This window comes from Myotis daubentonii, chromosome 3 (assembly GCF_963259705.1).
Source record: "Myotis daubentonii chromosome 3, mMyoDau2.1, whole genome shotgun sequence".
NCBI classification, from domain to species: domain Eukaryota; kingdom Metazoa; phylum Chordata; class Mammalia; order Chiroptera; family Vespertilionidae; genus Myotis; species Myotis daubentonii.
In genome coordinates, this window is record NC_081842.1 from 94,203,694 (window position 1) to 94,275,782 (window position 72,089).

The 72,089-nt window shown below is 39.8% G+C and overlaps 1 pseudogene; it reads left to right on the forward strand.

The window, feature by feature from the left end:
* Positions 1-10,342: 10,342 nt before the first annotated feature.
* On the forward strand, positions 10,343-56,285 carry LOC132229664 (glycogenin-1-like; annotated as a pseudogene).
* Positions 56,286-72,089: the final 15,804 nt, after the last annotated feature.

Genomic DNA, 72,089 nt, shown 5'->3' on the forward strand with positions numbered 1-72,089 from the left:
TTAAACATTAACCATTTTAATCTCCCTGTGAATTGCATTACTTCCCTTAGAAGTTCCAGACCCTGAAATCCTTTTCTTTAATCTAGACAACATGTATTATCTCATTTTGTATTACTATACTTGGAATTCTTCAAGCTTTTCTGAATTTCCCATGTGTACATATTAAATGTGATTTTCTCCTCTTAATCTATCTTCTGTCATTTTTATTGTTGGACCAGGCATAGCAACCAATAGGAAAAAGAAGGAATTTTTCTCTCCCTTAGAACTATTTCTCAAATTTGATTCCTATATTTAAGAATAACTTGATTTGCTACAGTTAAAAGTTCCAACTTCTTATTAAAATGAACAGCAAAGAGAAAAAATCAGATTCACTTTTCTAAATGCTTTTGTTTATGTTTTGCACTCTCCTATTTTATGATTCTCAACACTTACTAATTCTCATCATAAAGTGATATTTTGAGAAATACAACTTTTTTAATACTTTGAAATAGGAAAAGAAAAATCTATAATAATAAAAGTATAATATGCTAATTAGACTGGACAACTGAACATCCTTCTGGACATCTTTCCGGACATCCTTCCAGATGTCCTTCCAGACAAAGCCACGGTGGCGGCAAGGGGGGAGGGCAGGCAGCCGAGGCAGCTGCGAGGGCCAAGGGCAGGCAGGCATGGCAGCAGGCAGCAGCAATAGTGGCAGGGTGATGGGGGCAGTGCCTTCCCCTGAATGGCCTGGTTGCCTCCCACAGAGAGAGGCCAGAATGCAGCTTAGGCTCACTCCCCAGGCCTAAGCCATCAGTAGGACATCCCCTGAGGGCAATCAGACTATGAGAAGGGACAGGCTGGGCTGAGGGACCATCAGTGCACGAATTTTCATGCACTGGGCCTCTAGTTAATCTATCTAATACTAGGATAATACGAAATTGGTCAGGACACCATCATGTAATGGCCAATCAGCAGGCTGTGTCCCTGCATCCTGCGACAGCCCAAAGACATGAGACTTGAGTCCCAGAACCCAGCAATGGGCCTGGAATGTGAGGCTCATGACCCCACCCTCAGCAATGAGCCCGGAATATGAGGCTCACATCCCCACCCCCTGTGTCGGCCCGGGAACATGAGGCTCATGTCCCTGAACCTGGCATCGGGCAAATGGCAAAGGGCAAATAACAATATTAAAATATTTCCTCTAATTAATTCCCTTTTAATGTGCATGAATTTCGTGCAACAGGCCACTTGTGTATGTGTATATACTAGAGGCTCAGTGCACAATAATTTGTGCACTCGGGGGGGTCCCTCAGCCTGGCCAGTGCCCTCTCACAGTCTGGGAACCCTTGGGGGATGACCACCTGTGCCCACTCGCAGTCTGGGAATCCTCGGGGGATGACCACCTGCTGGCTTAGGCCCACTTCCTGGGGGATCGGGCCTAAGCTGGCAGTCAGACATCTCTCTGGCAGCCCGGGAGCCCTTAGGGGATGTCCACTTGCCAGCGGGGAGCAGGCCTAAGCTGCAGTCAACATCCTTAGTGCTGCTGAGGAGGCGGGAGAGGCTCCCACCACCACCACTGTATTGGCAGCCATCAGCCTGGCTTGTGACTGAGCAGAGCTCCCCCTGTAGGAGTGCACTGACCACCAGGGGGCAGCTCCTGGTGGTCAGTGTGTGTCATAGTGACCAGTCATTCCCAGTCGTTCTACTGTTAGGGTCAATTTGCCTATTACCCTTTTATTATATAGGAGTGCCTGGCCAGACTGGGAGAGGGGCTGATGGCTGTTTGCAGGCTGGTCACAGCCCCTTCAGTTGTGGGTTCCTCCTGAGGTGCCTGGCCAGTCTGGGTGAGGGGCTGAGGGCCATTTTCAGGCTGGCTAAGCCCCCCAGCAGGGACCCTCAATCTATGAGGGTATGGCCAGCCTGGATCAGGGGCTGATGGCTGTTTTCAGGCTGGCCACAGCCCCTTCAGGGTGGGGGTCCCACTGGGTGCCTGGCCAGCCTGGGTGAGGGACTGATGACTGTTTACAGGCTGGCCACAACTCCCAGGCACCCAAGCTCCCAGTGGAGGCTGGCTGGAAGCAAGTATATGGGATTTGTTTATCTTCTATAATTGAAACTTTGTTGCCTTTAGCGGAGGCCACAGCCCTCAGGGCTGGCAGGAAGCTTGGCTTTCTCCATTGCCCAGGCAACCAAGCCTCCTGCTTGCTCCAGCTCCTTGGTTGCCAGCCACCATCTTGGTTGGGTTAATTTGCATATAGTTGCTCTGATTGGCTGGTGGGCGTGGCTTAGGGCATAGCAAAGGTATGGTCAATTAGCAGCTTTGTCTTTTATTAGTGTAGATATGTATATGAAAATAACTCAATAAGGAAGAAAATTATCTACATGAAATAAGGGAGTGTTTTATTTCATTTACTAGAGGCCTGGTGCATGAAATTCGTGCACAGGGCACGAGGGTATGTCCCTCAGCCCAGCCTGCATCTGCTCCAATCTGGGACATCCCTCTCACAATCCAGGGCTGCTGGCTCCCAACCGCTCGCCTGCCTGCCTGCCTGATCCCCTCCTAACCACTCCCCTGCCAGCCTGATTGAAGCCTAACTGCTCCCCTGCTGGCCTAGTCACCCCTAACTGCCCTCCCCTGTTAGCCTGGTCACCCCTAACTGCCCTCCTCTGCTGGCCTGGTCACCCCTAACTGCCCTCCCCTGCAGGCCTGGTCTCCCCCAACTGCCCTCCCCTGCAGACCTGGTCACCCCTAACTGTCCTCCCCTGCAGGCCTGATCCCTCCCCTGCTGGCCATCTTGTGTCCACATGGGGGTGGCCATCTTTGACCACATAGGGGCGGCCATTTTGTGTGTTGGAGAGATGGTCAATTTGCGTATTACTCTTTTATTAGATAGGATAGCTTTATATGTAGAGATAAAAATGGCTTTAATTTGGAAGCTTAAGCACATAGTCTGCTGCACAAAAATGGACTGGAAGAAGAAAACAGAGATATTCCTTTTAGTTTTTGTGCTTTTGTCTTTTCATTCTGACTTTGGATGGAAGAAGGAAACATTTAAAAGTATGTAGTACATTCAGAAGGTAAAATTGACAGTAATTTAGTTAACAATGGGTGTTACTGGCTAGGACCTCAGTTCTTCTTGTTGGCACAGAAAAGATTTTAAGACCAACAAAACAGAAATAAAGCAAAGTAGGATTCATTAAAAATATACTCTAAACAAGGAGTGAGCCAGTCAAGAGACACAATAGACTCAAGTTCCCTGGGTTATTTGGTTTAAATGGGGAATTTTCTGGATGGAGGTTTTCATATACAGCCAAGGGTAATTGATGGAAAAGGGTTATATAACTATATTTCTACTGTGTATGATCTTACCCATAAGCAAAAGAAAAACTCATGGGGGGTGGGGGTGTGTAAAAATCGCAATGCAAAATTCTATATAATAAAAGGGTAATATGAAAATCAACTGACAAGTGGAATGCCTGGTTGCTATAATCTGCACTGACCACCAGGGGGCAGACACTCAGCGCAGGAGCTGCCCCCTGGTGGTCAGTGCATTCCCACAGGGGGAGCGCCACTCAGCCAGAGGCTGACATCCATGGCAGTGCTAAGGATGTGTGACTGATGGGACGAAGGCCTAAGCCGTCAGTTGGACATCCCCCAAGGTCTCCCGGGCTGCGAGAGCACTCAGGCGGGCTGAGGGGCCCCTGAGTGCATGAATCTCATGCACTGGGCCTCTAGTTTATTATAATTAGCCTGGGCCCTAGTAAGGTCACATGGAGATCATGATGTTTTCCTCTGCACTTGCTCTGGGAATCAGCTGGTTCTGAACCTACCTTCTAGTGGTCTGCTGGCTGCTAGGCTGCCCATAGAGAGGCCATCTGAAGGCAATGTCAGTCTGGCCCCTGTCAGGAGCCCAGGGAGAGACCCACTGGCACCCACACCAGCTGATGTTTCTTTGCAGAGTTTTTGTTTGGAGGATTTATCCAATGGTATCAATGGGGTATTAAACTCCCCTACTATAATTGTGTTGCTGTCAATCTCTCCCTTGATATATTCCAAAAGTTTTGTTTTGTTTTTTATGTATTTGGGTGAATATATGTTTAACAAAGTTATATCCTCTTGTTGAATTGCTCCCTTTAATATTATGAAATGGCACTCCTTATCTCTTGTTATGGCCTTCACTTTGAGGTCTACTTCCTCAGATATAAGTATTGCTACCCCAGCGTTATTTATGTATTTATTTTCATTTCCATTCACCTGAAAAATTTTTTCCATTCCTTCATTATCAGTCTGTGTGAGTCCTTTGTTCTGATGTGGGTCTCCTGTAGAGAGCAAATATGTGGGTCATGTTTTCTTATCCACTCAGCTACCCTATGTCTTTTGATTCTGGCATTTAATCCATTTACATTTAAGGTTATTTATAGGTCTTTGTTTGTTGCCATTTTTATTATTTATATCTGTGTTTCTTCTTCCCTTTCTAATACTTATTTTTAGAGCAGTCCCTTTAGCATTTCTTGTGTTGCTTGGCTTAAACTCCCTAAGCCTTTTTTTATCTGTCAAGCTCCTGTTTTCACCTTTAGTTTTGAATGATAGTCTTGCTGGGTATAGTATTCTTGGATTCAATCCCTTGCTTTGCATCACTTATATTTCATTCCATTTCCTTCATGCCTTATGTGTTTCTTTTGGAAAATCAGTTGATAGTCTAATGGGAGATCTCGTGTAGATAACTTTCTGTCTCTCTCTAGCAGCCTTTAAGATTCTTACTTTGTCATTGCCATTTGCCAATTTAATTATGATGTGTCTTGTTGTCAGTCTTTTTGGGTTCATCTTGTTTGGAACTCTATTTGCTTCTTGGACTTGTGTAAGATTTTTCTTTCCGAACTTAGGGAAGTTTTCTGTCATTAGTTCTTCAAACAGGTTTTCTATTCATTGCTCAGATTCCTCTTCTTGCACCGCTATTATGTAGATGTTGTTTCATTTTGTGTTGTCCCAAAACTCCCTTAGGCTTTCCTCCTGCTCTTGAAGTTTTGCTTTGTTTTTTGTTTTCCCAGTTGCTGCTCTTCTATCTTTAGTTCTAGTCCTCTAGCTCACTGATGCAGTTCTCAGCTTCTTCTACTCTACTGTTGATATTTTCTATTGTGTTCTTTATTGCAGCTATGTCATTCTTCGTTTCCTCCTGGTTCTTCTTCATTTCCTCTTGATTGTTTCACATGTTGTTGAAAATGACTTTCATCCTTTTGGGCATTCTTATGTCCATTGCTCTGAATTATTTTTCTGACAAATTGCTTGCCTCCATTTTGTTTACTAACTTTTCTGGTGATTCCTCCTTTTCTCTCATTGGAGGAATGTTTCTTTGTCTCCCCATTTTTTTTCTGTTCCTCTGTCATTTTTTCTATGTACCAATATTAGATCAAACTTCTATGTCACCCAGATTTTTTTGAGTTTGTCTTTATAGTAGATGTTTTGTGGGACCCAGTGGTGTATTCTCTCAGTTTTTTTGGGATGGGTATTCTAGGGATGGCCATTCCTTGGGATATTTGTTTTTCTTGGTTTAGTTGGGTCTTGAATGTTATTGTCCCATTCCTGGATGGAGTTTTCTCTCAGGGTGTTTGGTTACGTGGCTCACCCTCTACCACATTACCAAACAGCACAATATACAATTCAATAAGACATAACACAAAGGGAACAAAACATGAATATAGTCAAGGCACCGATAACCCCATTAAAATGACTGCCAGAGAAAAGAGAATTAGGAGAGAGAAAAGAAAAAAAAAAGAAAAATGTATATGGGGAGAAAACATCACAAAACAAACAAACAAACTCCCAAAATGCAAACAAAAAACACACAGTAGCAAGGGGGCGGGGTCAGAATCTGTAGAGGCAGAGCTTATATACAGAAAGTAAGGTAAGGAATTTAATAAATAGGGGAAGGTTTACAGTTCAGTATAGAGGAGGTGTACAGAGAAAAAGAGGATAAGAAGAAAAGCAAAAATAAAAAGATAAAACGTTTTTTTAAAAAAATTATCTATTTTGGGGAAAGGAGAATAGAGGTGTGAGCAGATAGGCTTGAGTTTAGAGAGTGAAACTAATTAAACAATTAGAAGAAGAGAGCAAGAGAGGAGAGGAAAAACAAAAGCATAGAAAATTGACTAGCGAAGAAAGAGAAAAGAGAAGGGTGCATGGACTTGGAGCAGGGGAGAGGAAATGAGATATATGAGTAAGCCACCAGAGATTACAATAATAATAACACGTCAATAAAGCTGATAAAGAAGATAATTTTTTAATAAGGGATAAAGAGAAAGTGGAGAGAAAAGCCAAAGCGGGGACAAGAGAAGAGAGGCAGGATGAAAAAGAGAGAATTGAGGGGGAAAAGGATGGAAAAAAAGAAAATATATAAAATAATGATAAAAATAATGAGTCTCAATGTCCAATAGGGGCTGTTTTAAGTCCTCAACCTATTGTTCTGTTTGTCACTTCCTCAGTTTCCTGTTAGGTAGTCAGCACCGTGTTGAAGCTCCAAGTGATCCACTGCTCCTCTGTGTTTGTCCCTCCTTCCTTGGATGCAAACCGGTGGGATCAATTTGCCTGCTTTTGCCTGTCAGCATGCTGTCTGTCTTAATCACTCAAGAGTCTGTTTGTGGCAAGGGCCTTAGGTAAGGGTATTGCTGTGTTGGTTTCAGGGACTGAATCGCCCCTCAACCCAGACGCAAAGGGCTTCTTGGGGCTATTCAGAGTCTTTATTTCCTCTGCAAAGCTGGAGGCTGGGTGCGGCTGCACTAGTTGCCCACAGGTGCTGAGAGGAGCTGGCTCTTCAGAAGAAAAATGGCTGCTTAAGTTTGGAGGGACCTGATGTCTCAATGCTAGATTCCTGGTCACCTCTCCCTGTCCTGCTCCCCTCCACAGCCTCTTCGCAATCTCCACAAAACTGAACCTCCACCTGCACCACAGCCTCAGTGAGTGTCTATAATTGAAAGGTCCCATGAACTGGGTTAGCGAATAAAAGAAAGACAAAACAGAGGCAAAACAACCGTGCTACTATGAATTTCTCTCCCCCAAGCTCCACGTGACTGGGGCAGCTCTTCAGGCTGCCTTTCTGGGGGCAGCCTCTTATGGCTATGGACTTACATCTAGATTTCCTGGCCTCCAGCAGCCCTGTGTACCTCCCTTCCACACTCGGGTATTACACATATCCCCAAGGGACCTAGACTTGGTGCAGAACAAGTTCCTTCTTACCATCTCATCTTGGTGATCACGCATCTCTCTTCCCCCAGCCCAGATCCCCAATCCTATCATTCTTCATGCTTCCTCTTCCATTTCTAGCTGAGGCCTGTCTCACCAGCTGTGTCTAGTTTGCCAATTCTCAGTTGATGTTATTCAATTTATTTGATCCTTCTACCCAATCTGTGACAAGGCACAGGACACTTCTGCCTATTCAGCCTCCATTTTTGCCAATCCCTAGCCATCACCAATGATAAGAATTCTTATGGCAAATTTGGAAACATTCCAAACCAATATTTCATGAAACAAAGTGTAAGAAGTCACCTTCTCATTTCTGAACTACTTTGTGTGACATCTCTGTTTTCTCAGTTCTTAGAGTTTATATCTATTGGTTTCTTTCCAGATAATTTTATATCATATCTTTAAAACAGTCTTGGAATAAAGAAACATGTTAGATACATATAGTCATGTCAGTTCCTCATCTTTATAATCATATTAAGTTTTTCTCACATACTTGCACTCTAACTTGTCTCTGAAATGCCATTGATTTTTATCTTTATATAATCATATAGTTTTTTTTCATATTTCTGCCTTATACCTTGTATGAAGAAAAATGATTTCATCTAAAGACCAAATTCCCAGTGATATACATGAATTAATTCAGGAGCGTCTACCTCCTTATAGATAAAAGACTAGCTAACCTAACCATGGTTAATACTGCAACACCTATTTACTCTTTGAAGCCAACAACATAAAAGTTGTTCAGATTTTTGCAGAGCACTTAGTCAAAGTGTTTTGTGTCCTCCACTTTGGGTAATCATAGGGAATGCATAGCACCATGAAAGTGACTGGTTCCAGGCACCAGCTATGTCAGGTGGAAAGAAGGCATCATTTGCTGCCGGGAGCCGGTCCATCCTTGCTATTTCAAGGGACCTGGCATATATGGTATACGGTTCTTAATATGTTTGCTCACCTTCTTGGCGCTGTGTTTTAACCAAGGTCACCTCTCTGAGAAAGGTTGAATCCCCAGGTAGGGATTTTTCCCCTGAAGTTAGGGAGGGAATAAAACCCCTCAACTAAGTGCCAGGCGGGTAATTAATCACTTTAACTATGAACAATCATGCTTAAGCTACATAATCTTTACTCCCTGGAATGGAGATAAGAAACACCCTAACCTTTGTAATAGAGATTGATAGGATTGAATCAACTGGTATAAATACAGATGTAACAAGACAGAAACAGACAGAACTGAGAACACAGGGCTTGGAAGACAGGACCAAGAGAGACAGAGCCTAGGCACAGAACCTACACAGAACGTTCTCTAGAGACAGAAGAACTTTGCTGGAGAGAGCATGCCAGAGGATCCTGGACAGGGACTGGCCTCGGAGCTTGGAGGCAAAGCCTGGCGAGAGAGCATGGCAGGGGATCCTGGACTGAACCTGACTGCGGAGATTGGCAGGAGAGCCTGACTAGAACCTGGTGACTGGACCTGCCTGGAGAACCTGGACAGAACCTCTCTGGAGATCCTAATCAGAACCTCTCTGGAGATCCAGACCAGAACTTGGCTGGAGATCCTGGCTAGGCTGCTGATCAACTGAACGCTGTCTCTGTGTCATTCCTTCTTCGCCGACTCCGTCTACGCCTTTGGGAACCCCTGGACCTGCTGGGGTTGGACCCCGGCAATTTGCCTTGAGAAAAAAAGCTTGCTGGCAATGTATAGGCATTCTTCTAAAACTGGAATGAAGTATACTATTTTGTGTCAGAGATTTAGGTTGTGTTTTGTGTTTCTGAAATCTAGCACCTCTGCCTATTTTGGAAAGAAGGATATTTTACATTAACTGGATTGTGGGAAATTGTTCTCTTGGAATTCCAAACTCAACCTCACTGCCAAATGAGTAACAGCTTGGTTAACAATCCTCCCACTTACTACCTTCCTTTAAAAGGAGTGATCAGAGGGTGATGAGAAGAACAGAAGGGATCATGATTAAGTTGAATTGAAGAACAATTCTTTTTAGTGGCATTGCAATCCTAGTTGTTAGAACCACTATCTTAAAAAGAAAATCTTTGGAAATTCGAATCAAACATTTAATGCACTTAAAATCTTGCAATGGCGTTTTAAGTATCAATTAGCATATGAAAGGCTTTGTACATATAGGTAAAATTTCCCTTTTTGAGTGTCAAAATGTAATAATAGCACCTCTTCACCTTTAACTGGAAATCAAAACTATCAGATTTTATTTTTTTTTTTATAATTTAAAGAAGGTAAATTTAGGGGACTAGAAGACTTCTAAATTGGCTTCTACAGATACAATGAGTAAAATGTAATCAGTTTGTTGGGATTTTTATAGAAAAACTAGCGGCCCAGTGCATGAATTCATGCACCTTGAAAGGAACTATGAGCCATGAGGCTGCGGTGGGCACAGGGGTGGTCTCAGCGCATTGTATGCACCCCCACCCGGCCCCTCCCACCAAGACCCCTGGTCCCCTGTTTGCCGGCAGCCCTGCTCCCACTGCCGCTCCCACATGCTGATGGTGCCGGCCCCACTCGCACCTGCTGATGGCACAGAGCGATTGGGTTGGGTGCCAGCAGTGGATGCAAGCAGGGCTGGTGCTGTCAGCAGGTGCAAGCAGCAGCTGCTGCCCTAATCACCCCTCAGGAGCATGGGAAGATGGAGAAACCCTGAGGGGTGACTGGGGCCAGCAGCTGCCACTCACACCCACTGACAGCGCCAAGAATTGGGTCCAGCATCAGGCACCAGAAGTGGGTGTGAGCAAAGACAGGGCTGGCAGCAGGTATGAGTGCCGGGCGGGACCGCAGCACATGTAAGAAAAAATTTTCAGTAACCACCAGAGGCTCGCCCCAATGACAGCGACCAGTGTTCGGCCTTGGTCTGGCGTCCCCACTCACCTGCTCCACCATCCCGCTGTGGCCAATGCCTGCCAGATTCCGCGCACACCCCCTGGTGGTTAGCACATGTCACAGCGACCGATTGTTTGGTTGTTCCGCCATTCAATCTATTTGCATATTAGGGTTTTATGTATATAGATTCTGTTTGTATATAATTTAACTAATCTGTAAGTTATAATAAATATATTTGCAATTATTAAAAATATGTATTCAGGCTTTGAGAGCTTTCAGTGGCCATGCCTATTCTGGCCTCTGACTTGCTTCCAGGTGTGATTGACAGGTAAGCACCTTCCTTCATCACTCAGACTTTATTGGGCATGTGCATAAACTGCCTTTGTCTGGACCCTTCCCCTATTGACCAGCAGGGAACAGACTTGGAGAGTGTTAAATGAAGCTTTTTGGCAAGCTGTATAAATGGCATGCCTATATTATCTGGTCTCCACTTTACTGCTTTCCTATTAAATAATCACCAGCTTATTACAAAGGCATCACTAGTATACCATTACCTTGTATCAATAATTACTTAAATAAAAAATTTTAATTTTTTTCATTTTCTTATCTTGTCTATCCAACTGTATTACAAATTTTTGAATAGCATTTCATATGCTAATTGATACTTAAAATCTGTTGGTTCTTGGACAATGCTAAGCATATTAGAATTGATGTATAGAATAGCTTCTAATTTGAGTAGTTCTAATATTTTGTTATATTTTATTTAATAGATATTCTTTTCTAAACATATTTAAATTCTCTTCCAAATTCTTTTATTTTTACTTAAATACAATTTATTAAATGACATTTTTATAGAATAAAAATAACTCAACTGATTTGCCTAATTATTAGAGTGATTCCTGCTCCCTCCTTTATAGCTCTTGTAAGAGTTTATTAAATTGTATAGGGTTTTTTAAAAAATATATTTCTGCCTTATAACTTGTATGAAAAATTTATTTCACTTAAAGAAACATTTCCATTGATATACATGAGTTAATTCAGAGGTACCTGCCTTCTTATAAATAAAAAGGCTCTTATATCCCAGCGTTATAAAAGTATTGACTGGTAAAATATTATTTCTTAATACAAATTTAAGTGGAGGTTTTCTTTATAAAAATTTATTGCCTTTTCCTCTTTATTTCACTTATTATGTTGACATATTTCAGGACAATTTTTTTCAGTTAATTTGAATTAAAGCTGAAGAATAATTTTGTAAGATTTAGCCATTTGTCTTGAAGTTATTTAAGCCTTTAACATATGTGACTTATGACAAATAAACATTACTAAAATTAAATTAAATTACATAAGATATAATTTATAAATCACTGTTGGAAATGCAATTTTATTGATTTTGTTTTTATAATTATTTTCTAAAATTTTCAGTATATATTCAGAAACTAGTTTGATACTAAAAAAGTATTTTTTGAATCAGCTTTATAAAAAGTAAATTCTCTTTACCTTATAAACATTGATTTTTTTTCATAAAAGCTAAATCAATAAGAGTCCATGCTTACAATTGGTTTTAATTTTTATTTTGTTTTTATCTTCATGAAACATATGCAATTAAATAAATCTATAATAAATGGGAAACAAGGAGCAAAAACAGCAAATCAGAAAGTAAATAAAAGTACCTTTAGAAAAGCTCTACGAAACACTTTCCCAAGTGGTACTTCTAATTATTTTCAAGCTATCAAAGTTAATTTTTTTTTAATTGTTGTAAACAATTTGATAAAAATAACATGTGTTTTCATTAAATTAGTATTGATACACTGAAATACTTATAGCATATGGCATTTCCTTTATTTCTGAAGTTTCCTATCATATGTGAGGGGTGTTTTGGTTTTTTTTTAAATGTTTTTGTTGAATTTTAGAGAGAAGAAGGGAGAGGAATAGAGAGAAACATGGATGAAGGAGGAACATCACTGCTGGCTGCCTCCTGCATGCTTCCCCCTCCTGGAGATGTCGCCCATAGCTGGGGCATGTACCCGGACCAGGAATTGAACTGGCGACCTCTTGGTTCCTGGGGACGCTGAACTGTTGAGCCATACTGGCCGGGCTATATGAAAGTTCTACTAATCCCATGCTGAAAGGCTGATGGGTAAAAATGTAACCCATTTAACCATCTGAATCAAATTACTTAGTCTAATAATGACTGCTGTGTATTTGGCATATGGGTCTTTATGTGCCAGGTTTATGTTTCCAGTCATCAAACCAACTTTAATCAGATAGTGGTGAAACATTTTTTTTAAGTTTACTTGATTCTAAATTATGGATTTGAACACAATAGGTGCTCATTTTACTTTCACTTGGGCAATGTTTGACCCTTTCAAATGATTCCCCATGTTCTAGTATAGCACGGCTGCAGTGTGGTTCTCTGTAGTGTAGGGGGCTGAGACATGTGTGTTCTGTCTGGACTGCTGTGTGCACTGACAGCAACCAGTTTATCAGCCAAAAGTTGGATGCTTGGATATTGTATAGCTAAGAAAGGAAGGTAAATTGTCAGGGCCAGCCTGACAGGGTTGAGCCGGGCTGAGGCAGGGAGGTGGGAATTGAGAAAAGAAAGAAAGACAGGAAAGCGGGGTCGGGAGGACCCCAGTTCTCTTGATGAACTGAAGCGAGTTCATTAGCTATACAATCCTATTTATACACAACACACTGAATCGGAGGTCTGTCAAGAGGAATGTATTCTTTGTTCCTCTTAATCTCCAAGGGAGAGATACAGCAGAAGGACAAGTTCTCAGTACAGCATATCTCAGTAAATAGTTACAGACTTCTGGGCAAGCTATGAAAGGCTGTTCTCATTCTACAAATGTTACTCTCATTCTACTGATAATCGCCATCCAAACAAGTCTGGGAAAACTGTGTGGGTAAGGGTCCCAGCCTTGCTAGCCCCTACAGGTGCAAGGACCTTGCCAGCTTACATCTGGCCCCCAACAGATCCCCCTTCTTTGTTTTTTAGGTGAGGTTCATGTTTCAGTGTCCGACAGTTTTTTATGTGTACATGTCAGCAGTAATATTTCAGTTCTGGATGGTGGACAAATGGTGGCAATGTGGGTCCGACCCTCTCTGGTTTGGTCCTGGGCAACCTGCAGCGATGCACAGCTGCTGACTGCTAGCATGATAAGGCGTCTTCACCATCTTTATTTCTGGACTGCTTCTCTTCTCGTTGTTTCATGGGGCCACTGTTATTCTGTGGCTGGAGCAGTCCTGATAATTCCTCTCTGTTGCAGGAATCCACATGGTCTTGGAGTTGTTTTCTGAAAATATACAAATGTATTCTCGACCAAAGGTTAATAAAGGAATCGTATCTATAATTTAGACTTGGGATTCTTTTAATTTTTGTCCAAACGATTTTCCTTTGGCTTGTTTTGAAACCACGTATATTTTCATGGGTGTCTTGCTATTAGCATTATAAATGAAAAAATTAATTTTCAAGTAAAAATATTAAAGCAATTAAGGCATTTACTTAACAGGTTATCATTTACTTAACAGGTTATTATTCCACTATCCCCCCTTTTTTATTTTTTAATATTAGGAGGTTTTTGGAAATTATGTAATGCAGTCTAGATAACTTTAAATTTTAATTTTTGTATAAAAATATGACTGCTTTAGGTTTATAGTATGTTAAGCAATTTGTCCATGAAATGAAAATTTTGGTTAATACTTTTTGAATAATTACTTATATTAATTAGTAAAATTTAATTAATCTGAAAACTTGACTACTATTTTACTGTTAAATTTAATAATCTAATAACAATCTTAGTTTACACTGTAAATATTAATGGAAAGGATTATTTTGCATCCTTGAGAAGGCCCTGAGCATTCCTGGTGTTAAGCTAGATTTAGATATAGGGTAGTTGCTGTTAGCCAAGTCTCTGTTATCTGGGTACCGATTTCGGCTGGCCTAAGTCTCTTTCTGTTATCTGGGTCCCCATCTGAGCTGGGCATGGGAAGCACAGCAGCCATGGGGGCAGGAGACCTCCCTCAGAAGGGGCGAGTGTTCAAGCCCCTGCATAGTTGGGGGGGTTAGTGAGGATCTGTGCCCCACCTCTGTTGACCCCCAATTTCTCCCCTGAGGCCCCCTGCGACTGTGCCTGTCTTAGGTTGTCCCTCCCAGAGGGGTCTTACCCGTCGTTGACTAACCAGCCATCCTCTGGGGCCAAGCAGGGTGATGTGAGGTTTAGTTTTGTCTCGTTGGTAGCGTATGCCCCTGTGGCCTCCATGCCCAGTAACTGCCTTGTGATCCCCTCGCCAGCTGGCGGGGCCCCGGCATTGATCATGGGGAACCCAGATTTCTTCTCTAGAGAGGGCCCAGCTTACACCATTGGGCAAGAGACAGAACCATGGTACCAGCCACCATGAGGCTTCAACCTCAGTATGAACAGAGAGCTTAGGTAACAGCTATGGGCAATTGGAAGAGGGACCCCTTTGGTAAAAAGGTCAAGAGAGGTCAATATAGAATGCTCAAGTGCCTTCCTAGGGGGCCCTCCACACAGTGGAAGGGATAAAATCCTTTCATGTTCTTATTAAATTGCTGCCAAACAATTAGTTTGTAAGCTTGTTTGGAATAAATGTTAATATGCTGTTGTAAAATATTAAAAATTATTAATGAGCTTTTGTTATTTTAAATTATATCTTAAAATTCTACTGCTGTATTTTAAGAAATATAAAATAAGATAACTTGTTTTGCCCTTTCTTAGAGGCAAAAACTTAAAATATATATTTATTAATATTTATCTGATAAAGCTTTCTATGTGATTTCAAGTATATTAAATTGGCTTTATTAAAAAATCCTTCAAGAAAAGAGAATAAACTTTTGAAAACATTTCAGGGCCCATGAAATGTCCTAAAGTCATTCCTTAAATATAGTTTTGAAATCTAACTTAAAAAACTATTAAATATATATGTGTATATATAATTTAAAGATTATATACCTTTTATAATTATTAAGAGATATCAATTAAATTAAAACTGATCTTTGGCCCTGACCGGTTTGGCTCAGTGGATGGAGCGTCGGCCTGCAGACTGAAGGGTCCCAGGTTCGATTCCAGACAAGGGCACGTACCTTGGTTGCGGGGATATCCCCAGTAGGCGGTGTGCAGGAGTTTCTCTCTCATCGATGTTTCTAACTCTCTATCCCTCTCCCTTCCTCTCTGTAAAATATCAATAAAATATATTTAAAAAAAAAACTGATCTTTGTATTAAAAAATTTCAGTTGGGATTATAGAATTTATTCTCTTTTTTTTAATTAGATAAATGTTGAAATTTTATAATAATTATATGATTTCTCCCAATTTATGTAACCAGAACTTTAAACTCTTAGCTGGCAAGTTAAATATTTAGTATTTCTTAATCAGTAACATTTTTAAGAATAAACTTCAAAAATACATGACATAATCAATAGATTTAATTCTGTCCTCTAGATTTTTTTGTGAGGGAAATTTAGAATAATATTTTAGCATTTTGTTATTTCAGAATATCTAATTTAATTTAGTAAACTCCTAAGCCTTGGGGTGCCATTCACTGAAAACAGGTAACTATTAAAATGCAAATTAGTTACATTCTTTCTACCAAGGATGGGAAACTGGGAAGCAAGCCTCTCTTTAAAAGTTGTCACTGGCAGGAAATTTTTGGCCTACCTGCTCTGTTGGGGGAAGGGATGCTAGCCTTTCCTCTATTAAAAATTGCTTTCAGAAGCTAACCTTAAATAGAGGGCATAGCCGTCTTTTACCTGGGCTACTTAGATTTTTATAATTAGTATATTTTAATAATTCTTGAGATTTAAATCTAATTTATTATTTTAAGGCAATATTCTTTAGTAAATTCTTTTAACAGAGACAATTTTACTGACTTTTCTTTTTGGCCTTGAAATTAACTTTTTAATATTCTTTATTAGTATTTAAAAACTGTTCTTCATTATGGAAATGCCAATCCTGCTGCTAGAATCTAGCTAGCATCTTTTTTCCTTTGATTTAAATTTTGCCATCTTTCTTAGGAAATAATCAGTCTTGGGTTTTATTTTGTATATTTGTAAAGAGATTTTAGCTTGAAACTCTATCTAAATGTCCAAAATCGGAAAATGCGCGCCTTAGTTCCAAGCCAGCTTTCTCTTTACACGTGTACAGAAATCCCAGACGCATTTTTAAATTTCAGATCTGGTGGCATTTGCTGTAGCTGTATCAGAAATGCAAGGAAATCATCATTTCTTCTCTATGTGGGAGGTTTTAAATCTAATGATATTTTGTTTATTTCAGTAGGCAAGGGCAGCACCCAGGGCAGACAGAATGTCTTATTCCTATGGATCCAAAGTCCAGCCCGGCACTCCCGGGGGTTGCTCGGAATAGCTCTTGTATCTATTTTGCTCTCTGGGGTGGGCTGGGTGCTGTGCAGCCTGCTGGCCTTGAGACAGCATAAGGACAGCAGGGTAAATAGACAATGCCCCTGTTATTTGCTGTAGCTGGGCTGGCCCCTTTTGGTAGTTTCTCGACTGGTGTTGAGGCAAAGAATTTCCCTGGATATCTGTCTTAGATTTACACTCATTTGCCCAATGTTTCCCTTTTTTACATTTAGGGCATAGTCCAGGTTGTTTGGGATCTCTGCCATTTCCTTTATTAACCCCTTTATTAGAAGGACACTGTTTTGCCATGTGTCCTGTTCCTCCACAAGTGTAATGAAAGGACAGAGCAGGACTGATGGCTGTGTCCTTAACCCCTCTTTCCAAGAAAAAGCCGCAGGGTGTATCAGTTACTCAGCCTGCCCTTATCTCGGCCAATGGGAAAGCGGGGGAAACTAGCCCAAGGCCAAAGTATGCTGGCCACCCCCCCTGTCTTTGTGTAACCAGACCCTAGCTGCACCCTGCCCGAACCCCCGACCCCAAGCCCTATAAATTCTTTGTTCTCTTGGTATTCGGGGCTCTCTCTTGCACCCAGTAATGGAGGCAAGGGGGGGACCAAGCGAGCTTGTATAAGAAATCCTCTGCTTTTGCATCGGACTGGCTCCCTGGCGTGGTTTCTTGGGGATCTTGAATTCTGGGCATAACATTTTGGGGGCTCGTCCGGGATCCCCAACACCATCAATGGGACTCCCAGTCCGGAGGGCCTGACTGACCGCGGTAGGTCGTGTTTTGTTTGTGTCGTGTGTTTTGTTTTGTATCTATCTGTGAGCTCACTTCTGAAATCTGTAAATGCCTGTAAATGCCTGTAATAATGATCTGAGTGGATGCACGGGATCAACAGGCGGGAGGAGCCGGGGGACGCCCCGATCCTCCATCTGAAGGGGTATAGCTTTGCTTCCGCGGAGTCGGAAGGTCTGTAGGAACCCCCTTAATCTGAGGCAGGCAGGGGGAGTCGGGGGCACCCGATCATCCATCTGAAGAGGGGAAATTTTGCTTCCGCGGAGTCGGAAGGTCTGTAGGAACCCCTCAATCTGAGAAAAGGTGGGTCGCTCCTGCTGGTTGGCGCACAGCCAACGTCTGGCTTTCGTTTTGTTTTTGTTTTTTGTTTTTTTTTGCTTCCATGGAGTTGGAAGGCTGTACTTCTTTGGGCCCTTTAGTTGTTTGTGTTTCCGTTTTATTTTGTGGATTTGCTGGATTAATAATTTCAAGGAGATTGGGGGATGAATGTGGAGGGAGGGGGACTGCTCTCACCCCTCCTTTGTGTGGCGGTCGGGCGGCCGCCTGAGTGAGGGTCTGTGGAAACAGGTCACCCCCTCCCCAAGTATTCTAAAATTAAAATCCGTCTTGTAATTGAAAAGCATTTACAAATTTATAAATGCATCCGGGATTTCTGTGCACATGTAAAGAGAAAAGGCCAGTTTAAAAACGAGTGCGCATAGTTTTGAGCTGAACTTGACCTTTTGCTGAGTACAGAATAAAAACCCGAGACTGTTTTGGTCTTAAAAACGGTGAAGATGAACCTGAGAAAGAAATGCAGACAGGTTTCCCAAGGCCATTTAAAGTAGCTCTTTTGAAATTTCCCGCCCTGAGGCAAGTACCACCAGGAAGTTGAAAGTCAAGTTTACATGTGAATAGCTATGGTTTTGTTGACTTCCCCAACAGGAAAATTGTGACCATTTTAGCAGCTATGCCAGGCTTATTGGCTGGAGACTTAAAACTTTTAAGTGCAAATCATCTAAAAGCATTGAAATTTATAATACTGAAATGTTGATCTAAATATGCCTAAGTTAATCTGTTAATTGAAAATGCCTTTGCTTATTAATCTGATTGAGAAGAGAGGGTTGATTTTGTGACCTCAACTGAAGATTTTTAATACAAAAACCAGTTTAAACTTAATTGATATTAAGATAATTATAAAAAGTATAAACAGCTAATGAGATTTCTGTTTGTCTACAATATAATGTTGGCCATCTACCTTTTAGGGGTTTTGGTTTGCTCTGTCAGAGAACAGTGGACAGCCACAATGTTGAGCTGTGTGACTTGGCAGCCGCCATGTCAGCCACATGGCGTGCCACACCCCTGGGGGCCGCCATCTTGGAACAACAAAGGCCCCGCCCTCTGACTTAGCCAATCACAAAAGGAGTGTCTGCTTACTAAGGGAGGATAGAATTTCAGAGGTGGAGTTTTAAGGCGGAGTTTTACTGCGGAAATGCGGATGGGGCAAAAAGTGTGCTAGCCTCGCGGATTTATTTAATACTTAATAAATTAGCAATCACGGTCTTAATATAATTTCAGTGGTATGATAGCAGTAGAACCACAGTTATACATACTATCATAAACAAATTAAGAGTAATTGATTCCATGGTCAAGACTAAATCCTATTATGTTGAGAACTGTTTTTAAGTGTTGAAAATGTTTTCCTAAGTTTTACCTAGGTTACCCAAGAAAGATTTTTCTTTTTTCTGTGTCTCTTAAAATGTATTGTTAATCACCTAAGAATTAAGGCTAAGAGTTCTAGCTACCTGAAAAGCATGGCCTTGATATAATAAAAGGAAAAAAAGAAATATTAAATGAATGATATATCAGTGAGCTGGGACTGGTCACTAATGGTGGATGTGAGAAAGGGAGCCCTCCCCATCTGTTCCTGTCTGCTCAAGATCCCAAGACTGTAAAAGTATTTGTTCACTGAAAGGATGTAAGTATAAATGTTTATTTGATGCTTGTATGTCTACTTGGGTATAATTATTTGTTCATGTAAGTGTGGAAGTATATTCTGTGCTAGGTTGGGATTTTGGAATTCTGGGGTAGATTTAAAAGGTATTTGTGGCTTTTCTAGTCTGATTGGGACATTTAAGGGTGGGGCTCACAGTTCCTCAGGGCAGAGATTCCATGGGCCCTTCCCCCTGCCTGTGCTGAATTAAATAATACAGGTCAATGTCATTTAGCTTGCTGGTTAAAGGAAAACAATGGGCCTTAGAATCTGTAAAGGTGGGCAGGAATGAAGCTGGTCAAATGTACTGAAAGGGTTTGGTACCTATTGCTGCTAGCAAAGGAGGGGCTGGTACTCCTTCTAGCACACTCCCTTGAAAGAGGCCTGGTTGCTGCTCTGCCACAAAGGGAACTGGTAGAAAGGCAAGAAAGCAGAGTGCTGTAACTGATTAACAGGGTTACCTAGAAGCCATCAGGACTTTGAAGTTCTCCAAGAGAGGAGGAATCTGACTCAGAGACTGGTGAGGACTGGGTCGCTTTTCTTTAACTATCTCTTTCCTTGAGAGGGCTCCAGAGGGCGCACGAGGACATTTGGCCACGCCTCCGCGCCATCTATGAGACCAGCCCAACCCCAACTCCTCATCAGCACAGACCAGGAGATTGGGTCTACATCAGAAGGCACCGCCGGGAGACCCTAGAGGCACGTTGGAAGGATCCCTACATTGTGGGGCTGACGACCCCCACCGCTCTCAAGGTAGACGGCATCACAACCTGGGTCCATCCGGAAAGACTTCATCACCAAATGGAGCATCGATTGATCGAGATCAACCCAACCTGCTCAAGCTCAAGCTACGGAGTGCTTGACCTGCCTAATGCCGGTAACATGACTCGCTATCGCTCCTGTCACCAGGAGCCCCCACAATACTGTGTAATACACTTAGATAATGCCTGCATCTTCATGGACATGGCTCCAAAAAGACAAGGACCATTTATAGAATCACATGTTTAGTAGAAGATTTGGCTACCTGAAGCGGCCATGATGCCAATATTATGTTTCATTGTATTGATATGTTATATTAACCTTTGATTCTTTTGCAGGTTTGAATGTATGTTGGCTGTCCTGGAAGGGAGCTGTGTGGGGTGACCCCCAAAAGTAAAGGGTGCCTAGCTGCCAAGGGGGCAGGTGCCCAACTGGGCAGGGAAGGGTGCCCATCAGGTTTTGGTCTCTGTTGAGAGACAGCTAACAGTTGACAGCCTGTAATACTGTCTTGCAGGCCTGCGTGACCATGCCCATGTCAGGGGTAGTAAAGCTGGAAAAAGCCTGTTTAGACTAGAAAGTCTGAGGCATGGTTATGCATAGAAAGAAGGTTTTATACCAACAATTACTGTTTTGTTTTAAATCCATGAAAAGAAATTAGTAAGGAAAGTCAGAAAATCTTAGAGTAAATCAGTATGTTTTTCTCCTTATGTAATTCCTCCAAAATCTGGCAATGCTAAGTAAGTACATTTCTTTGCATAGATTCAGTAAGACTGGTTCCTAATAATGGTTTTATTAACGGAAAACTTTGACTGGAGTATCATGTTTTAAAGAGCCCTGTCTGAACTCTAAAGACTTGAAGCCACTAAGAATACCACGAAGAAAGCTTGGTATCCTGCCTGGGAGCCCTGAAGATGGCTGGCGCTGGAGCGTCAGGCCCATGCCCTACCATCACTGGCGGTTGGTAAGAGTAGAAGGGGAGCAGTAAAGATGCCTCTGCATCCCTGCAGAACCCCCACACACTCTGGGCCGCAATGAGTAGGAGGGCTACTGAGATGGGCCTTACAGCCTGGAGCGTGGGCTCAGGTGGAGTTGCTACAGGTGAGGGATTCACCTAACTCAGCAGATACTGCAGGCAGGCCTGATGGCATCTGGATGGCTTGGCTTCCTGGCCCTACGGGGCACATTAAGGTTCAACCATGAAATTCCAGCAAAGGTAGTCAGTTACCATTCTTGTTGTGTTTATGCAAACATCAGGACAGTAGATAAATTAATCTTGATTTGGCTTTTTAATAGCCATGGAGGAATTTTAAGAAGAAAAATCCTATTTCAATAGAAGTTGTTAAAGCTAAAATGATTTCTTTCCCTTCCACCAGACCATTTGTTAAGCTTATAAGAATAGTTCAACTGATAGTTCTGTGTGCTCACTACGGGCCCCTAGCGACAGTGAAATAAAAATGCAGTCTGTCTCATGATTGAGCCGGAAGTTCCAAGACAAGGGGGGAACGAAAGGACAGAGCAGGACTGATGGCTGTGTCCTTAACCCCTCTTTCCAAGAAAAAGCCGCAGGGTGTATCAGTTACTCAGCCTGCCCTTATCTCGGCCAATGGGAAAGCAGGGGAAACTAGCCCAAGGCCAAAAGTATGCTGGCCACCCCCCCTGTCTTTGTGTAACCAGACCCTAGCTGCACCCTGCCCGAACCCCCGACCCCAAGCCCTATAAATTCTTTGTTCTCTTGGGATTCGGGGCTCTCTCTTGCACCCAGTAATGGAGGCAAGGGGGGGACCAAGCGAGCTTGTATAAGAGATCCTCTGCTTTTGCATCGGACTGGCTCCCTGGCATGGTTTCTTGGGGATCTTGAATTCTGGGCATAACATGTAACACTTGTATGTTTGACTTTTCCTTGGAACTGGTGCCACACAAGGCAGCAGAGAGCGGCGGGAACGGCCCCCGCGGCTTCTCTTTTTCTTGCCAAGAAGCTTTAATAATTCTAAAAGGTGTTCTAACACATCCTCTATATCACTACCCTCTTCACTTCCAGCAGAAAAATATTCTTCCTCCTCCTTTGCCTGAACAATACCTGTATTATCATCATGACAAAGAGCAGCAGCTTTCTCAAAATCCTCCTCATCTTGAGGAGTTAAATTGTCTTTAAAAGTTACATTATTTCTTTTTAATATACTGTCTTTTTTAGACCTCTGTTTTGTGCTATCACGCTGCTTCTCCTTTTTTTCTGGCTTAAGAGATGGTTGATTGTGGTCATGCCTGGGATCTAAACAATCCCGTATTAAATTTGATAAGGAAAAGCAGACCTCCTGAATGAATTTTAAAAATTTTTCTACTTGCTTGTCATTAACCTTAGTACCTCTAGTATTGAACATAAACTTTAACATTTGCCCATAAAGGGCATTTTCTCTAGATTCTAATTGCCCCATGCTTTACTCCCGATTATCAAAAAATTGCTCCTCCCTTACCTTAACTAGTGCACTCTTTATCCGGAGGAGATCCTCACGTCGTCGTCTCTCCAAGCCCGACGGAGTTCCTCACCGTCTTTTTCCCAGTTCCTCAGTCCCTTAGCTCGAGCGCCAGATCTGTCAGGGCCAGCCTGACAGGGTTGAGCCGGGCTGAGGCAGGGAGGTGGGAATTGAGAAAAGAAAGAAAGACAGGAAAGCGGGGTCGGGAGGACCCCAGTTCTCTTGATGAACTGAAGCGAGTTCATTAGCTATACAATCCTATTTATACACAACACACTGAATCGGAGGTCTGTCAAGAGGAATGTATTCTTTGTTCCTCTTAATCTCCAAGGGAGAGATACAGCAGAAGGACAAGTTCTCAGTACAGCATATCTCAGTAAATAGTTACAGACTTCTGGGCAAGCTATGAAAGGCTGTTCTCATTCTACAAATGTTACTCTCATTCTACTGATAATCGCCATCCAAACAAGTCTGGGAAAACTGTGTGGGTAAGGGTCCCAGCCTTGCTAGCCCCTACAGGTGCAAGGACCTTGCCAGCTTACATCTGGCCCCCAACAGTAAATGTGCCAGTGGACTACTTGACAAAAACTGAAGTAGCAATAGAGCCCTGTGGACAGATGCATTTTTTTTCCCAGTTCCCCCGCTTTTAATGTAGAACTGGGAAGTTTTCCAAAATATGGTTCAGGAAACAAGGTGTTAAAACTATCTCACTGAGCAGGAATCTTCACTTTGAAATGCTGCCACCAGTCCCATCAAAATTGGCTTCTAATACAGATGGCTATTTCATTTAAAATAAAGAAGGAAAATAAAGAGAAATACCATTTGAGTTATTTGGGTCAATATTTTAGTTTACAAAAATATATTTACATGCATTTACTCAGCTGCTAACATTGAGTACTTTCTACTAGGAACTGTAGATGCAGGAATTAATAAGCAAATAAACATGAACCACCAAGTATTATGTAATGTGAACATATGCACTAAGTTTTCACACTTGGGATAATTATCACCAAGTGATATATAAAGCTGATCTTAACTGTTTGACATTATTCCCTTCTGGTCCAATTAGAAATTTCATACATTGGTTTTATGAAATACTACCCCAAATAACCATGCAGGTGTTAGGCACTTGGCAGCTTCTGCTAATATTTTGTAGTTGAGATACAATGTTCTAATTTACAACTGCAATTATTATGTTCTCATCATGGCTATGTCTGTTTGGGAACTGGGGAGAAGGCAGCCATTGGAAAATAGAATATTTGACTTAGTTATTATATGAAATATGCTAATAACTCCGGTGTACTATTGACATAAATCCTATACAAGCCATATGTTTTTTTGTCAAACAACCTAAAGTAGATTCTCAAAGTGGCATCAGAATCACCTATGTGATTGTTAAAAACACTGAAATACAGAACAGCACACATTGGGACCAAGTAAATTGACATTTTGGGCGTAGGTGTTGGAAACCTTCATTTTGAAGAATATCTTGAGTATTTCTGTACTAAATAGAAATTTAGTATAATAGCAGAGAGTTATATGAGGTCATTTAACTGTTTTAATTAACTTTTATATTTCTACTTCTAATTTGAACCAAGAACATTCATTAACTGTCACAGAATTTGTCTCCTGTATCAGAACAGAATTTATGTAACAGATTTCTTTCTATGTATAGCTAAATTGATCAGCTGTTTGAGAATAGATGGGGAAGGATGGGATGGTAAGAAAAGGAGGTGATTAAAATTCAGATTACATAGTGCCTGGGTGGAAAGATGCCATTTCTGCAGCATAAAACTGGTGCTGATGGGCTAGTCTCTGGAACTCCTGAAAGGGCTTCCTGAGAACATGTGCAGAGTTGCAAGAAATATGTTTCCTTTGCCAAGTAGTTTAAGAGATTCTCTGTAAAGCATATATATGCCTATCATTGAGCTACTGGATTTCCTGTATTAGGATATGAAATGGGTGAAGCTATTAACATATTCTGACTGCCTGAATCTAACTATGAAAGTGAGGATTTGCAAATGAACAGTAAGCCGTGGGTTATTTCAGGTGAAGATTTTTTTTTATATGCACACTTCTCTAATTACCAGTTTTATATTCAAACTGAAATGCAATTTCCAAGTATATTTTACTCTAATGACATCAAGATTAATTTTTCACTCAAGAAAAATCAGTTGGTTGAATTTCGCATAATTTTAAGAGCATTTCTAAGACTGAAGCAAAGACAGAAATCAGTACCCCTTTCTCCCAGACCACCACCCTGAAGCATGCAATCATGCGAATCTGAATGTTGGGAAGTCTAAATTGAGACGAGAGCAGATATCAGCATCTTTCCTGGAAGTGGTACTCCTGAAACCACCTACGCCCTTCTGCATGCACAAACCAGGACATATAAGGAATTAAAATTCATAAGGAACTCCTGAGTAAAAGAGGATAATAATTTATAGATACATCTTCTGTTCCTTGTGCAGACAAATTGGAGGTTCATGGCAAGTCTCTTCTGAAGGTCTGAATGGGATTGAACCCTTGACCCCAGCAGTAACCAGCTCTTTCGCATATTTTTGTATTGGTTTTTCCTACCTGCATCCTTCATTTTTCATAGTATCTCACTCTTTTCTTCTGGTATTACTTCCCCAAATAAACTAATTTAAAACTTGTTCTTATTATTATCAACCCACAAAATATCTGCCTTTTATTATCCTTTTCAACATTACCTGTGGGGCTTATGTCTCAGAAACTTTTCCTTAAATTTATATTTTTCTCTTTACCATCTTCTCAAACTGATAATAAGTATTAATTAAATATGAATACATATTATTAGTGTGTGAAACTTAATGAAAATTATGTTCATGGTACCTGTTATTGTTCTATTAAGAATGCATAGGTCAATGCTAGAGCAAAAAAAAATGTACATTGTTATTTTTAATACAATTGTATTGGTTAATTACAATGTCCTTTTGAATTTATTGTCTTATAATATAAATGATAAGAGGGCAAAAATATACATGCACTTTTTCTGAAGCACTATTCCAATATGGTATTTCACATAGAGTCGTGACTTTAATTTTCAAATACAAAAATGGTAGAAATTGTATGTGCGTATTAACATTGCAACCTTGCTTTCCAGGGTAGAGCCATGTGAAGACTACTGTGTTTTATGAGTGCTACAGCATGGTTACTGCCACACTGAAAGTCCATTTCAGTAGCCAAGTGTCACATCAGCTTGCCTTGAATACAGGCATTATGGTTTCTAGAAATGCTGCCCCTCATTCCAATGACATATCTCTCAACACCATGATAAAGGATCATTTGAGCTTCTACTGGGATTAGAGTTAGAGTTGGGGAGATTGCATAAAATAAGTCCATTCAACAGCACTTTCTTCCTAACTCTTTACATTCTTTCATCAGCATTATGTTATGAAATTTGTAATACATTAATTTTATTTTTATAGGTCACAAAAGAATTCGTGTTTAGTTCAACATTCTGAGAGAAAAATCCTACTAAGAATGCTTAATATACACATCAGCACTAGAATGTCTAATTAATGTATCTATATGGGAAAATTTAGCCTGAATCAAAATTAAATTATTTTTTCTCTGGACCTCAGAATCCATTGATTGGTACATATTTTCTGCTTGTTGTAAAATATCATAATCCTTTCTGTGGGTATGCCATTTCCTCCAAGATTTGATTCTATAATTTGCCTCCTGGTTTAGGTAGGCAACTAATCTCTAGTTATGAGGTTAATAAAGGCACTGGGATGAGAAGTGGCTTTCCAAGCAGAGTAACTATCTCACAGGTTGTCATGACAGGGTCAATAGGCACAGGAGAATCAGTGTCATCAGCCAAGAGAAGAGGCACTGCTTTTTCTGGAAAAGAAGAATCAAGGAGATCTTAGGATTCTGGGTGAACTGAACACGCCCATATGCGCACTACACATCAGAGGAACCCACCCTTTTCTTTTGAAAAGAAAAAAAGATTTTGCGATAGTTTGAATTCAATTAATGTTATAATTAAAAAACAAACAAACATGGCACATATTCATGTTGACTTTTGACCCTCTCACCTTTTCAATTTTAGTTTGATTTTTTAAATACTAATCTTAAAAATCCCCTCATCTCTGACAGTTCCTTTGGCTAAGATTTTGGATTTGGAGGTCATAATTCTCAATTTTTAACTTATACACATACCACCATGGCCTTTGTAATCCTCATACTGATCATACTGCTCCCAAATCTTTTCTCCAGATAAGCCAGGAAATATTTTAATTATTGTATCACCTCATGCTATGGACTGAAAACATCCAATTCTTTAATTGTACCCAACATTCACTGCTTTTGGACCCAAATAGACTTCAGGAAAATCAATTTGAGATTCCCATTTTTTGAGGAACTTTCATTAGAAAGCCCTTTAAGTACCAATGTTCATATCAGTAAGAGTTTTTGGTTGAAAAACATCTATATTACCAATGGAATAGTATTCACTCAGGGGAATAATGAATTATAAGTTTCCTGATTGCTTATAGAATAGCTGGGGAGAACAAAGAGCTCCTTAGAAAAAATACCAAATCGCAACATATGTGATACCATCGTAATTAGCTAGTCCTATATAATAAAAGGCTAATATGTAATTGTCCCTTTGACCAGGAGTTCCACCAGGGGGCGGGGCTGGCCAGCCCACCACCCACAGCCCCTACCCCCAGCCAGTTCAGTCCCTGATCTGCCCCCTCAACCCCGATCAGGGCAGGCCGGCCAGACCCCACCCATGCACAAATTCATGTACCTTAAAAGGAACTGGGGGCTGTGAGGCTGTGGTGGGCACAGAGGCGGGTCTGAGCCCAGCCTCCGTGCCCCTACCCGCCCCCTCCAGCCACGAGCCCTGGGCACCTGTCTGCCGCCAGCCCTGCTGCCGCTGCCACCACGCCCACCCGCTGACGGCATGGAGCGATTGGGGTGGGCGCCGGCAGCGGGTACGAGTAGTGGCTGCTGCCCCAATCACCCCTCAGGAGCAGGGGGAGGTGGAGAAGCCTTCAGGGGCAATTGGGGATGGCAGCCACCTCTCACACTTGCTGATGGCACTGAGTGATTGGGGCCCGGCGCCTGCAGTGGGTATGAGAGGGGCCAGTGCCGGCAGCAGGTGCAAGTGCTGGGTGGGATGTGGCACATGGGAGCAAAGAATTTTCAGTAACCACCAGAGGCTCACCCCAATGACAGCGATTGGTGCCCCACCTTGGTCTGGTGCCCCTGCTCACCTGCTCCATCATCCTGCCACAGCGGCTGCCTGCCATGTTCCAGGCTCTTCCACCTGCTACCGATGCCCGCATGTTCCACCAGTGCCCCCTGTGTGGACAGCACACATCATAGCAACTGGTTGTTTGGTTGTTCCACCATTTGGTCTATTTGCATATTAGGGTTTTATATAGATAGATAGGAAACGTGCAAAGGGGGGAATCCAGCACGTCATAGGGGCAACTTCACCAGGAAGCTGCAACTTTTGCACTCCCCAGGAAACAACCAGTCTATTCCATGCAAACACTGGAGGAAGGGATCCAACAAAGGTAAAATAGATATATGCCCAGTAACACTGGGGTGACCTTGCCTGTCAGTCAAACCTGGGGACAGAGATCGTTTGCCAGAATGGGCAGGGCCACTGCAAGCCCATGAAAACTTTGAATTACATAATCCCTTAAACAAAGAAATTACCTCTTTTGTGCTCTTAGCTCTCTCTTAGCTTCCTTACATTCGCCAGTGTTTCCTCCATCGCCACGTGGACCTGTGAAGCCCACATGCAACGGACTGATGGACTGCAGCGGGAAACACGTGTTAAGCTAGTCTGATGCTGTGTTGGCCTGTGCAGACATGAGAAGGAATTCTGGACACTGGCTCTGATTTTATTCCTGCTAAAGGCAGGATGGGACTTCTTCCTTGGTGGGACTGAGGGAAATGAACCTTGCAAACTCAGGGGTTTGAGTCCACAGAAATAGAGCTTCCCACAATATCACATCCTCCTCTGAGAGTCTCAGAAAATTATTTTTCTTTGGGTATTGCAATAAACCCACCTCCTCTAAACCGGGGGAGACGAGGACCTCTCCCCTGTTAATATGGATTTACTTTAACAAAATTTTTATTGCAGCCACCCTTTGACACCAGCAGTTCAATTTCTGTAGACAAGGAAGTGCCACTTAGGTTCTTCTGGACTTAGATCTAGCAGTCACAAAACTGTTCCCTGGAGGTTTTAAAAACATATCCCATCACATGTAACAAAAGATAAAATTTCCTCTGCTTCCTCATGTTCTTCTCTACAAATTTTTATGAATGATTTTATTCTGTGAACCTAGAATGTATGCCTATATTCTAACCATAAGAAAGCCTGGATGAATGAATTTTATTTTTACCATAAGGTTAAAGGACTTATGTAGTAATATATTCAAATATATTCATATTCTAATTCTTAGAATCTGTGGGTATGTTACATTTCATGGCAAAAAGACTCTATCTACTAATAGTTGTGAGTTGGGGGAGAGGGATAGTTGGAGGAGAATTCAGAAAGGAGAGAAGATGCTACATTATTGTTGCTTTAAAAAGGGAGGAAGGGGTCACAAGCCAAAAATATAGGGAACTTCTAGAGCTAGAAAAAGGAGGAAATAGATTATCTCCTAGAGCTTCCAGTAGGAATGCAGCCCCTTGAATCCATTTTAGACTTCTAACCTTTAAAGTACTAACAAAATAAATTTGTGTTGATGTAAGCCACTCTATTTGTGGTATTGTGTTATGGCAACAATAGGAAAAAAAAATACAACTTATAATATGGAGAATTTTCCAGACACCCTTATGGTGTTCAAACACATTTTGCAACCATAAACAGGGACAATATTGATTATAAATAGAAAATAATGGAAGTCTTTAAGCAGAAAAGTGATACGGTGTTCCTTAAAAAATTCCTCAACTATTGACATGTGCACCAACTTGGAACAATATCAAAATAATCATGCTGTGTGAATGAAGACATGTAGGAATACATACTCTCCAATCCCATTTAGTATTCTATTCATTATTTGATTTATGGCCCTTAGAGACAGAAAACAGTCAGTAGTCACGTGGGGCTGAAGCAAAAAGTGGAGGGGTGCAGAACCGGGGGGAGAAATTACAAATGGAACTTGTGGGCCAATGGATGTTTGTTGTCCTAATTGTGGTAAGGTTTCATGTCCAAACATCAAATTATATACCTTAAATATGCAGTGTTCACAGTTAAAAAGCCATTCTGACTACTATATGGAAAATAGTTTATAGTATGTAAGGGAGAAGCAAGTTTTCCTCGACATTCTCAGGCTCTTGGGATAGGTCTAAAAATTAAACTGACAAAGAAAGATTAACTGGAGAAAAGCAGAAACACTTTATTGAATTGTTCCATCTTCCAGAGAGCCTTAACAAGAGAATGATGACCCAAAGAAGTGACCAGGGCAGGAAGCTTTTAACCTTTTCAAACAAAGAAATAATACATTTGTGAAGACAAAGCAGTTTACGCTATGGGTAGTTTGATTAGGGGTAGGTAGTCCTTATGTCTTTTTTGTTTTTAATCCAATTTATTGGGAAGATAAGGATTAGTTTAACAATGTTTGTTAGCAGATTTCTTTGATGCCTTCTCTGGGCTGTAAGAGTCTGCTACCTCTAAATGAAGAATTTATTTCCTGACTTTAAAAAGGGGGGATTGTTTTGTCTTGAGTGTTTTCCCCTGCGTTTACTGCTTCTTAGTTGCCTTCAGCTCAAATTAGTTTGTAAGCTAAAGAAGCATATTTTGGGCTGAGATTCTGGTTTTATTCAGTAGGGAGTCTGTAAGAACATAAATGAGAAGTGAGTTAGAGATGTATGAAGGTGATTGAAAAGACAGATGGTATGGTGGATACAGTTGTGGATAGTAAAAATATAAAACATGTATAGGTTCAAGATATAATGGCAAATTGCCAACAAGACCTGGTAACATTTTGGATATATAAGATGAAGATATAGAAGCATAAAAACAGACTTCTAATTTCAGGTTTGAGCCCCAACATAATGAAGACTAGATGAGTAACATTTTTGGTAGCTGGGGGAAGTCAAATACTCTGATTTAGCCATAGTGAATTTGAGAGGCCCACGAAACATCTAAGTGGCAATATCAAATGAGTAGTGTGGCCAAAAGCCTGGAGCTTAGATGAGTGACCTGGCTGAAGTTAAAAATTTAGAAGTCAATGATGCATAGAAAATACTTAAGTTTGTGGGAATGGGTATAATACATAAGCAGAATCAAAAGAGAAGGCATCTCTGGAAAGAAAACATATGAAATATATGTAAGGATTAACTCAACCTTGGAAGGACATAAAGTAAGGACATAAAGGCTGTGACTACAGTAGTAGCAATGGAAATAAAAAGGATATGGCAGAGCTAAGATGTGCTGAAAATAATCACTATTCAACCACTTATTCAACAGATACATATTCAAAATAATGGAAATACTTGGATAAACAAGACAGCTGTTCTTCATACTTTCATGGAGGCTATATTTCAGCAATCACTACAAAATGTAAATGTATATATATTAAAACACAAGTGTAGTATGTAATGCCTAGTTTGATGCCTATCAATTGGTTATATAAATTATGATTCATGAATATATAATTAGATACATCTTTCTAGCAGTATCCTTTTCAAGTATCCTATCTAATAAAAGAGAAACATGGTAATTAGCGTACGTCCGCTACCCTTCCCATTGGCTAATCAAGGCCATATGCAAATTAACTGCCAGCCAAGATGGCAGTTAACCACCAACAAAGATGGCGGCTAATTTGCATATCCTGCAATGATGGGAGGAGAAAGGGGAAGAATGGAAAAATGGTGATCAGAAACCCAGGCAGCAGGCAAGAGATGGGGGCGGGCAAAGGCGGCCATCAGAAAGCTGGGTGGCCTGTGGCCTCATGATCCCCTTGGCCATTGGGTTGAGCGGGAGCCCAGGTGCAGGCCGGCTGGTGAGCCATGCAGGGAGTGGGAGCCAGGGCACAGGCCCCGTGATCCCCCCGGCAATCCGGCGAGCAGGAGCCCGGGCACAGGCTGGCCACGTGATCCCCGCGCGATTGGGGCGAGCAGGAGCCCAGGCGCAGGCTGCGTGATCCCCGCGACAATCAGGGCGAGCGGGGCCCGGACACAGGCTGGCCACGTGATCCCTGCGGCAAGGGGCTGCATGATCCCCACAGCGAGCAGGAGCCAGGGCACAGGCCACGTGATCCCCTCGGTAATTGGGGTGAGCGGGAGCCCAGATGCAGGCCCTGTGATACCTGAAGCAATGGGGCAAGCGGGAGCCTGGGCGCAGGCCGGCTGCGGGAGCCCAGCGTGATCCCGGCAGCAATCAGGTGAGAGGGAGCCTTGAAGCAGGCCGGCCGCGTGATCCCCGGAGTGATCAGGGCAAGCGGGAGCCCGGGGACCCCAGCACCCCAGCACCCCAGCACCTGACATGCAAAGGTTGGGGATGAAATGACTTTTCCCAACCACATCTGCAAATACCCTGGGGAAGGCATCACTGAAGAGTTCACAACTCTCTTACTTGGCCAGGAAGAAAACAGTTGGCAACGGAAACAATCCCTTACATCAAAGTTAAGGTCCCTCTGGGTAAAAAAGAATATTTCCAACGTAAAGTAGGGAGCAGGCAAAAATAATATGTTCTCATGACTTCCACTGAAGTTTGAGCATATGACAGAGTCAAAAGGAACATACAAATTAAAACAGACAGTGGACATTCAGATGACCCGAATCAACTGTCACTGTTTGTGCCAATAGCAGCAATGCTTATGTGATAATATAGTTTAACAAACATACAAAATATAGCAAACATACATATAATATAGTTTAACAAACATACAAAACAAGTCACATGATAAGAGAGGTTCAGCTTCTAAAGTAAATTGAATATGTTCTTTAAAAATTCTCATGTCCTCCCCTCTGACTATAATTCTTAAGTTTCCAATCAGAAAATCACCCCAGGTGATCCAGTAACATGTAGAATTCCAGTAACCTAACATTTAAAAAGCAAACATCCAAACCATTTTTAAAATATTTAAATTGAAATTTTAGGGTTAAAATTATAGAAGATATTTAGATCCAAATATATTTACTGAATAGAAAATATTTCAGTTTTTGATTTTAAAAAAATAAACATAAAAAATATATAAGTGACACATTTTCTCAAGGAACTCTGAATTAGTACCCTTCCCTCTAACTTTCTTCAAATTAAGAGAATCTATGGAGTTCCCTATACTGCACAAGTTTTAATGAAAGAAAATAAGACTTTCTAAGAGCATCAAATACATGTTTTCTTATTTACAAACATATATACTCTTCTTTCTCTCTCTTTAAAATATATTCTTACTGATTCAGAGAGGAAGGGAGAGGGAGAGAGATAGAAACATCAATGATGAGAGAGAATCATTGATTGGCTGCCTCCTACACGCCCCGTACTGGGGATCAAGCCCACAACCCAGGCATGTGGCCTGACCTGGAATCAAACTGTGACTTCAGGTTCATAGGTCAATGCTAAAACACCGAGTCACACCCACCGGGCTTAATTCTTATTTATAAATTAATTCCAAGGACATATATAGCTTGAAAAGCTTTGGAAGCAGTTTCAAAAAAAAAACTATCTTTTAAGTAACAAGAAAACAGTTATAGAAGAAAGTTTAAATTAAAAGAAAAAAATTGTTTTAATTTATTCAAGAGTGGGAACATCTGTGAGTGACAGGGGGGAGCTCCTCAACCACCTGATCAGCCCTGCTCTGTGGGTGACAGGGTACAGAGCCCCAACCCCCCTGATGGGCCCTGCTCTGTGCTTGACAGGGGGCGGCACCCCAACTCCCCAATTGGCCCTGCTCTGAGCCCGACCAGGGGCTGCACCTAGGGATTGGGCCTGCCCTCTGCCACCCGGGAGCAGGCCTAAGCCAACAGGTCACTATCTCCCCAGGGGTCCCAGACTAGGAGAGGGCACAGACCAGGCTGAGGGAGCCCCCCTCCCCACCGAGTGCACAAATTTTTGTGCACTAGGCCTCTAGTCCTATATAATAAAAGGGTAATATGCAAATCAACCGAATGGCTGAATGAACTGTTGCTATAATGTGCAATGACCACCAGGGGGCAGATGTGCAATGCAGGAGCTGCCCCCTGGTGGTCAGTGTGCTCCCACAGTAGGAGCACTGCTCAGACAGAGATTGGCCTCATGGCTGGTGAGTACAACAGTGGTGGTGGGAGCTAAGGATGTCTGACTGCCAGCTTAGGCCTGCTCCCCATGGAAAGCAGGCTAAGCCATCAGTTGGACATCCCCCTAGGGCTCCCAGATTGTGAAAGGGCACAGGCTGGGCTGAGGGACCCTCCTCTGAGTGCACAAATGCCATGCATTGGGACTCTAGTGTTAAATAATTTTCTAATGTAGTGAAATTAGTAACACAAAAAGCTAGGCCTTAAGAATATTAAGAGCTAAATTTAACAAAATAAAATAATTTATATTTGAATTCTTAGTATTTTGTACCTAATAAATGAACAAAATAAAGATATGTACGCCCAAATAATATAAAAAACCCAGAACTCATTATTTTGAATATGTATAATCCAAGGTCTGATTAAACATATATCATTTCTGTTTTTATTATTTTCAGGGAAAGTCAAGGATTTTATGCAGAAAGTAAAGAAATGCAAATAAAACAAACTATACTTTTAATGTCACATATATTCACTGAAAATTTGACAAAATCATTGTCTCTAACTTTACAAGAAGAAACTATACTGTTGTGCATGTGGAGTTGCATTTTAATATTCCTAATATCCACATTACCTAATTTTTGGTTTGGCTAAGTCAAAAAACATTAAAACAAAATATAAATTTAAATGTTAAGATATTGCTTCAATTTTTGGACTTGAATAGTATTTTTGTAGTGTAGGGTTTAAAACAGTCAAATATCTCATGTTGGGCTGCAAAATAATCCAAAATACAAATCCATTCATCTTTTGTCATAAATAAACAATTACTTGAATTTTAATTTCATGTATAACTAAGGGCTAGTTGCCATTAGCTTATTAAGTAAGTTATTAGGGGATTCTAAATGTTATTTATACACTACAGTGAGTGTATTCCTACAGCTTCCTGAGGCCTTTAAACTAGCATTTCCTGTGCATGTGCATCACAGTGAAGCAGATGATTCAGAGGAAGGAGTTAGGCTATACAGGCATTATTTTAAGTTGCCCATGGTACTCTAGCTTTGTTACATTTATATTAAACTTATTGTTAGAAATAATATTAGGTGTGTGTGTGTGTGTGTGTTCTGTGCTTTTGATCTCCTTGTTATATTTTTATATGCTCCATTTTAACAAAATTGTTGATAATTGTTGAATATGTAAGGTCTTCACTATTCTTGCCCCCCACTTTCATGCAAAGTATGTTACCTTTGGGTTTCTTTGTTCTCCTAAGGCAGCGGTTCTCAACCTGTGAGTTGCGACCCCTTTGGCGGTAGAAGGACCCTTTCACAGGGGTCACCTAATGATCCTGCATGTCAGATATTTACATTACAATTCATAACAGTAGCAACATTACAGTAATGAAGTAGCAACAAAAATAATTTTATGGTTGGAACTGTATTTAAAGGGCCAGAAGGTTGAGAACGACTGTCCTAAGTCCATAGTCAATAGCTTTAGACTGAAAGCAGTATGTTCAAAAGACACTGAAATTTCCTTGACCAACTATGACCTCTTATATTTCATATAGACAGACTTGGATCCTGGTCAAGTATAGTGTATGAGATAATATACAGCTTGCTGTTTTGTTGCTGCTATTTCCAAACCAAAGTCAAGTGGATTTCTTCATAGTCAAAGCCACTAGAATATATACTACAGGACAATATTTACACTCTTTGCAGCTCTTTGACATGTGAATCAGATAATAACACTCCCATTCTGCCATGTTCAAAACCCTTTGGCATTTTTCAAATAGCTTTTTCACAATTACTATAATGTCTAAAACCCTTGGCAGTGTCTTATGAGATTCCTGGTGCCATGAAGCTATATCTCTCAAACCTACCTCACACATACCACTCTGATGCCTTTTTCTCCCTGCTACAGTCATACTAGGCTTGTAATTTTTCATAAATATGCAAAGCACCTTTCTACCTCAAGGTTTTTGGCCTTGCAATTCTCTCTTCCACAAATCTTCTTCTCTTATATATTTACCTGGCATGTCTCAAACTTTTGGGGTCACAGTTCTAATGTCCCTTCTTCTTAGAAAATTTTCCTGACTGCTGTAAAAAAAAAAAAAAACCCTTTCATATTTTACCCATGTATTCTGCTTTTTAATTTTTCTTTACATCATTGTTCACTGCTGGGCATTAAATTAAATATTAAATTTATGTTTTTATTGTTCTTTTCACTACACTGTAACCCCTGAGGGATGGGTCTGTCTATCTGTGTTCACTCATGTACTCACAGTACATAACAGTGGCCCACACAAAAATATACTCCTAAAACTTATCCTCAATGAAGGAAGACATCCCTAATGGTTAACACTGGGCACATTGCATGTTCTTAAGAAATATTAACAGAATATTGATTGCAATAAGCTTGTTAGCCACTATCAATGTCAAGGAACCATTCACTTGCCCCTTCCATTGTCCCACATGCTTTATTTGAAAGCATAGAATCATTTTACATTTATTGTATCTAATCTTCCCATATACCTGTCCCAGGTAAATCCTGATTTTTAAATGCAAATGTGCTTAATTAATGAGCACTATCCAGGAGAATTTTTTTTCTACCCTCTCCTAGCTCTTCTTAAAGGAAATTATGCTATTTATTGTTTTTAAATGATTTTATTTCTGATTCATCTTACTTTGCACTGTATTTCCTGAAGGTCAGAATGGTCTCGTTTAAAATATATACTCAATCCCTGATAGTAATACTTCTAGGAGTGTGGTTCCATTTTAATATCAGCTCATGTGAATATCAAATGAATGTGAACAAGCTTCTCCCACAGCAGAGTTTTGACATTAAGAAAATTAAAATATGCCCTAATCATAGAATGTTTTAACTGTTGTCTGACATTTTAAAGGATTTTCTCATGAATTTCAGAATAGATTATACTTCTGCCTGGCATCTTGGGTATAAAAATAATATTCTAAGTGATTGAAGCTTTATTTTTAATTTATAATAGAAGATTTTGAGAGAACAAGAGAGAAAAAAGAGAAAGAGAAAGAGAGAGGGAAAATGGGAGAGAGAGAATTTTTAAGAGAAGTTTCTTTGACTATTTGTCTTTTGCCTCCAGGAAACCAAGCAATTTTCTCTATTATAAAATTATACATAGCTTGTTACTACAATTAACTTGAGTCCTGTGGGGATATAATAGACTTATTTTACAGAAATATACTTAGCCATTTGCAAGGGCTCCAAGGAGAAGAAATTCCTATTTTATAAATACTTCTGTCTGAGACCAGACATTTAATTATCTTGATTAGTTTTTTGTGAGAGAAGTAGTCCAAATTTTAAATATTTGTCTCTGACCAGTGTTAAACAAGCTGAGGTGATATGTACATGTGGCAGTTTTATATCTTTGAGTAATTCTTGCAATTTAAAAAGTGCTAATGTTTATCTTCTGACATACATTTTTCATATTTAACATGAGACCTAGATTTTTCCATCTTATTTACTTTAGATATATGCATTCTTTATATTTGATCTATGGGGTCAAAGTGGCCTTTCCATGGTTTATTTAGAGTTTTCTCTCTCCAATGCTGACATTCAAACTCAGATATGCCAGCAGTTTTAAACTACTTGAAGTTTCCACATTGTCACATGGTCACTCCTCTATAACTTTTTGAACATAACATTCTCTTACGCTTTATTTTCAATAAATATCTATTGGGCACTCATTATATGCTAGACAATATTTTTGGAATTTGTCATGCATGAATATTGAAGCAGTATAAAAAAAAATTTCTGCCTCATGTAGCTTAAAATCTTGTGAGTAGAAGACACAGTATCTTTTAGACACAGTATACAACAAAATAACTAATTTAATAAATCAGTAGATCCCACAACATGTTAGTAGGTGCTAAATGCTGTCAGTAAAAACAAACAAACAAAAAACAGAATATGCTAAAAGGAAACAATAATACTGTAGTGGATTTGTGACTTAAATTCAGGTGAACTAAGAAGTTTGGTAACATTTGAAAAAGTATCAGGAGGGCCAGCAGGAAAGGGCAGTTGGGGGTGATTGGGCCGGCAGAGGAGGGGAGCTGGGAGTGATCAGGCTGGCAAGGGAGCAGTTAGGTATCAATTGGGTCAGCAAGGGAGTGGTTAGGGGGTGAGCAGGCAGGCAGGAAGGTGAGCAGCTAGGAGCCAGTGGTCCTGGATTGTGAGAGGGATGTTCGACTGCTGGTTTAGGCCGCAGGGATTGGGCCTAAATTGGCAGTCGGACATCCCCCGAGGGGTCCCTGATTGGAGAAGGTGCAGTCCGGGCTGAGGGTCACCCACCCCCTGTGCATGAATTTCATGCACTGGGCCACTAGTGTGTGTGTGTGTGTGTGTGTGTGTGTGTGTGTGTGTGTGTGTGTATCTATATATATATATGTCTGTCTGTCTTCTCATAGATGTTTTTAATGTCAGTTTATAAAGGAACTCTGCAAAAATTTGCCACATTGCCTTTTTTACCATATATTTATTCATACGTCATCTAATTTTTCCTAGTGTCTATTTCTCTTTTTCCTCCTATACTCTCTGTAGGATCACAATCTGAATGTCCATGAAATAAGAAATTTGTAACTGAATTAATTTGGAACATTTCTTTCAATAACAAATGCCAAATTTTCAAATGGCTACACGCTGGTTTTTCAAATTATACTTTCAATATCTTGTATAAAGAAATGCATGGTGATGAACATAGCTGATATTTGTGTATGACCTCTTGCCATGTATATGACTTTGCTATTAAAACTCCCTGTGCTTTAATCTGTAAAATGGGAATAATTTTAGCTTCTGTTTTAGAGTGTTGGGCACTTCAGGAGAGAGAACTCTTCTAAAGCATTCAACAACAGCTACAATATAAAAGTTCAGTAAATGTGAGTAGCCAAATGTAATTGCTAAATTTTCATTTCCTATACTAAGTTTCAGACTGAATTTTAATATTCAATATAAAATATGCTTTTATGATAGTATTAATTAAAATTTAAATATTTAGATTAATTTTAGGCATTTCATTAATAGCTATATCAAATATAGTTATTCATCTGAAACAAACACAATATGTAAAAACCAAAATACCTTTGTGAATTTTCACTGGGAATTTTATGTCATACATATAAACATCATTAACATTAAGAATAGTTTTTTTTCAGAATATACCAAACTTTGAAAAGAAATGATTTTTTTCTACTTACACAATTTTTTGAAAGATTTTACTGAGTAAAACATGGTTAAAATGTATTTTCCCATATGCTAAAAATTCTGGTAGATGAAATTTCTTTTTAAATGTTTATCTACATTTGTCTAATAGGACTGAAAGGAACTTTAAAAATATTTACCAATGTAGTACCATAAATCTAATTTAAAAAAGTGGAATCCTGGTTTATAATTCATTTTTATAATTTATGGAATCTGCTTTTAGATCTTCTAAGTCTCTAGAACTTGACTACTTCTCTCCTCAGAATCTATGTGTCTGCTGAAGAACTTAGTAGAATAATTAAGCAGAATTAATTTATAATGGAGCTACAGAAATTAGATCTAGATCTCTGATCCATGCATCACTCTCATTTAGACTAAGCCACAGTTTTGGTTAAATCTAACATTCCTCCTATCTCATAACATCATTCATGTGTCTGAATATAGCTGTAGTAAAAGATGATGATACTGTGCTGACTGGTCTTTGTTCATATGCATTTATATTTATTACTAGAGGCCCAGTGCCCAAATTTTGTGCATGGGGGAGGGGGAAAAGGGGGTCCTCCTCAGCCCAGCCTGCACCCTATCCAATCCGGGACCCCTCGGGGGATGTCCGAGTGCCAGTTTAGGCCCAATAGCGGGGATCGGGCCTCAACCGGCAATTGGACATCCCTCTCGCAATCTGGAACCACTGGCTCCTAACTGCTCGCCACCCTGCTGGTCTGGTCACCCCCAACTGCCCCCATGCCAGCCTGGCCACCCCCCAACTGCCTTCCTGCTGGCCCGGTTGCCCCCTAACTGGCCCCCTGCTGGCCTGGTAACCCCTGACTCTCCAGAAGGAAGTCAGACATCTGGAAGATGTCTGTTCACATGGCCTAATTAGCATATTACCCTTTTATTAGTATAGATTGTTTAAAGTATTATGGAGGCTGTCACTTTCCTCTGATTGGTTCTCACTCCCAAATGCCCAGACATCACTGCAATGTTGCTAAAGGCTATTTCTTAGTATTCATCTTATGTGACATACTAGAGGCTCAGTGCATGAAATTTGTGCGCTGGGCTGGGGGAGGGTGTCCCTCAGCCCAGCTTGCACCCTCTCCAATCTGGGACCCCTTGGGGGATGTCCGACTGGCGGTTTAGGCCCGATTCCAAATCAGGCCTAAACCAGCAGTCGGACATCCCTCTCACAATCTGGGACTGCTGGATCCCAACTGCTTGCCTGCCTGCCAGCCTGATTGCCCCCTAAACACTCCCCTGCAAGCCTGGTGATCCCCAACTGCCCTCCCCTGCTGGTCTGGTTGCCCTTAACTGCCCTCCCCTACTGGCCTGTTTGCCCCCAACTGCCCTCCCTTGACAGCCATCTTGTGGCATCCATCTTGTGACCACATGGCCATCTTGTGTGAGGGAATGCTGGTCAATTTGCATATTACCTCTTTATTATATAAGATTAGGAAAATTTACATAGTAATCATTCTGACTTCCTTCGTTTTCATTCTGGCTGTTCTCTGTGAGTTTCCTTTACTGACCCTTTATCATCTCCCTAATTGGAAATCCACAGACAACTCAGTATTTTTGGCTCCTTTTGACTGTCTACATTCTTGCTACGTAATAACACATAGCTTTATACTTATAAATCTCATATATAGATATGTGGAGATTATATATACATATATATAGAAGCCTAAGTGACTGTTGAGACCATTACAACTGAACGACAGGAACAACCACCATGACTGGTTGACCAGTCACTATGATGCACACTGACCACCAGGGAACAGATGCTCAACACAGGAGCTGGCCCCTGGTTGTTAGTACGTACCCACAGCCAACCTCCCATGGCCAGCCAACCTCCCCTGGTCGCTCTCTCCGGCCAGAAAACCTCCTATGGTCTCTTCCCCTGCCTGGCAGGCCCAGTCTAGCAGCTGGCATGCCCTGGCCTGCCCATCCCCAATTGGGACTGGGCAAGACAGCCCCGATAGGCCCTGATTGCCATCCAGGCCTAGGGACCCAACCTGTGCGGTTTTTGTGCACTGGGCCTCTATTATAGATATAATATAGATAGATCATAGATAGCTCTAAATTCATGTCCAGCACAGACTACTCCACTGAACTTGACATCATTTTCCAACTGCCTATTTGAATGATTCACTTAGATTTCTAATAGGAATCTCAGTCTTAACACTTCAGAAGCTGAGCTCCTATTAGTCCATATGCAAACATTCTTCTTTTAACCTTTTGCATCTCAATTAATAGAAAATCAATTTTCATAGTTGTTTAGGTCAAATAACCTTGGTATTTTACTTCAAAATATATTCAGCATGTGCTCATTTCTCCCTACCCCTGCTGCTATCCTCTTGGTCCAAGGCACTGTGATCTCACAGTTCTATTATTGAATTAGCCTCAGACTTGTCTCCCTGCATTTGCCTTGCTCCCAGGACACTCTTCTCAGCACTGCAGCCAGATTGATTTTTTTAACAGCTTTTATTAAAACATAATTGACATTCAAAAACTATTCATATTTAAAATATTCAATTTTATAAGATTTAGTAAATGTATACACCTGTGAAACCATCACCACAATCAAGAGAGGGATCCAATTAAAACATAAATTCTATCATCATCTTCATATTTCTTTTCCCCCAGGTCAAAAGCTTGTGTTGATTTTTGTTTGTTTGTTTTTGTTTTTGTTTTTACCTAGGAGGTACTACATGATTTGGCTTGAAGTTCATGTCACTGCTCCCTGCTCCTTTCCACACATCTAAGAATTACCTTCTATTCTTCCTCAAATACATGCCAGTCACTCAGATCCCATTCCCTTACTGTCTCTCTACCCAGAATATTATTTTCCCACATCTTCCAGAATCAGTCTTTCACTTCCCCTGGGTCTCATTCAACAGGCATCTTCTCAGTGATAATTTTCATAACTAGCATACAATTTAAACCCCATAGACTATTCCTGCCTTATGGTTATACTTAACATTTTTCACCATTTAAATTACTATATATTTATTATATACTAGAGGCCCAGTGCATGAATTCATGCACCAGTAGGGTCCCTAGCCTGGCCTGTGGGATTGGGCCAAAACCGGCTCTCTGACATCTCCTGAGGGGTCCTGGATTGTGAAAGGACACAGGCCAGGCCAAGGGACCCCACCAGTGCACAATCACGGCCTGGGAGGTTTTCAGGAGAGCTCCAGCATGTGTTCGGCCTGTCTCGCTAAGTCCTAATCAGCTGGACCCCAGCAGCAAGGTCACCTACTGGTCAGAGTGTCTGCCCCCTGGTAGTCAGTGCACATCATAGCGAGCGGTTGAGCATCCTTAGCATATCATTAGAATATTATGCTTTGATTGGTTGAATAGCTGACTGGACGACTGGACACTTAGTATATTAGACTTTTATTATATAGGATAGTAATTCTTGATATTTATGCTACTATGTACTCTACTATACACTATATAACCCACTATATATTTTACTTGACTAACTTGTACATTGGAAGTCCACCCTCTAGAACAGTGGTCACCAACCAGTGGTCCACAGACCACCAGTGGTCTGTGAGGCCTGAAAAGGTTGGCAACTTCTGATCTAAAATGTTCACTATCCTTTCTGAAGTGGCTAGAGTATGGCACATAGTAAGAATTCAATATTTATTAGATAATTAACAATAAAAACTTCATAAGGTAAGAAATCTAGAGTGCTGAACCTGATTTATTTATACATGATAATTACTATTATGCATATTATTTTTTTTATTAAATACTAGTGACTCAGTGCATGAATTCATGCACATTGGAAGGAAACAAAATAGAAGGTGGCTGGAGAGGCAGGAATGGGTGAGATGAGCCAGACATGCCCTGGAGCCAACTTCCTGTGGTCCCTCCCCCGGCATCTGTGGAGTGAGCAGGTTCCCTCTGGCAGGTGAAGTCCCTCAGCCTGGCCTGCGGAGATCAAGTCAAAACCTGCTCTCTGACATCCCCTGAGGGGTCCCAGAGTGTGAAAGGGCACGCTGCTCAGTTGCTGTATTACAGGATGTGGAACACAAACGCAAGTGTGCAGTAAACTAGATTCGAAGCCAACAGTGTCCCAGCTACAACATAACCCAAGGCCAAAGGTGGAATCATGCAGCCCCATGAGGAATTGGGCTCCCTACTCTCTGGTTTCAGGGTGTATCACCGAGAACTGCCGCTGCCAAGTCACTGCAGCTCAGCAGCTCCTGCATAGAGCGTCTGCCCCCTGGTGGTCAGTGCACATCAGAGCGACCTGTCAGATGGTCGACACTTAGCATATTAGCCATATATATATATATATTGGCCATATATATAATTACCATTCTACTGTTATTTCCTGGGTCTGTTACACACACTGCCAGAAGTCATTATTTTTATGTTTTTTCATAATTCTCCCTGCTTACCAGTGCTGTCAGCACATCTCTTTCTATTCTTCCTTCTTCCTCTTTTTTTTTCACTTCATGCCTATCTGTGATTACTACCCTGGACTGCTGACAAAACAAAGATGGGATGAGTATAAAAGTTCTATAATACCTTGAGTATGCCCTAGCCCAGGGGTGGGCAAACTTTTTGACTCGAGAACCACAATGGGTTCTTAAACTGGACCGGAGGGCCGGAACAGAAGCATGGATGGAGTGTTTGTGTGAACTAATATAAATTCAAAGTAAACATCATTACATAAAAGGGTACGGTCTTTTTTTTTTTTTAAGTTTTATTCATTTCAAACGGGCTGGATCCGGCCCGCAGGCCTAGCTGGTTTGGCTTGATGGATAGAACATCAGCCTGTGGACTGAAAGGTCCCAGGTTCGATTCCAATCAAGGTCATATGCCTGGGTTGCAGGCTCGGCCACCAGTAGGGGGCATTCAGGAAGGATCCGATCAATGATTCTCTCATCATTGATGTTTCTATCTCTCTCTTCCTCTCCCTTCCTCTCTGAAATCAATAAAAATATATTTTAAAATATATCTTGAGTATAAAACAAGCATCCTTATTCTTATTCCCATAATTCCCCAAAAGAATTGAGAAATAATCCCAAATATTTTCTAATGTAATGACCTTTCCATAATTTTAACTATATCACTTTAAAATTATTTGTGTTCTGCATACTGATTAAAAGGTATTAATATAATTTTAGAATATTTTTTGAAAACTTCAAGATCAGTCTTCACGGTTTGCTTTGTATGTTGTTTCCTGATTTTAAACCAACCAACCAACCAATGAACGCTGTTACTCATAACCTATTTTATAATTTGTTCTAACTCTTCTTTCATAACTTAAATCCTAACTAAAGTGAGGCCCATAAAAATGTATAAATTGAACACATTGGATAATTGTAAAGATAGTGTGTATTAAAATATATTTCATTTTCAAAATTGAGTTATCAGCTGTTAAAGTGTGCATACATTTTGGGGGGAATACTCTGTTTTTTCTCTATACTCAGTGAGCATTAGAGGATCCTATGACACAATGAGCCATTGTTAGGAAGTTCTGTCAAACTTGAAAGTTTGTTATTTATCTCTAAGCAGTATCCTAATCCCACTCCACCTACCACTGAAATAAGGTTTGGATCAGCAGAGATTGTCCACATTTCTTCCTAAGGTGTTTCTGTGATACTGCATAACTCATGACTAAGGCACTTAGACAATGCTAGGATTATTCTCCAAAATTTTATTGTCCTTGGTCATTTATTTTTATAGTATTTATATATATTTATCTTATTTATTTTCCTTCTTATTTTATATTCTTAATTAATTTTAATATTTTAAAATTGATGCTCTGTTATTGATTAGCATTTTCTGTAATCAGGGAATCTGATAATCTTCTGAAAAGCAATCCATGCTTCATTAAAAAAATTAAAAATACTGAAATATTGGCATTTCGTTACTGAGAAACTACATGAGAGGATTATAACATCTTTTAATCAAAAGAAAATTATACTATAAACAATGTGTCTAAGAGATTAATTTAAATAAATCATATGTATTACATGTCAGGATTTATTTTGTATTTAAATGTACTAGTATGTCACTTTATTTTCTATCAAAGAAAAAAGTAGCAAACTGTGAGTAAAATATATTTACAGTATGTCTTTTGTCAAATCTAACTGAGAAAGATGTACAGATAGAAGCACAGAGGAGAGTTATATGATGGAAAATCCCAAATAGAATTTGAAAAGCCTCCTGCAGATAGAGAACCTCAGAAAAAATAATACAGGAAATGTTGACTTGTACCTATGTTTTAGAGGGGAAAAAAATGGTTATATGTTTCTTGAATAAAAAGAATGGTTATATGTTCCTTACATTTGGAGTCTCTGTTTAAAATATTTTTGAGAAAATTCATTGATTGAAGCAATTTTTTCTATTCTGGGCCCCCTGAATTAGTATACTTAAGATGATATATATATCCTATGTATTTTTTAATATATATATATATATATATATATATATATATATATATATATATATATTATATTGCCTTTACTTTGAAAATTAAGTATTGTATCTCTAGGAAACTTCCATCAAAAGATATAAAGATGTATTAATGACATTATAACAATAAATTATTTATTAGAAATTAGCAAAAATGAACTCCTTCATCCTAATAGACATAAATATTAAAGTAGGAATTGATTAAGTATGGGGTCCAGTTTCGCTCCTGAAAAGGCAAGAATTTTTGCTTTTCAAAAATGTTTTTTACCCAAAGTGTACGTAGCAATTATATAAGTGTCTAACTCATAATAAAACCCAATAAATATCTGTGACTAAATGAATGAACAATGAATACTTGGAGCAGCATAAAGCCTTGAGCCATTGAGAGAAAAAAAATAAGTGAAAGACCTATAAAGAGAAACTGGAATGAGCCACATTTAAATTTTCTTTAATATCTAATTTTCATAAGGGGTCAATTCTGAATAGAAATATGTATACTTAAAACAACAAAAACCTCATAGATATATAAGTCCACAGATTTCATGACTTGAAATACCTTTGACCAAAGAGGTGGAACTGGGCATAAGGCATAAAAACATGAAATAATTGATATAGGGAAGTTTTCATTATACATTTCGTAAAGATATTCAAGGCAATATTTCCTACCACTATTGTTATTCTTTACCAGTAGGAATTCATTTATTATTGATTCCTATAATTAATCCTAAATTATATGAAATTTTTCATAAACAAAAATTTGTGGAATTTCTGTACCTTCTGATGATAGCTAAGGTTAGGTAGGTGTTCATCACAGGCATAAACACAATTTCTCTCAACTGGCTCATTTATACTTTCGTTCACTGGTATTTATACTGTTGTATACGTTTATGCATATATGTATACATATATGTGTATATGCATATGTGTGTATCTCAAAAAACTTACATAAAACATTCCTCATCTCTCTATCTCTCATTTCATACACAGCAAACAGGGAAAGCCTTGCCTCTGTTCCATTCAGCACCTAAAAAGAAACCCTTTCTGCTTTGCTCAAAGCAGTGGCTTGAGTGAACAAAACCTTTGGTACGATTTTAAGACTACTACAAAATTAATAAGATTTCTTGGAGTTTTCTGACCATTTTATTCTTTTAAAAGTTGATTCAACTATGGAGTTTAAAGTACATGAGAGCCAGCAAAATGAATAGCATCTGAGGCAATCATCTTTCACTGGAGCCGAGCTGCAAGTCAGTCAGTCGCTTGGGGAGACTGACTGCCATAATCCTGGATGCTTTCTTATCCACAAGCCATTTCTTTTTAATAGGAGTAGAATCATAAAAGGGATGGAACAAATTAAAAGAGATTTATCAGTACTTCCTTCAAGATGTTATTGCACTGTCTTCATTTGGGGATGATTTCAAAAGAAAAACCAACAGAATGTTGCCTCTGAAAGAAGTAATTAAATCCTCAATTTGCCTACAATCATTTATTTGTAATGATAGCAATTCCAAACTTGATTAATAGCATGATCTCCTTCTGGTAATTAAACATTCTGCCAAATCTCCTAAAATTAGAATGTTTGCTAAAAACTGCACAGACTTCCAAAGCTTTCAGAAGAATTTCTCAAGACTGGGGTTCTAATAAAAAGTTGCATATATCTAATATCACTCTGTGCTTTCAGAGAACAGCACTGTGACTGGACTTCCTGTTTCACTGAAATGAAGGCTGATGGGCATTTACATTATTCAATGTGGCTTTTCTCTTACTGCTCCATCATGTAGCCCAGATATCAGGAGAAGTGGCCTTGATCATAACGTTGGGTTGAAAACTTCAGGACAATAACAGGTAGCATAGAAGCATGTACAAAAATCTTACATTACAGTCATCCTTAGAATTGGTGCTCTTTAATTATTTTTAAATCATATGGTCCATAAAAATATTTAAATATCATTAAGGAAAGTAATCTTGAAAAAAACAACAACACATAAACATCTGACCTGAATTTATCTCTGTAGAACCATGCTGAAATACATAAAGAAAAGACAAAAATAGGAAGGCTCAGAAGACAAAAACCAAATAAAAGAGTTGTTCCTGTAACTTATAGTTAATATAGGATTTCTGCCAACCACAAAGGGTCTCATTGATTTTTCATGGATTTAACCTACAAATATTTATCTCAGCAGGTGCTGAGTTATCAACCACCTAGTAAATTTTTTAAAAAATAATTAATTGAAGAAAGAAAACCTTGACATGAACTATTTGCTTGTATAAATACTTTCAAAATAGATTTTATGAACTCAGGAATAAAAATTCCATAGGTATGGTTAACTGTACATTAACAATTATACTTCCTTTCCTGTTTTATAATTTAACTAGAGGCCCGGTGCATGAAATTCATGCACTGGGGGGTGGGGGTTCCCTCAGCCCAGCCTGCCCCAATCACAGTCTGAGAGCCCTCAGTGGATGTCCTACTGATGGCCACAGTCTGGCAGCAGAAGCTCGGAGCAGGCATCTCGTGTGTGTGTGTGTGTGTGTGTGTGTGTGTGTGTGTGTGTGTCCCCACTGGGAGTCTTCCCCCAGCCACATTGGAGGCTCAGAGCAGGCACTGTGTGTGTGTGTCTGCTGGGGACCTGCCCTCAGCCACACCATGGAGGCTTGGAGCAGGAGCCCCTCTGTGTTGATCTCTCAGGCTCTTGGCCTCCACTTCATGTTGTACTCTCCCTTGAGCTATGGCCAGGATGGGGGTGCTGCTTGCAAGCTGGGCTTTCCTGCTCCAGGATCGCCATGGCGACGGGGGAGCAGGTCCAGCTGAGGGCTGCCCACAGGCTGGGCTTTCCCACTTCCAGGTCTCTATGGTGACCAGGGAGCAGGCCCAGCTGGGGGCTGCCTGCAGGCCAGGCTTTCCTGCTCCCTGATCAGGCGCAGCTGGGGGCTGCCTACAGGCCACACTTTTCTACTTACCGATGGCCAGATCACCACAGTGACCCAGGGCCCAGTGGCACTTTCCTGCTCTCCAATAATCATAGGGTCCCGGCTGGGGGTGGGCCTTAGCAGTGTGGGGCTTAGGCGGCATGGGGGTCCCAGCTTGGGGCTCAGGTGGCACATAGGGGTCCCCGCTGAGGGCGGAGCTTATGCCCCTCTACCCAGGGCTGCACATGGGGCCAGGATGGCAGTTTGCGCTGTCCCGCCCTGCCTGTAGTATAAGATAGAGGCCTGGTGCACAGTTGGGGGCCGGCTGGTTTGCCCTGAAGGGTGTCCCGGATCAGGGTGGGGGTCCCCACTGGGGTGCCTGGCCAGTCTGGATGAGGGGCTGAGGGCCGTTTTCAGGCTGGCGGGTGACTGAAGCTTCCAACCTCTTCTTTTTTTCTTTTTTTCTTTTTTTTTATTCTGGGATTTATTTACTTTCTATGGCTGTCACTGGAGCTGAGAGCTGGCTTTAGCTCTGAGGCCAGATCCAGCTTGAGGCCTTGGCTGCTGAAAGCAGATATCTGGGCTTTGTTTAGCTTCTATAATTGAAACTCTGTTGCCATCACTGCCGCTCTAAACTCTGAGCCTGCTGCCAGCTGAAAGCAGGTTTCTGGAGCTTGTTTAGCTTCTATAATTGCAACTTTGTTGCATCCGGAGTTCAGAGCTGGGCTGCTGCAAGCCGGGAACCTTGGCTTCCTCTGTCACTGGAGCAAGCAAGCCTCCTGTTGGCATCAGCTGCCTGGCTGCCGGCCACCATCTTGATTGGCAGTTAATTTGCATATCCTGCTGATTAGCCAATGGGAAGTGTTCGGGGGTATGGTCAATTTGCATGTTTCTCTTTTATTAGATAGGACTAGAAGCCCGTTGCTGGAAGATTCCTGCAAGAATAGGGATTCCTGCGGCTGGAGCAAAGCAGAGAAGGGAGCAAAACCTGCTGAGGCGGGCTTCGCTCCCACTCCCAGTTGCTGCCTTTGCGTTTCCCCTGCCACCCCCAGACACTGCGGCTGGGTTTCCCCTCCTGCCTCCCATCTCCACAGCCGTGGCTCCGTTCCTGTCTCCACCACCTCTACTTTGCTCCCTTCTGTAGCGCTTCACTTCCATATTGTCTTCAGTCTTCGCTCCCTGCTGGTATATGCAAATTAACCGCCATCTTGGTTGGGTTAATTTGCATATAGCCGCTCTGATTGGTGGGTGGGTGTGGCTTAATGCTTAGTGAAAGTATGGTCAATTTGCATGTTTGTCTTTTATTAGTGTAGATTAGAGCCCCAATGCATGAATTCATGCACCAGTGGGGTCCTTCGGCCTGGCCTGCAGGATCAGGCTAAAACTGACTCTCTGACATTCCCCAAGGGGTTTTGGATTACGAGAGACCCCACCAGTGCATGATCGGGGCCCAGGAGGGATGCAGGAGGTTGGCCAGCCTGGGAGGAACTGGGGGAGGGATCCAGGGCATGTCCAGCCTGTTTTTCTCAGTCTGGATTGGCTGGGCCCCAACAGCAAGCTCACCTACCAGTTGTAGGGTCTGCCCTCTGGTGGTCAGTGCATGTCATAGTGAGCAGTTGAGCAGCCTTAGCATATCATTAGCATATTACGCTTTGATTGGTTGAATGGATGACTTGGATGACTGGACACTTAGCATATTAGGCTTTTATTGTATAGGAAGGTTGACATTATAATAGACAATCTAATGAACCCTATCTTAAGTAAGAATCTAAATATGGAGGAACTAATGCATAGATCAAGACATAATTATAGACAACAAAATTTCAAAATATTTAATGTGAATATTAATACCTGATAAATATTAATTCAAAATTTCTGCTCTCAAATAACAATCTTTATTGTGCAAATAGGAAAGAAATAAGCTTGCCTTGCAGGTCATGATGCTCTCTTCCCACCTCCTAATATCCAGCTTATTTATGCGCAGTTAACTCTTAATCATCCATGGATAAACTAATGAAGAAACACATTTCTGCAGAAGACATAATTGGTACATATTCTGGTAGGTATTTTCTACATCATCAAATGTTCACCCAGAAATAAAGAGAAAATAGATATTGAGACTAGCTATTGAATTCATATATTTTTCTTAGTCTGCTTTGATATTTGATCTTCTCTTGCTTAAATCCGTGGAAAACAATCAGTTTTCCAGAGAGGCAAAAATTATTTTCTTGATAGATGACCAAAAGCAAACCTAAGAAAATAATAATTTTCAGGCAGAAATAAATAAAATATTAAGGAAAATGTATGCATGCATGCTTTATTAGATTTTTAATTTCAAACCTTTTTCTACTATTTTATTTTTTAATTTAAATTCTTTATTGTTTAAAGTGTTACATGAGTATCCTATTTCCCCCATTGACCTCTCCCCAGCTGCTCCCACGGTCCCATACATGCCCTCATCCCCCTACTGTCTGTCAATTGGTATGCTCATATGCATGCATACAAGTCCTTTGGTTGATCTCTTACCCCCACTCCCCACATTCCCTTATAGGTTGGACAGTCTGTTCAATGTTTCTATATCTCTGGTTCTATTTTTATTCATCAGTTTATGTTGTTCAATATATTCCACAAGTGAGTGAGATCATGTGATATTTATCTTTCTCTGACTGGCTTATTTAACTTAGCATAATGCTTCCAGTTCCATCCATGCTATTGCAAATAGTAATATTTCTTTCTTTTTTATAGCAGCATAGTATTCCATTGTGTAGATGTAGCACAGTTTTCTAATCTACTCATCTGTTGATGGGCACTTAGGCTGTTTCCAAATCTTAGCTATTGTAAATTGTGTTGCCTATGAAACCTTTTTTTTAATAACAAAAATTAAAAGTGTTACAAATATATGTTTCTTTTAAGTCACTGGAAAGTAAAATGCCAACCTGACACACCCATTATGCTCCAAAACATTTGTGTGTTTTAAAAACAAGCAAACAAAAAGTTACAGGGACATTTTCTTACATAGGTAGAGTACAATTATCAAAATCAAGAATTGGCAATGATATATTATTAATATCTATCCATAGTTATTACTCATTGCTCCATTAAAAAATCTTAAAACATGATGACATGCTATCCTCTGAATTGGAAGCTTGACAAATGGTTGAGATCAGCGACTATGGAATTGGTGGGAATTGGGCTCATCCGAGGACTGTGGTGTGATGTCACCATCATGGAAATAGTCAGGAGATATACTCACATCTCTAAAGGAACCACAAAAGTCTAAGGAGGTGCTCACCAGCAAGGCTTGCTAGGACCTCAACACATCATACCTCACACAGGCTGAGCCATGAACTATGTCACTATTGGGACCAATAGGAGGAGTCAGCAACCCTGCCTTTACAGCTTCATAATTACTCACAAAATAAACAGCATTTATTACTAATATAGAAGATGACCTACTCACCAAGGATGGTGACATAAGAAATCTTCTTAATTCCTCTCCTCTTGCCATTAGATAAGGAGCAAGCCCTGGGAAGACAGAAAAAATTGAGAGAGAATAAACAACCTCATATCTTCAGCTTAGAGCTATGAGTTTCACCAATGATGGGATAATAGAGATTATTAAAAATATGAACATCACATTGAAATTGAATTGACTGCACTAAATTTCAAATCCAACTTACCTTTAACTGGGATTTTACTAAGGTAAAACATTTCCCACCAAAGGGGATTTGAGGTTGTACAGGCAGTAGAATTTATGAGAAAAATTAAAGTGAAGGATTTACTAAGAAGTGGTTTATTAAGTACTGTCTTCACTCATCCCAGTTGTAACCCTCTGCATTTATCAGTTTTCACAACTGATATAAATAGCACAAACATGTATTGTATAGTGATCTTAAGATATACTGTTGAATTCCTTCTAATAAAAATGAGTTAAAAGAAAATAAGTTATTACAAAGAAAATGCAATTTAAACAAACTTTACCTGCATATTGAGCAGAAACACAATTGTTTATAAGATGACTTGAGGAGTACCATTTAGCCCTCTTGTGGCAGCCAAATCCTTCTGCTCTTGAAAGCTTGCAATTGCATTTCATACACTTCTCTCGCATCAGTCACTACAGACAAAATGGTAACAGCTAGCTCTAAAGACCCAAAGGAAGGAAGCTATATCTTTGAACAGCTTCCCCTTCCGAAGAGTAAGCTGTACAAGGAGGCGGGGAGGAGGAGGAAGGAGCCATGCCCTGCTCTACTACTAGACTGGAGTGCAAGAAATCCATCTCACAGGAACCTGAAAGAGCCTCCTCAGGACCAATCCATGAACAGGCTTACTTCTTTTGGACATAACCCAGAACCCATTAAGGTTGAAGGTTTCAAAAAAATAGAACAAGTGCACCAAGTGTTGCAGTAAAACAACATGAAGGAAATAATCAACATTTTTAAAAATGTATTTTTAAGAATTTTAAACAATACCTTAATAAAGACCCATTCAATCCATCAGTTATTCTAATAAATGTTAAAATTTAAAGGAGTAAAAAAGAAATCTACCCCCAGGAAAAACACTGCTGTCTGAGCCCATGGGTGTAAAAATGAGGCCGAAGACCATCCGAACCTAACAATGGCTTAGTTCATTGATTTTAGAATTGGAAAATTTGTAAATATTAAGGAACTGAATCCTGCCATTTACTAGATTTCCCTACAGCAACTGTAAATGCAATAAAGATATGCATTGCATCATAACATTTTTATGTTTTAATTGTATAAATCAAATTAACAAATTTATCATCTGCTAATAAAGAACACATGCATTGTTTACTTTCCTGGAATGTATGATCATCAATCTTTCCATTGTTGTTAAGAATAACAACAGTAATACCAATAATAATAATAAAACTTGGATAAATTTTTGTATAAAGTAGCTTATAGTTTTTATCAAAATGAAGGATAAAGCCCTGGAAAGAACCGCCATTTTAAATAATATGATAAAGTGTAGGAAGTGATAAGAAAGGTCATTGGGGAGAAAATTTTAAGTTTGAATTGCTTTTCAGAGTCCACTAAGATCCCTAAAGAAATTGTTTTCAAGGTAACCTTTGGGAAGCACTGCTCTCATAATTTCTTCAGTGTCCTCTGTGACTACACTCTCCATGTAACAGAAGAAAATTTTACCTACTCCAGATGATTTGGGTCAATTAGATGTTATTTTCTTATTTTTGCCAAATGCCTCAATTCTTCTAACACCCCACCTTCAGCTCCTCTTCTCTCAGGGAGCTGGTGAATTTATTTTTCTGCCTAGAAAGTCCAGGGTTGAACGTGCAATGTATTCCCAATGCTCTGACAAGAACTTAGTAAAGAGGAACTATTGCCTTCCTACTCCCTGATGTGATTGCTCTCTGTATGAAGTCTCAAATTGCATTAGATTTTGTTGCTGTATAACATTACATTGTACTGCTTCCCATGCCTTTCGTGTTCACACATTCCTTACTTCAAAAAGGATTTTCAGGGACACTAGTCTTCAGTTAATTCATTTTATGGATGTGTGTGCATTTGTGTGTATTCTTTCATACTGTTAAAGGTTAAAGTGGCTTTATTTTGTGTTATATATAAATGCTTCTAAGACATAGAAGTCTTCCATAGAAGTCTTCTCATACACTCACGTGTTCTTTCCAAAGTAAAAAAGGCAATTAGGTGACTGTCCTTATCTCATTATGTGGTGATAAAGTCACATTAAGTGCATGTTAATTTACCATACTTGCCCTTTTATATGTTTGATTTTACTCTCCTTTGCTTAAACTAATAAATTTGGTAGGAATATATACTCTGGTTAAGTCTTAGACTCAATTCTGCTATTTCCTCAAATCATCCACAAATATTTCCCTCTTTAATAATTAAAGCTATTAAAATATTATTATATTTGTATTATCCATAAATGTACCCAAAATTTATGTCCCATTATCATTCAGATATTAGGCTAATATGGAGGATACAAGGACAAATAAGATAAAATCTCTACCTTTAATGAAATTAAAATTAAGTATGACTCATGAATACTATAGCAGCTCCTTGAGATAGTAATTCCCTTTTCCCCTGGTTCTCATAAGAAATCTCCATATTAGCTTTCTATGATGCATATCAAATTACCAACTCAGTAGCTTTAAAAATATTCATTTATTACCTCACAATTTCTGTAGGTCAAAAATTTGGAAGCAATGTAACTATGTTTTCTGATGAGATTTCACAAGGCTAAAAACAGAGTCAACCAAGCTGTGTTCTCACCTGTATTTCAGGGTCCTTCTCCAGGCTCAATGGCACTTTCAGAATTTATTCCCATGAAGCTGTAGGATAGAAGCCACTGTTTTCTTGCTAACTGTAGATGAGGGTGCCCCTCAGATCCCATGGACCACCTGCATTTACTGGCACATAGCGCTCTCCTCAGCATGGCAAGTTGCTCATTTAAGGTCAGCAGAAGAGAATCTGACACAGCTTTAAATTTCTCTGACTTCCCCTGACTCTGACCTCTAGACCCCTTTTAAAAGGTCTAATCTGATTAAATCGGTCAGGGAAACTGACACTCAAGAGGAGGGAATTATACAAGTGTTCACACCAAATTCAGCCTTCAACACCTCCATCCTAATAAGGTTGTTAAACGTTTTTTTTGTGTTTTTTTTTTTTTTTTTTTTTTTTTCCCTCCATCCAGGAAGTTGTTAACAGTGTTTGAGGAACAGAGTAAAAATTGGCAAGCATATAAGATTTAACCCTACCCAGAGTCCTAGAGCAAATGAAATTCAAAGGTCTTAGAAAGTAAAATTATCCATGTTTAGAAATGAATGCAGTTGCTATTTTGAAGAAAAATAAGTTTTGAATAATTTCCTTTTCTTTCTTTTCTTTCTTTCTTTTCTCCTTCCTTCCTTCCTTCCTTCCTTCCTTCCTTCCTTCCTTCCTTCCTTCCTTCCTTCCTTCCTTCCTTCCTTTCTTTCTTTCTTTCTTTCTTTCTTTCTTCTTTTTTTTTTTTTTGGTAGAAAAGACCCTGGGTGGCCTGACTGCTTCAATTCTGGAGTTTTCGTGTATCAGCCTTCAGTGGAAACATACAGCCAGCTGTTGCGTGTTGCTTCCGAGCAAGGTAGTTTTGATGGTGGGGACCAGGGTTTACTGAGCATGTTTTTTAGCAGCTGGGCAACAACAGATATCAGAAAACACCTGCCATTTATTTATAACCTAAGCAGCATTTCTATATACTCCTACCTCCCAGCATTTAAAGTGTTTGGTGCAAATGCCAAAGTTGTGCATTTCCTGGGACGAATCAAACCGTGGAATTACACCTATGATCCAAAAACAAAAAGTGTCAAAAGTGAGTCACATGATCCCACTATGACTCACCCTGACTTCCTCAGCCTGTGGTGGGGCATCTTCACCACCAGCGTTTCACCTCTGCTGCAGCAGTTTGTCTCATCTCAGACACCCACCCACACCTCAGTGTGGAAGATGTCTCCAGAGCTGTGTCACATTTGTCCCTTGGGGAGACCTCGGCTACGGCACAGCCTTTTGTATCCTCAGAAGAATGGAAGGAGAGGTGGGAACAGGACCAGGCTGATTACATGGGAGCAGATTCCTTTGACAACATCAAGAGGAAACTTGACACTTACCTCCAATAGAAACACTGCCACTTTTCCATGAACACATCCACTTCACAGGCACTTTTTTCTCATACTTATTATCTAGAGCTGAATCTGTTACAGTTACTAGAGGCTTTCACTAAAATTCATCAGATAAGGGGTTTTTGTAGGACAACAAGTGATAACTGAGCAGAAGTTATGAAGTAGCAATTGTTATATGGACAATGGCCTGTTTTTTAAACTGGGGCTTATTCAGCTGATGTTTCAGAAATTCTGTTATGCTGATTGCCAACATATGTGGTAAGAGAAACTCAAACTATTAAGATGGCTATATCAGCTCTTAAAATGTGCTGAGCCAGGGGCCTGATCAGTCTCCCTTCAGAGTGGGACATGGTATCTGTCTCTGGCTTGCTGTTGCACCTTCATAGACATGCATTTAAGAATTGTTCAGAGCTGCCCGAGTGATTATAGTTCTTTCAGGTGAAGACAGCCTGTAACACTGCTGAGTGATGCATAAGCCCGTCAACAAATGGCATCAACCCATTTTCTTCCCTCACTTTAGTGTCTGAAGATGCCCCAGTTTTCCATGTACAGTGAGGCAGCATGCTAAACGCTTCTATTCAGTTCTGTATATCTGAAAACAGCAGTGGCACCTTATATGAAAATAAAGACTTATTGCCATAAAAAAAAAGTCTCAGTAATTGCTGGGAAGTGGCCCATATAAACTATCAGGTAATCAGGGTTGAATGACTTACTAAAGGAGGCTGTATTTTAGGCATCAGGCTTCTAGCCTCAGCTAAGACTCTCCTGTCCAACACAGGCCGACAGCAGCAGAGACCCTGCCCATTAGAATATCAGCAGTGACCACTGATGACTGGTACTCGAGTGTGTTCTTCTGGAAATGAGTAATTTGGGCCTGGCCTGTGCTGCTCACTGGATTGAACATCCTCCTGTACACAGAGGTCACAGGGTCGATTTCCGGTAGGCAGGGCACATGCTTGGGTTGCAGGCAGGGGGCAGCATCTCTCTCATCAGTGTTTCTCTCTCTCTCTCTCCCTCTCCCTCTAAAAAAAATCAACAAAAACTCTTTTTCAAAAGAGTGAGTTGCATTTCTCCCTGGACAGGAAGTTGAGGCCTTAGAACACAGGATCTCGCATAAAGATCAAATTTAAATAAATAAATAAACAAACAAACGAACACTTATTACTGTTACATATATATCACAGAGTACAATCATCTGTCTAGTTATATATGAAAATAAAAACATTATAACTCAATGGTTATAATAGAGATATGCATACAATAGATGAAAATACAGAGAGCTTTGTCTAAATAAGGAGGGAGCCAGAACATATCCTCCAGAAGAAAATAATAAATCTTAGTTCTAAAACTAAGGGAAAGTGAGAGATAAATAGGAGGAATCACCATGGGAGTAGAGGTAGTGAGATGGGGAAATGCTATTTCAGTATCCAATTTATTTTTATTTCTTACATTCTTCACAAGTGTAAAAGTTCAAAAAGGTAGGGTAAGAGGACAGTATGGACAAATGATGAAACTAAGATTGGCATTCCATATTTAAATTTTTTTCAGGAACAACTATGTCTAGAGATAACATCTTCTATAAACAGATGTTTCATTTAACCACCTTTTAAAAAAATTTTGAAAGGTTTAAGTGTTGAAGTTTTTCAAGTATTTCTTATTAATCTATGCCAGTGGGGTATATTGTCTTATCAATAAACATGTTAATTGTACTTCGTTGACAGTTGAGAAAGTTATAGAATAGGGACCACAAACTGAAAATCCCACTAGGGCCATGCTATTGATGTAAATAAGAGAAACAGCCTAAATCGAAGTATCATACAGAAGAGGCTGTAGGATACTCTGTGGACTGGGGACCACTTGACCTCTCCTGAGGGTCAGCTTCCAATCTGCCCTCAGCAATCACTGCCACATTAAAATGGAGAATTAATGACCCCAAAGCTTCTAATTGCTTCTAAGAAAAACTATAGTTCTAGATTTAGGTATTGGTGGTATCTGTTGATGATTTTATTGGTACGTTTCTATAGTACAAGCAACAGCCAAAAACATCTCAGGGCTGCATAAGGCTTGGAGCTAACAGTTTATGAACTCTTTTATAAAGCAAATAGAGGCCCAGTGCATGAGATTTGTGCACTCAGGGGCATCCTTCAGCCCAGCCTGTGCCCTCTCACAGTCCAGGAGCCCTCGGGGGATGTCTGACTGATGGCTTAGGTCCACTCCCCACTCCTGCCACCACTGCTGCACTTGCCAACTGTGAGCCCAGCTCAGGGCTTCTGGCTGAGCAGTGCTCGCTCATCCTGTGGGAGCGCACTGACCACCAGGGGCAGCTCTTGCATTGAGCATCTACTCCCTGGTGGTCAGTGCACGTCACAGTGACTGGTCTTTCTGCCGTTTGGTCAATTTGCATATTAGCCTTTTATTATATAGGATAGAATATCACATAATTCTCATGAGTTGGGAAGACTGATAGCAAAGTTTGGGTCAGGTTAGGCAAAGGAGAATTAGTCTGACAAAAAGAGAGAAAGACTGATAAGGAGAGAGCACTAGAAATACACTTTACAGATTCTAAAAATGTGTTCAGTGATGTACCTGCTAAGAAAAAAATGAAAAGTTGATTGCAGCATTCATGGTGACCCAAGTTTTTTATACCAACCTGTCAGTGGATCATGCTGCAGTTCTGTCAGATCAGTGACAGTAAAATCTATTTAATCTAAGATCAAATCTAAACACAATTGTCTGTTGAAGTGTTTTGTAGGAGCTATCTCAGCCCTTGGAAAGCACAGGATTGGGTATTAGATCCACCAACAATGCTTTATATTAATTGTGTGTATGTGTGAGTGAGTGTGCATGTGTGTGTCTACCTGTGCACACATTTATCTTCAGTTTCAATTCTCTTAGAAAAAGATGTAAACCTCTGCTTATGCATGCAAAATAATATATTACATTCTTATCTCTTAAGTTATGACTGCGTGTGTTATAAAGACAAAGCAAGCAATCTGTTCATTTAACTGGAGTCTACTTTGGCAGCCAGAGTAGAAGTGAAATTTGTTTTCTATCTTGTCCCAAATTCTTAGGAACATTTGTTTGCCTTTCTAAAAATAATTCCTTAAACTTTAGGCATTATTTGTTTCATAGGAGAACAAGTCAGAGGAAGTCTCATTGTTAACTCATATTTATTAAAAGTAACCCCCAAATGTAGGGCTAAATATGTAAGGTATATGTGGAAAATGGCAGTATCTATATTAGAAATCATGTGGTTTTCTTTCCCAGAAAGTGATTATATATATACTTTTCAGTTTGTGCAACACTTTATAGAAAAGTCACAAAAAGATGACTCCTGGACTTTTAGGCTAGATTCTTAAGAAGCTAACATTTAGAGAGTTCCAGTCATGTCAACGATGAGTGTTTGTCTCAGTTTAATCAGCTCTCTGCCCCCAGCAGCATACAGAGTGTCCCCCCAAAATGTCTATACACTTTTACAACTTATAGCTCAATTTTGAAAATTAAATGTATTTTAATAAATACTGCCTTTATAATTATTCAATGTGTGTGTATACATATTTTGGGGACTCCCTAGCTAGCTCAGTTGCTGTTGGAATCCTGCTTAGTTTAATGTTTCTCTCACATTATTAAATCAGTTTTGCATCTCACTGATAAGTAGAAAAGCCATCTGTTTTTTATATACTTGTTAGGTGATATTAATTTGGTAACCTATATATCAAGTATAAGGAATCAAGTCTAAGGCTGTATAACCAATTTTATTAGTGTATTTTGTCATGGGGCAGGCAGGGCATACATTTTTAAAAAGGGTGACAGAAGTGACATATTAACATTAAAGATTTTAAAAAGAAACAAAGTATCTCTAAGTAACATTAAAACAGACTTGATTAGGTTATTAGAGGTCCTGATATCAGTATTTTTCAAAACATGGATTTAAGCAACCGAAGAGGAACAAAAGGAGGCGGAAGTTTCCTAGCAAACTAAAGTGACTCTTTAGGAGTGGCTGGGGTTGTGGAAACTGCTCTCTTCTCTCTGTCCAGCGGTTTTCTTGTTACCTCCATGTTAGCTGTGGCTTCCCTGGTGCGGATTCAGAGATGCTCAGGGCCTCAACCCCATAGTCATATTGGGATATTATAGGTGGCAACTAAGTTAGCAGGTGACTTGGTTAACCTCCTGGCTTTGAGACTCTGCCTGCATTTTCTTGACACCATAGGTAGATAGCTTGATAGAAACTGCAGCATCAAGCAATGGCCACCCTCAGCTGTTTTCATCCTTCTTGCATGGAGGGAAGATCCATGCCCTAGCTCCTAGTTTCAAAAAGTAGTATTGACTTTAGTCACCATAATCTCAAAAGGGACATTTTACTTTTAATTATGCCATAGAAAATGAACTCCTGGCCACTTTTTTCTGACTCGGGTCTTGCCACCCACCTGGCCTCGGGTGTTAGTTCTACCTTGTTGAGTTTCTGTGGTATTGCTGTCCCACTAGGATGTTCAACTTATTTTGGAATGTGGTGTTACCTATTTTTTGCCTTTTTACAAATAATTTTCCATTACTACTATATGATGAGAGGATGCAAGAGATTTAAAGCACATTTCAACAGCATCTGGACTAAAAGGTTAACATGCTTTTATGATAGATAACTGCAAAACAAGTTCATTTCCTTTATTTTTATTTTGGAAGAATTCCTTCATATCTGAAAGAACTTAATATCAGATATATGTGCCGTTATTTTGTTAAGTATCTGTAAGATAGTTTCATGGCAAAATTATTTGTTAAGACTGGGCTCAATCTATAAATAAAAGAAATTGAACATAGTGTGTAATGTTATATACATAATGCATAATGCTAAACATATTAAATTTATCTATGATGTTTATTTTCTCACTCATAATAGCATTGAGTCAGTAATTAGCAATTTAAAAATTAAACATTCCCTGTGGCAAGCACTGCAAGTTACATATGCTCTACTTTAATAACAGAATGTTGATGTAGTTTTGAGTACCTATGTGCTCAAGTGGGGAACTATACCTACGAGCATCTTTCAGGGAGTGGTGACCATGCGACAAGGTTCTAAACATGGAGATGTAGGCACAAATCTCTCTTCTGAGTAAGGCTCTTGGAAGGCTATTATTTCTCCTGATAAAAGGAGAAGAATCATCAACCATATTTACCATTTAGCTTTTTCTCTTTGTGTCTGATACAGAATCTCTTGCCTGTAGTGTAGTTACCATCTTATAATTAAGGGGATAAAAGACATAGGCTATAAAAAGTGGAGAAGAAAGATAAAAGGAAGCTGGATTTTGAGCAACAATTCAAGTCCTATAGGATGTACCTTCTAATTACTTGTAACAAGGGAAAGACAAACCTAATTACCCATTTGTACCACTATTGGCCTTTTTTGCCAGGTTTTTATTACGGGCAACTGAACTCTATCCTAATTCATCTCTCCTTTTGCTATGATCCTGTAAACCTGCAATTTTATTCAATACCTTTTCTTCACATATAGCTTATATAGTTATTAATTTTACCATGATGAGAGTGTCAATTTTATCTATAATTACAATTACTATTAAATTGGTCAGATACATTTAACTTTATAAATATTCCAATTTTAGCTATGACTAATAGGGAAGAAACATTATCTTTTAAAATGTGAGCTTTCTTTGCCTCTAGCATGACAGCAGAGGATGAGGTTGTGTTACACAAGGAGAGGTACCTGTAGATCTTTTTTCAAGGAAGGACCTGCTTCACAGTTGAGGGAAGCAGTCAACACATACCTCCCGGCTGGGAGATACTTCAGGGACTTCTGCAGAGATCCATTGCCAGGGTAGCCCACATCTAGTGACTGAAAGAAGTCATGTAAGCTTTCTGACATTTTGAGTTGATACAGGACAAATGGATGGGCTGCTCACCAGAGGATCAAGGGTTTGTTTGGGCCTAAAGCACAGCTTACCTTCTTCCTCTGCCCAATAATATTTTTTTTCCCTCTGGCTTCCATGGTTATGGATAACAATCTTACACTTTAAAGTATAAGATTGTATCTTATACACCTTGGTATCTGCTTCCAAATAACCCAACTTGCAATATTTGGCACCAGGAATGGTTCAAGAGAGCAAGTGATGGGGTTTTGGAGTTGAATGATTCACTGCCTGGCTGGGAGTGAGGATCCTATGATTGGTGATGGATGGAACATAGGCAGCTATTGGCACAGTGTGGCAGTCCAATTGTTAAAATTTCACCAGTTCCATTCATGCTGTTGAGGCTGGGGGGAGGTCAATGGGGAAAAAAAGGAGATATATGTACTACTATTTTAAACAATAAAAAAAACTTCACCAGTGATAAATTGTGAAGCTCCTCCTGTGGAATAGAGTGCACTAACCCCTGTGATATGTTACAGATTAAAAACGTATTGAAAATATAGTGGCTATGAGGATAGGGGATGGGATGGCTATTGCTAGGTACTGTTGGTATGCTACTGAAAGACAATGAAAAACTAAGGGTGAGTGACAGGAAACTAAAAAGCAATTGTAAGTGTGAAAGCCAGAGTCCTATGTTTGCACAACGTATCTCCTCTAGTGGGAGGGCAGAAGGCAGAGAATGCCAATCATATAACTGGATGGGAAATACTTTTTTGACTTGGGGACACTCCCAAAAGACAATATGTAATGTCTTGACAAAACAAACAAACAAACAAACAAAACACACACGCACGCACACACATACACACACACACAACAAAACAAAACAAAAACACCAGAAAAGGGTATTCATTCATTATGAGGGTACCTCTTAGATGAATGAAAAAGTGATGCTAAATTTCACTGAGTGAAATGGAATGCCAGAATTGCTATAGCAAATACTAAATGATGGGATAAAACTTTAGAGAATGAAGTATGCTGCAAAACATACACTATGTATAGTCAGAGAAACTAGATTGATTATGATTCCCCAGGAAGAGCCAGAGGCCTCAAAATTTACCAAGGCTATAAGAAGTGTTCTGTTGGGGAGTCATCAACATTAATTAGAAGTTCAGTGATGACTCTCCTTTGTAGTCCAGGGCTGGTGGTATGTAGGGTGACCAATTCTCCTTACTTTAACACTGAAACTCTATATTCCAGGAAACCCCTCAGTTCTAGCAAACCCAAGAGTTGTTCACGCAAGTTTATATTAGATACTGTTACAGAACTTAGCTTAAAGATTGCACAGGGATGATGTACCTCAGAAACAGTAGAGGCCAAATGGAGGCATTTAACTTCCAAAAGGTCATAGTTATTGCAACGACCTTCAAGGTCAAAGTGGTAGCCCAAAAATTATAACCCAGAGAGTTTTGAGCATCATTAAAAAAATAGTGTCCCTTGAGGCAAAATAGATTGGTGGCTGGCAAAGGTAATATTAAGCAGGAAAAATTAAGGGTGAATGACTGGATGTCTGAGGGCTATGTCTTCAATAAAAAGTAGTGACTCATTATCTGGTGCTTAAAATTGATCCAATTTGATCACCTTAAAATCCGTCAGCTAAAGATGTTGCCAGGTACTCAGGAGGAATGATCCTACCACAAGATGGCAAGTATGCAACGTAATGGTTCTTCCAGTAATTCCCCAAAGGTATATATGGCCATTTACACAGATGATTGTGCATTGAGTAAAGGGGGTTACTCAGCCATTGTGAAGACTGGTGGATACTAGATGTGAGAGAATATTGATAGCCAGAGAGCCAGGAAACATTATCATGGCACCTTTTGAGTGGGTATATATGGGGATGGGGCAGCAATAGAGTCCTGATCAAAATCTGGCTTACAATGTATATATTAATTTTTCCAAGACAACTGGTGTTATTTTCTTGGCCCTTAAATACATACTTAGAAATTGTCACAATTCCCATATTGGGTTCTTAGCTGGTAGAACACAACCTATCATAATAGGTAAAGTCAAGTGGAAGTCTTTGCAATTAATTATAGCCAGTCAAGATAGTAAACAGAAACTAGTGCCACCCTTAAGGATCCAAAAGCATTAGGGGCAATGGTCTCTGTCATATCTTCATTTGATTCACCAGTGCGATTCCTGCAGAGACCAGATGGACCCCTGAGAATGACTATAGATTACTGTAAGTTCAAACAGTTGTGCCCCTGAGCACAGACAATATGCTAGATGTGGTATTTTTGCTACAACAGATTAAGAAACCTCAAACACATAGTACTAGCCATTGATTTGACAATTAAACTCTTTTCCATCATGATCAGAAAAATAAAACAAAAGCAGATGAGATATTTTAGCATTTGTGTGAAACAGACAACAATATACATTTTCTTTTTTTCTTCAGGACTATGTTAATTTCCTGCCCTTTGCCATAATGTTTTATGAAATAACCTGGAATTGTCTGAATAGCTTGCAGAATATCAAATTGATCTTAAGCTGATGAAATTGTGTTGATTGGGTTGGCTGATCAATAATTGGACAGACTGGAGATCTTGGTAAGACATATGCACTCCAGAGACCAGGATATTAATTCTGTAATTGCCCAAGGGTCTGTCATAGCCATAACATTTTAAGGGCATTGTGCTCCGGGACATGCCAAACATAATTGTCAAAGTAAAAGACAAATTATTGCACCTTGCACTGCCTACCACAAAGAAGAAAGCGCAATTCCTGCTGGATTTGGTCAGGTTCTGAAGACAGCAAATTTCATACCTAGGAATATACTCTGGCCACACACCAGGCATAACAAAAGGCTTCCTACTTTGAATGGCTCTTAAAGCAGGATGGGCCTCTGGAGTACTTCCAAGGACTGGTGCAAGCTTCCCTGTTAGTGGGGCCATATAATCTGGCCGACCTTATGAAGGTGATGGTGTCAGTAGGAGGGGGGAGATTTCATGTGGAGTTTGTGAAAAAGCCATATTAAAAACATTATGATACAGGCCCAGAGTTCATCAAGCAAGCCCATGAAATCTCCAGCAGAGAATTTGATGCTTTTAAAAAACAACTCCTGGCACATTTCTGGGCACTGCTAGGTATGGCAGACGTGACCATGCAACATTAAATGACCATGTGGCTGGAGCTGCCATCATGAGCTGGGTCCTGCCTGTCAGACATACCAAGTCATGGAGTCACAAAGACCAATCAAAATCCACTGTAGGAGAAAGTGGTAGAGGCATAAACAAGCATAAACAAGACCCGAAGAAGCAGGATATATGGCATTCACTGCTTCTACAGTAGCCCTCTTCCCTAGACAGCTGCCTGTGGTTAAATGAAAGAAACGCATATCGCTAGCTAGAGGAGGAATACAACGAAAATTAAGCTTAGTTTATAGATTTGAGTTTCCGGTTCCTTCGTTAGTTGGTTTGTAACTGAAATGGACAGAGGTATCATTGCAGCCTTAATTAAGGGTGGCCATGATAAGTTTTAGCCAAGGAAATTCTCTCAAAGACTGGGAGACAAAGTAGGCTGGGAGGGAAGTGTTAGCATGGATATAGTAAGCATCATATTGGAAGAGCTTTGTATTACCCTTCTAATGTTCACCAGGAAGTAACCTCTATAGGAAAGGCAAAATTATTTAGGCCACTGATATAAGCTCCTTTTTCATTGGGCAACCCAGTCCTGCCACAGCGGATACATGAATGAAATGGATGCAGGGATAAGAGACAGAAGTTACCTGTGGCCAATTCCATGAACATGTTTAGCAAAACTGAACCATCTGCTGCTGAGGCCAAATGTACAACCTGCCAGCAACTGTTAACAGTGCTGAGTTCCTGATATGGCACAATTCCTTATTAAAGAAACTGACCAGTTGCATGGTTTACATTTACTACACTGGGACTCATCCATTGTGAAGTGACCGCAGTTTATTGTCAGAGAGATTGTAACATATTCCATCCATGGATTGACCTTCTCTCACTGCGGAGGCCAGTCAGCACTACAGTATATGAGCCTATGGAACTTTTTGCTCCTTTAATATAGAATATCACATAAGAGCATGTTAGGCCAGGGGATCCATTTAAAAGGTGGGGTATGAAATCATGAACTTAAGTGCTATAGAATTTTTCCTTTACATTCCAAATTCCAGCATTTTTTTAGGAAGTCTTCTGTGCTTCTTCTTCTTCTTTTTTTTTTTTTAGTTCTTTGTTTTAAATTAATGACTAAAAAAAATTTAACTATTCAATATCCAATATACTAAATTATAGTCTCCTATGTTATGGTTATACCCACACATTATAACATGAACATTCTATGTGGAACTAAAGAGGTATTGAAGAGATGTTTAAAAACATTAGCTAGCATAAGAAAAAATCTATCACTGAAAATTTTTCAGTTATATTTTTGTTTTGTTTTGCTTCTCACATACTCACTATTCTTTGCATATAAAATTCTAGTTAGACATAACTTTTAATTTTTCTACCTATTATGTATTTATTTTTGTTTTGTTTTTGCTCTTTTAAGGTATAGCTTACATACAGTAAATTGAGCAAATTATAATAATGTTTGACATAAATTTATTTTTGTACACATTCATGAGATGGAACCTTTTCAGTATTACAGAGGCATCATTGTGCCAATTATAATCAATATCTAACCAAAGATACCCAGTTTTATGACCTCTATCACTATAAATTTCCTCCTTTTCTCTCAATTCTATTACATGTATTTTTTAAATGTCTTTTTCTCTTTGTGTTTCATTCTAGATTATAGCTTCCTGTTTATTTTTTTCCTTCAATTGTCTCTAATATGCTATTAAATTTGGACCTGGAGATTATTATGCTAAGTGAAATAAGCTGGTTTGTGAAAGGCAAATACCATGTGATCTCACTCATATGTAGAATCTAATGAACAAAATAAACTGACAAACTAAAGAGAACCAGAGGAATGGTTACATGGGACAGACTTACAGCTATAAGAAAGGAAGTGTGAGGGAGGACTGAGTGAAAGAAGTTGAAGGGATTAGCCAAATGACATATATGCATAATCCATGGACACAGACAATAGTGTGGTGATGGCCAGAGGGAAGTGGAGAGGGCAAGGGTAGAGGGTATGAGTGTTGGGGGGAGTTGGAGAAAGGGAGGGGGGATGGGGACATCTATAAGTGTAGTAAACAATAAAATACATTGTAAAAAATGCAGCAGGAAAAAATAAGTTAATTAGTTGTCCACTTAGGTTTTATTTTTTATCCTAATTCACTTTTCCAAATAGTCTTTTATTTGTTTTATGTTATCAGTCATTATCACTATATTAAAACTACATCACTTACTAGTTTGTTTGTTTACCTGTGTTTTTGTCTTTCTGGAGCCAGTAGAATATACATTCTAAATTAGCAGAGTCACTATTTATCTTGTTCACTGACCCATCTCCTCTAACTAGAACAGCTCTAATTCCTTAGAAAGCACCAAATAATTTTTTAAATGAAAACATAGATAATTAATAAAACTTCCTTGGTCATATTCATATCTCTGCATTTCCATAGCCACCACTCTAGTCCAAAGATGTCTCACCTCATCTCTACTACCCATACATTCTCACCTCATATCTACTACCCATATACTCTCGCCTCATCTCTACTACCCATTCACCCTCATCTCATCTCTACTACCCATACACTCTCACCTCATCTCTACTACCCATACATTCTCACCTCATCTCTACTACCCATACACTCTCACCTCATCTCTACTACCCATACACCCTCACCTCATCTCTACTACCCATACATTCTCACCTCATCTCTACTACCCATACATTCTCACCTCATCTCTACTACCCATACACTCTCACCTCATCTCTACTACCCATACATTCTCACCTCATCTCTACTACCCATACACTCTCACCTCATCTCTACTACCCATACATTCTCACCTCATCTCTACTACCCATACACCCTCACCTCATCTCTACTACCCATACACTCTCACCTCATCTCTACTACCCATACACTCTCACCTCATCTCTACTACCCATACACTCTCACCTCATCTCTACTACCCATACACTCTCACCTCATCTCTACTACCCATACACCCTCACCTCATCTCTACTACTCATACATTCTCTCCTCATCTCTACTACCCATACACTCTCACCTCATCTCTACTACCCATACACTCTCGCCTCATCTCTACTACCCATACACCCTCACCTCATCTCTACTACCCATACACCCTCACCTCATCTCTACTACCCATACATTCTCACCTCATCTCTACTACCCATACACTCTCACCTCATCTCTACTACCCATACACTCTCACCTCATCTCTACTACCCATACACTCTCACCTCATCTCTACTACCCATACATTCTCACCTCATCTCTACTACCCATACACCCTCACCTCATCTCTACTACCCATACATTCTCACCTCATCTCTACTACCCATACACTCTCACCTCATCTCTACTACCCATACACTCTCACCTCATCTCTACTACCCATACACTCTCACCTCATCTCTACTACCCATACACCCTCACCTCATCTCTACTACTCATACATTCTCTCCTCATTTCTACTACCCATACACTCTCACCTCATCTCTACTACCCATACACTCTCGCCTCATCTCTACTACCCATACACCCTCACCTCATCTCTACTACCCATACATTCTCACCTCATCTCTACTACCCATACACCCTCATCTCATCTCTACTACCCATACATTCTCTTGACTTGCATCCTCCTTCCTCTCTTCCAACACTGCATTCTGGAGTGTTGGCCCAGAGTCATTGCTTATTACCAAGGCTATTTACTCTTCCATTTGAAATCTTTCAAAACCTTGCCATTTTTCTTTGAATAGCCACAAAACCCCTTGCACAGCCTACAAAGCCCCACATAATTGGATTTCTGCCCATCTCTTCAGCCTTGCCTTCTCTACTACTTGGGCCACGACATTAGTGACTTTATGTTCCTAGAAAGCACAAGTTCCCACCTGTTCAATCATTGTATTTCTTGACCATCCCCATTACCACCTAAGCTGAGTGCCTCTGACTAATATTTTGTTGCAATTCTCAGTAACTTTTTTGAGAAATTCTAAAATACATAATTATTTAACATTTAAACTGACTTTTCTCAAATTTATCAATTACACCATGACACTAGATCAGAAAAGGCAAAGAGATATTCCCTTTTATCATGGAATATCTATTAACATCTCACTAAAATTTATAAAACTACATACTTTTCAGTACTCAGGTTGGAAAGAGCAGTTATGATTACATAAAGTAACTCAGAACTTATATCTACAGGAAATAACAGAATCTTCTTGATATTCTGACCAGCCATCAATCATAAATACATGTGTGACAGTATAATCAGAAAAATAAGACTGAAAGTCTTACATGTTAAAATAATTATAATTTGTGGAAACCTAACACACATCCCAAACTCACACATTTACTTTTTTCTCAGTTATAAATTCTTCAGTTATAACCTCTTCTAAAGCCTCTTTTGACCTTTCGGTTTTTTCCTTATTTAGAGCTGGTGGCTTCTTTTTAAGGCCTGCAGTCTGGAGAATGTAGTGCAGATTTAGATTCCTCAGAGGAACTAAAACCAAGTAGCTTAGCATTGATATTATCGATGAAGTTAAAAAACAAAGCATGATGCTGACATTTGTGGGCCACTGTTGCCAATAGACTTGTAAAGATTTTCTAATTTTAGCAGAGGTAAGTGATGACATTGTGCTTGCTGTTCAAGAGAGTTATAATTTTTTCCTACAGTTACATATTAATCATGCCAGCAGCCTGAGTTTCAAAAAACTTTTCCAAGGTAGTCAGGTGGTGAATATCATTATTTTACTGACTATTTCTCACGCCTTACAATTATTATCATTTATTTTTTAAAAATCCCCACCAAAGTATAGGGATGCTCAATGTATAAAAGTTATGGGGTGGATTCTGTGTACTTTAGAGTCCTTCCTTAGTCCTGAAACACCCCTCTTCCTCTACTTCTTCACACCTGAAAACATTTTCTCTCATGCCTCCTAAATTTTGTCATAAAACTCATTCAGAAATTTGAAAGCACTCTGTATTCTCCCATAGCAGTAGAATAAACCTGACTCATTTATTACACCTATACATGCTTACTGTAAAAAAAAATTAGATTGACAGATTAGTAGATTGCTAAGGCCTGAGCAACTCAGGTGGGTCATAAGAGACCCAAAGTTGAGGCAACACCTATGGTTTCTTATCTTCCTATACCTTTTTTATAAATGATATAAATCAGGTATCTCCAAGTCAGATGTGCACACATGTTAATATTTTTAATACACTAATACGTTTTCTCTAGGAGTACTCATTCCCTTTGGCAATAACAGTGAGAAAGTTAACTTTAATTTAAAGTGTTTTTTTTCCCTTCTTCTAGTCTAAGTCTCAGTACCTTTTAAATAACTATGTCATCAAATTCAAAAACTAACATTGCAGTCATGTGATAAGAAGCTCCCTTTCTGAGTTTGTGCCATTTTTGAAGGGCTCTTTCCCTCCCCTCCTTTATCCTCCCCCTTCCTGGCCCATCACCCAGAGGAAACAAAGAAAACCATACGGACAGATTGTGGGCACACACGATGGTAATAGGGGAGCCACAGCTGGCCTTGTAGTTCTTAGAGGGCTTTCTGTGCTCCTGTTCCCATTAGATCTCAGCTATAAGTAGGTCAAGTTCAGGAGCTTAAGCTCTGATGTCTCACTCACTCTCACTCATCCTAAAGGGCATCTAATGCTGTCTCTGTAACAGGACATGTGAAAGCAGCTGAGGAGATCTCACCAAGCAGTCTTTTGAGTGGAAGACTAGCTTCTCTATGAAACCAGATAACTTATATATCTACTTTAAGCTAATGAGCATTCACTTCATCATATGTCGCCCTTACCCCCTTTAAAAAATCTGGATTTATCTGCAGATTTTGCCAGTCAGCAACTCCAAGTGGTAAGTGGCCAATCTCAGTAGAAGCATCACCTTCTTATATTCCAGAAGTAATTATGGGGTGCATTCCCATTTAAGTAGATTGATCTAATAGTCTTCAAAAGTCTTCTGTCTTTCCAACTTTTCTCTAATTCTTCCAATATGAAGCCTTTCATTTAATTCACCCCAGGGTAACACAGAACAATTGGCTCTGCCTCTTTCCACTTAGGAGTAGATTAGGAAACCATGATTGACACTTTTACAGGGGCTGCCCTTAAGTTTGCCTATTCTGATATAGTGGCCTGATATAATATTCTGATATAAAACATTCTCAGATGTTCCTACACAGGAAGTGGATGACAGAAGTGAGGAAACAAATTAAATGTTAGTTTTATGTTCCATCTAAATACTTTCGTTATCATTTCTCTTACACTTTGTGAGTACAATTCTTACTTTTTAACCTTCTACTTTCCCTTTTTACCAACAAAACAGCAACACATTCTAGTAAGATTGACTTTCAAGGTAAAATAATTTTTATTTCCCTTGACACTCACTATATCATTTAGGTACATCTTTTCAGTCCTTATGAACTGGAAATCAAAATTAAAATGTTTAATCAAATGCAAATTGGACTGAAAATAATGAATGCACAATAACATGTGCCATTGCCTCAAAACATGAGTTAGGTTTAGTTTACTTATGAGAAGCCCCTTGTTCCTCCTGGCAAGTGTTAATTGAAAAATATATGTGCTTAAAAGTATATCACCCTTACAAGGTACCAATCATTAGTTTTTCAGGCTGTGTTTTCTCTCCTTTTTAAATAAATATATGGGAGAAAATTTTTAATTGGTTTTCCTAACACCAATCTGAAATGATGTTTTAATTGAGCAGAGGACACATCTATATTGAGAACAAGTAACATATTGTTCTCTATTTTTTAGGTTATTAGACTCTAATTGACTCTTGATTGGATCCTGGTCTTAAAGTTAGAGAGCTCCAGTGATCATCTATTTGAAAGTAATGATTCTTTAAATAATAACCACTTTAAGAGAAAGTGAACATTCTATACCAAAACCTCCAATTCTGGACTTTATAGAGAAACATACAACTGATGCTTGAGCACATCAGTAACATCAATAAATTTACCCTGGGTAATACTGGTGGCACAAATTACACACTACTGCTGATACCAGATATGTTTTAATTTTCTATGAGTATTAATAGTGCCACTCTTGTTATAAGTTAAGGTTGTGTGTGTGTGTGTGTGTGTGTGTGTGTGTGTGTGTGTGTGTCTGTGTGTGTGATTATTTCCAGCTGTCTCTTAACTTTCTTTGGTCTACTTGTCTATCCTTG